The sequence below is a fragment of the Leucoraja erinacea genome, chromosome 13 (assembly GCF_028641065.1).
Source record: "Leucoraja erinacea ecotype New England chromosome 13, Leri_hhj_1, whole genome shotgun sequence".
In the NCBI taxonomy this organism is placed as follows: Eukaryota; Metazoa; Chordata; class Chondrichthyes; order Rajiformes; family Rajidae; genus Leucoraja; species Leucoraja erinaceus.
In genome coordinates, this window is record NC_073389.1 from 22,077,556 (window position 1) to 22,140,490 (window position 62,935).

Consider the following 62,935-nt stretch of genomic DNA (forward strand, 5'->3'; position numbering starts at 1 on the left):
CTTGCAGAACTTGTTCTTTAGGGAATGCATACTACCATCTGTAACTAAATCCACAGCAATGTGGATGAATCACAATAACCCTCTGTAAAAGTACCTCACATTTCAGAGGAATTAAAGATCACCATTCAGTGTAGGAGTGCCAGCAGCAGCAACATCTTAACAAGGAATTAGAAAGATCATGAAAAATGTTACAAAAATGCACGTTTCTACTTCCCCATATTGAATTTCCTTTATGTATAATTACATCTTAACTTCAACATTTATCTGTTGCTATGCATATTTATATATTATATTTACACATTCTCCTCTCATCAACTAGAGTACTGTCCTGGTCTCCTATCTACCTCGTTGGTAACCTTGGAACCATCTATAATTGCAGATGGACTCAAAATGCTGGAGTAACTCAGCTGGACAGGCAGCATCGCTGGAGAGAAGGAATGGGTGACGTCTTGGGTCGAGACCCTTCTCCAGACCTGAATAAAGCCTGAAGAAGGGTCTCGACCTGAAATGTCACCTTTTCCCCCAGAGATGCTCTTTGACCCACTGAGTTACTCCAGCTTTTTGTGTCTATCTTCGGTTTGAACCAGCATCTGCAGTTCCTTCCTACATAAACGAGAATCCATTTGTGAAATAAATGATAGAGAACCTCATTTTTACTGTGGATTCTTTGAATTATTGAAATCACTGCGGGTGTTGATTTCCAGTTCGAAGGATATAAAAAACAAACAAGACAAATGTTATCAGTATCCATCAGAAGTCAGGTTTATGACAAGATGAGTTCTCTATGAACTAATCCTTTGTCTGGGCACATTGCAGCCTTCTGAATTCAACACCGAGGCAACTTGGTTTCTGCCCGTGTAAATTGTCCTTCCGTGTTTGTGGCACAGCTTATCATTGTTTGGAGTATCTCTTTTGTTTGTCTTTCCTTTTCCTCAGGCAGTGGGGAATATTCCTAGCCTGACCTGCCAGGAATATCCTCCTGCTCTGTATTTCACCACCTCCACCTCTGTTCTCACACACATTAACCGCTCCCCTTCACTAATTGACCAAGTAACCTTGTTTACAGTGTATCCCCTGGTTTTATCCTCTCAGGGGTACCCCAGCCCACTCTTCGTCTGCATCCTCCTTGTAGATTAACATGTTTCTCTTCTCTCTCTTTCCCTTCTGAGGAGAGGCCTTTGACCTGAACCATTAACTCTTGTTTCTCTTTACACAGATGCAGCCTGAAGCTCCTGGGAGCCGTGGCCCACCGAGTCAAGACCAGACCTCCTATAGAGGGAACACTTCACACATCCAAATGAAACTCCATTTGCCATTCCTCTGTCCATTTACCCAGCTGATCAAAATACCATTGCAATACTTGATAAACTTCTTCACTGATTATGATAGAAGGGATTTATTTTTCTGATTCTATTCATGAAAATTAGAGGATGGCCTCAGGAAATTGGGTGCCAACATTTTGAAATGTGTCTGAAGCTCAAGAAAGCAAGCAAAGCGCAAAAAGCTGGAGAATACACTGCAGGTTACACTGCATTTTCAATAACATTCTCTCTAGAATATTCTCTAGAATACTCTCTAGAATTTAGGAGATTGAGAGGGGATCTTATAGAAACTTACAAAATTCTTAAGGGGTTGGACAGGCTAGATGCAGGAAGATTGTTCCCGATGTTAGGGAAGTCCAGGACAAGGGGTCACAGCTTAAGAATAAGGGGGAAATCCTTTAAAATCGAGATAAGAACTTTTTTCACACAGAGAGTGGTGAATCTCTGGAACTCTCTGCCACAGAGGGTAGTTGAGGCCAGTTCATTGGCTATATTTAAGAGGGAGTTAGATGTGGCCCTTGTGGCTAAGGGGATCAGGGGGTATGGAGAGAAGGCAGGTAAGGGGTACTGAGTTGGATGATCAGCCATGATCATATTGAATGGCGATGCAGGCTCGAAGGGCCGAATGGCCTACTCCTGCACCTAATTTCTATGTTTCTATGTTTCTATTCCAGAGAAACTGAGCAGGATAGACAGCATCGGTCTGAAGAAGGATCCCGACCGGAAAAGTCGTCTATCCACATTCTCCTGAGATGCTGCCTGGCCTGCTTGGCTTTCAAGGACATGGGACAGACAACTGCCAGATGCCTCTCCAGAGCAAGTCTAAAGCTCCCCTAGAAATATCACCATGGTGAGGAAAGGAAACAACTGGAGGTATCCATTTTGCTGGTGCCAGTCTGAAGAAAGATCCCAACGCGAAAATTGGTCTGTCCATTCCATCCACAGATGCCACCTGACCTGCCGAGTACCTCCTGTACTGTGTGTGTTTAATAACTGGTGCTAATCTGACATACCTATCAACTATGCATCCTATAGTTACACTTCATTTTTTAGTTTGGTTTAGAGATACAGCATGGAAACAGGCCCTGCGCTCCACCGAGTCCGCGCTGACCAATAATTACCCATAGATTAGTTCTATCTTACACATTGGGAACAATTTACAGAGGCCAATTAACCTACAAAGCTGTACGTCTTTGGAGTGTGGGAGGAAACCGGAGCACCTGTAGAAAACCCTCGCGGGAGGAGAACGTACCAACTCCGTACAAACATCACCTGTAGTCAGGATCAAACCCGGGTCTCTGGCGCAGCAGTAACTCTACCACTGCACCGCCACAGTTCTAGTATCATTAATGGACTTGCCTTTCAATTTTCACTGACAGCTAAATAAAGTCAATGGTACTTTATTGTCAAGTGTACCCAAGTACAGTGAAACACATATTTTTGCATTCAGTTCATTGAAAATCCAGCTTTACATATATGGTATAGGGGCATGGAGTCATAAAGTACAGAAACAGGCGCTTCAGTCCAGCTCATCCAAGCTAATCCTGTATGGCCCATATCTCTAAGCCTTTCCTATCCATAGACCCATCTAAGTGACTTTTAATTGCTTTTATAGTTATGCCTCAACTTCTGCCCCAGGCACTTCTCTCCGTATACCCACCAACCACTCTGTGGAAAAGGATGCCTCCCGGGTTCGCTCTGGTACTTGATCGTGGTTTCCCCCGACCACATAAGTCAATCTTCAACTAATAACTAATCTAATCCTCGACTATTCTTCAGCCGCTGGGAATGATGGGGGGAGGACCCGGCAGCGGGGGTGGGGGCCGCCGAGAATGAAGGCTACCTGGCGGGGTGCACCCGTGACCATTGGCAGTGGCAGGCTTGGTTCGCTGAGAGATAAGACAGTTCGATGAACTTTAGTAACTTTTGTCGGCGCCAGAAACATGGCAACTCATTGGATACTGCCACCGAGGTGTGCTGTACGATTTTACCAGGTTGTAGGCGAAATCTAAGAAGTTCACTACCTGGGTACATGTGACAATGAAGTATCATGGAATCATTTAATAGATTCACTTCATGTAATACCAAAACATTCGCATACAGTACTAGACACAGCAAAGATTCTGCCAGCAGACGACATGCCATCTGTGGTCCTGTGTATCAGAAATAGCTGTGACTTTAACCAACCTCATGTCCAGGCTAAATCTTACCCATCTCACTTTAAGCGGTAAATGTAGACAATCTCTCGTTATGCTGCAACGTTTAAGAGCCTTGGGTCGGATTGCTTCAGGAAGCTTGATAAAAGTACGGGTGACTGAACTCTAAAGTAATCCAAAGATGTGCAGGAAGGAACTGCAGATGCTGGTTAACAGTTATCCACCTGCCACTAAAGACCCAACCCATTAAAGCAACGATATAACCTTTCAAGATGCAAGTGACTAGGATTGAGCACCAGATACTTACTGCTCTGCTTTCTTGCAACAGTTTCCCATCACGTTTGCCGGTCGAGAGCGGAGCTTTCGCAACAATGAAACAAACGCCCGCCTAGCCAGCCAGCAGTGCGCTGCAACCACATTCATCAAGCGGAAGTCAATATTTAGCACCGAGGAAGGAGTGTTTAAATGTTAAATTAAGATAAGGGCGTAATTTCCTCCTGTCTGTCAATTTTGGACGGCTGCACCTCTTAGCGGGGTGTCATTTGGGACGATTTTGTTTCTATCTCGTGTGGAGCGCACACATAAAGCATCTCCCATACTTGACTGCAGATGCTGGTTTACACCGAAGATAGACACACAATTGCTGGGGTAACTCAGAGGGTCAGGCAGCATCCCTGGAGAAAAGAAATAGGTGACGTTTCGGTCCAGACCCTTCTTCAGACTGGGAGTCAGGGGAATGGAAACCGATATGAAAAGCTACATCGAACAAATTAATGACAGATACAGTGCCCTCCATAATGTGTGGGACAAAGACACATCATTTATTTATTTACCCCTGTACTCCACAATTTGAGATGTCATAGAAAAAAATCACACGTGGTTAAAGCGCAAATTGTCAGATTATAATAAAGGGTATTTTTATACATTTTTGTTTCACCATGTAGAAATTGCAACTGTGTTTATACATAGACCCCCCCCCCCCCATTTCAGGGACCATAATGTTTGGGACACATGGCTTGACAGGTGTTTGTAATTGCTCAGGTGTGTTTAATTTCCTCCTTAATGCAGTTATAAGAGAGCTCTCAGCACCCAGTCTTTCCATCACCTTTGGAAACTGTTATTGCTGTTTATCAACATGAGGACTAAAGTTGTGACAATGAAAGTCAAAGAAACCATTAGACTGAGAAACAAGAATAAAACTGTTAGAGACATCAGCCAAACCTTAGACTTCCTAAAATCAACTTTTTGGAACATCATTAAGAAGAGAGCACGGGTGTGCTTACTAATCACAAAGGGACTGGCAGACCAAGGAAGACCTCCACAGCTGATGACAGAAGAATTCTCTCTATAATAAAGAAAAATCCCCAAACACCTGTCTGACAGATCAGAAACACTCTTCAGGTGTGAATTTGTCAATGACCACTGTCCACAGAAGACTTCATGAACAGAAATACAGAGGCGATACTGCAAGATGGAAACCATTGGTTAGCCGCAAAAATAGGATGGCCAGGTTACAGTTTGCCAAGAAGTACTTAAAAGAGCAAACACAGTTCAGAGTGATGGCAAGAGCAAAGTATGGAGGAGAGAAGGAACTGCCCAAGATCCAAAGCATACCACCTCATCTGTGAAACACGGTGGTGGGGGTGTTATGGTCTGGGCATGTATGGCTGCTGAAGGTACAGGGTCACTTATCTTCATTGACGATACAACTGCTGATTGTAGTAGCATAATTAATTCTGATGAGCAAGACAATGATCCCAAACATACTGTTAAAGGAACAAAGGAGTTTTTCAAAGCTAAAAAAATGGTCAATTCTTGAGTGGCCAAGTCAATCACCCGATCTGAACTCAATTAAGCATGCTTTTTATATACTGAAGAGAAAACTGAAGGGGACTAGCCCCCAAAACAAGCATAAGCTAAAGATGGCTGCAATACAAGCCTGGCAGAGCATCACCAGAGAAGATTTTGCAGGCTGAGATCTCATCGGAGGCAGGAGGAGAACTTCTCTTCACACATTCTTCAGTCTTGACCCGAAACATCACACATTCCTTTTCTCCAGAGATGTTACTTCACCAGCTGAGTTACTCCAGCATTTTGTGTCTATCGCCAGAGAAGACACACAGCAACTGGTGATGTCCATGAATCGCAGACTTCAAGCAGTCATTGCATGCAAAGGATATGCAACAAAAAACTAAACATGACTACTTTCATTTACATTACATTGCGGTGTCCCAGACATTATGGTGCCCTGAAATGGGGGTCTATGTATAAACACTGCTGTCATTTCTACATGGTGAAACCAAAATGTATAAAAACACACTTTATTGACATCTGACAATGTGTACTTTAACCACATGTGATTTTTTTCTATTACAAATCTCAAATTGTGGAGTACAGAGGCAAATAAATAAATGATGGGTCTTTGTCATATTTCTGGGTTCCCTCTCCCAGACCCTCGACCTGAAATGACACCCATTCCTTCTCCCCAGAAATGCTGCCTGTCCCGTTAAGTTACTCCAGCATTTTGTGTCTACCTAAAAAATGACAACTGTTGCTTTAGTGGAAGGATTTGACAATACCTTTGAAATCAGGATGTAGAAACAAAGAACTGCAGATGCTAATTTATACCATAGATGGACGCAAAATGCTAGAGTAGCCCAGTAGGTCAGGCAGCCTTTCTGTACGAAAAGAATAGGTGACTTTTCAGATCAGGACGCTTATTCCGACTTTTTCATCTATCTTTGAAGATCAGGACGGCTTAACCTAGAGCATTATCTTCAGCAAATGAATTACTGCCTATGCATAAGTGGAAGTCTAATCTTTAGCAGAAGTATTTTCCTAAGATGTAGTGTGTTGATAGAGTCACACTATATGCAGAATGGAAGTTAAAGTACATCACATGCCTACGCATTTAAAAGAAGAACTTACATTTAGAGAGAGTTTCATCGCATGTTTCAATAATGCCACAAAATGTTTTATGTAGAAAGAATCATGCTAAATAGTTACATTAATAGAGCCAATATATCCATAGAGTTAGGGAAGATAGGAGTGGAAGTTAAAAATATGTCAGATGTCAATTTATAGAGGCCAATATCTTACAAACCCACACATGTTCGGGATGTGGGAGTAAACCGGAACTTATAGAGGAAACCCACACGGTCAATGTGCAATCACCATAAAGACAACACCCGAAGTCAAGATCAAACTTGGGTCTCTGGCACTGTGAAGCAGCAGCTCAACCAGCTACACCAGTGTGACAATGTCATGAAGCTCTACCAGGGAGCTGGGAGAGACTGTTAGCAGGTAAAGGAATGTCTGGCAAGTGCAAATCTTTCAAAAGCCAGGAAGAGTTCAGGCCCATCAAGACAAGACGATCAAGGAATATTGAGGCTCAGGTCAGAACCTGAATATTAGCTGCAACAGTGAGGCCAATGGCAGTCATGGGCAGCTCGGAAAAAGCGGGTTCCTTGAGGTTTATAATGGATGTGGGAGTATTTTAAGCAGGAAACTGGGAGGAAAAAAAACAGGACAGGAGATATCCCTCGGAAGAAGTAAAGTAGAATCGTAAACCATTCTATACATATATTAAGAGCAAAGGGGTAAATGGGGAGTGAATTGGTCACCTTAAGCAACAATGTGGCCATCTAAGTGTGGAGCCACGGGAGATGGACTAGGACATAAATGAATATTTGTCGTTTGTATCTACTCGACATTCTGGAAAAAGACATTTTGGTTGTCTTGCAGTGAATAAAGATGGATCAATTCTAGTGGCCTGACCAGGTGTGTCTATTGTGAAAATGAAGGAAGGCGATTGTTGGGGCTATGGCCTTGGCAGAGAAGTTCAAGAACAACATCATCCCCTCAATGTGGAAACAAGGAACTGCAGATGCTGGTTTACAAAAAAGACACAAAGTACTGGAATAACTCAGCAGGTTAGGCAGCATCTCTGATGAACACGGATAGGGATGCTTTCCTGATGGGTCCCGATCCGTAACGTCACCTATCCATGTTCTCCAGGGATGCTGACTGATGTGCTGAGTTACTCCAGCACTTTGCGTCTTATCCTCACATCTATTACCAGTTTTTGAAGCACCTTGCACAATCCTAACCATCACCCTACCTCAACAACAGACCTCTGGTGACCTCACACTACTGTGCTTGATCAACGTACCTTTTTTTTGCACTATTATTGTATGGTTTATTTCAAATAAAAGGCAATTCATTGCATGTTGATTTGTTGTTGTTATTGTGTCTAATGTGCCTATAAAGCTGCAGCAAGAAGGACTTTCATTGTTCCGGTTTATATCTGGTGCATACGACTAATAAACACTTACGGCACAGAAGAGCATTTGTGGACAGAGAAGAGCATTTAAAGCCTGCTGAGTTGTTACTGTGCAACGTGTAGTCAGAGACATTAACCACTGCTGCAGAAGCAGAGGGGGTGGAAACTGAGATGTGTGGGTGGAAGTCTGTCCAGATCTTGCTTCGAAACAACAAAGATCAATTGGCAACGTGTTGACCAGAAATAGATGACTTAACTCCCCCATAGCTAGAAGGACTGAATATGTAACTTAGTTTAGCATAGATTAAAGATACAGCGCAGAAACAAGCTCTTCGACACACTGAGTCTGCGCCGACCAGCAATCCCCACAGACTAACACAATCCTACATACACTGGGAACACTTTACAATTTTACCGAAGACAAATAACGTACAAACCTGCACGTCTTTGGAGTGTGGGAGGAAACTGGAGCATCCGGACAAAATCCATGCAGGTCACAGGGAGAACGTGAAACTCCATACATAGAGCACCCATAATCAGCATCAAACGCGGGTCTCTGGCACTGTAGGGCAGCAACTCTACTTCCGCACCACTGTGCTGCCCCGTATCATTTGAAGCAGCTTTTGAAACTATAGTACTGGCTTGGCTCCAAGTTCCTATTTTATTTCTTAGAAGTTGCCAAGACTTAAGGGCCTGAGATATAGGGGCAAGCTTGGGCAGGAGGCTAAGGGGCGATCTTATAGACGTGTATAGGATCCTGAGGGAAATAGATAGGGTGAATGCACAGAGTCTTTTACCCATAGTAGGGGAATCAAGAACCAGAGGGTGTAGGTAAGAGCGGCAAGATTTAATAGAATCCAGAGAGTCAACTGTTTTCACTCAGAGTGTGGTGGGTATTTGGAACAAGCTGCCAGAGGAAGTAGAAACAAATTACTCGAGTAACTCAATGGGTCAGGTAGCATCTCTGGAGAAAAATAATAGGTGACGTTTCTGAGGAATCTGAGGGGTAAAATTTTAACTGAAAATGGGTGTATGGAACAAGCTGCCAGATGAGGTAGTTGAGGCAGGGACTATCCCAATATTTAAAAAAAAAGTCAGACAAATACACGGATAGGACGGGTTTGGAGGGATATGGACCAAACGCGGGTAGGAGGGACTAGTATAGTGGGACATGTTGGCCGGTGTGGGCAAGTTGAGCTGAAGGGCCTGTGTCTATGCTGTATCACTCTATGACTATGAGATGCAGCCTGACCTGTCGAGTTACTCCAGCATTTTGTGTCTTCAGTAGAAACCAGCATCTGCAGTTCCTTCCCACACATTTTGCCAGAGGAGGTAGTTGAGGCATGTACTATAACAACATTTAATAGAAACATGGACAGGTACATGAAGGGGAAAACTTTAGAGGGATATGAACCAAAGGTGGGCAAATGGAAAATATCTCCTAAAGATAGCGGAGTCAATGGATATGGGGAAAAGGCAGGAACAGGGTACTGATTGTGGATGATCAGCCATGATCACATTGAATGGCAGTGCTGGCTCGAGGGGCCGAATGGCCTACTCCTGCACCTATTGTCTAATGACTAGAGTAGACGGGACATCTTGGTCGGCATGGAAGAGATGGGCCGCAGGGCTTGTTTCTGTGCTGTATGACCCATGACAAGTTGCTTGATTCTACTGAAGCCTAAATCAAAATACTACAAAATAATGGAAGTCTGAAGCAAAAATGGAAAATGCTGGCACCATTCAAGAGGGAAGACAGTTTCTGTGAAGAGTGAATTGCAATTGATGTTTATGTACAATGACTTTTCATCAGAGCCAGATAAGTCCAAGAATGTGACGGAAGAAATAAAGATGTCTTGTGATAGGGTGAATGGCAGGATAGACAAAAGAGAAGGTGGGAGATGAAAGGGAATTTGGAGGAAGAAAAGATGCATTTAAAAGAATTGTAAATAAATGGAGATATCAGATCGATACCACAAATTGTTGGATTCTGTTCAATTTTGGAAGATGTTCAGTCAGGCAGAGGGAGGCAGGAATTGTTTTTGCCGCTTTTCAAGGGACGTGTTGGAACATCGTTAGACTACAGAGGAGGAGAGGGATTGGTTTCCATGATGAAAAAAAACCCGAAGGAAATGGGGAATTGTTAAAAGGATGGCGGTGTGTGATTGGACACGTGGAGAAAAGAATTGGAATAGAAATAAATTCCAGGAATCAGGAGGAAACAGAGCATTAGACCAAACGGGATAGTCCAGTAGACCATCCAGTCTACTCCTTCGCTTCTTCATGTTGCACTCACCTCCCTTCCACATCCCCCTTTGCCACATTCCTCCTCCCTAGTCATTTTACCAGTTCCACTGTTCTCCACTTTGTTTCCCTCGTGAGATCACACCTTCCCTAGACAATAATGGACCTACCAGGCAATCCTCAGCCGGAGGTCATTTGTGGCCGGCTTTGGTTGGTCCTAGTCTTTTCTCATCTCCAGCTCATCACCTACCCCTCCTCACCCCCTACTTTTAGTCTGATGAAGAGTCCCGACCCGAAATATCACCCATCCTTTTTCTTGAGAGATGCTGCCTGACCCGCTGAGTTACTCCAGTGCTTTGTGTCTATTTCGGGGTGAGTCTGCTTGTGACTTTTTGAAATTAAGCAGAAACCATCTGTGAATAGTTTGTGGCTTAATAGAGTTTGAAGGCCATAGAATGAGGTTGGAAATTATATAATGTGGTAATGTGGGAAATAACTTCTGGATGCTCAGTGATAGCCTCATGCTTTTGAGGAAACTACAAAGGAATGGAATTCTGACTACATCATTTTTCACTTCTGCCTCAACTTCCCAAACAAATCTCGTGCAAAGGTGGAGCATTAGCAAACAGGGTGCTGAAAATCCAGAAGTTCAATGATACAGGGAGAAGGCAAGGTAGATGTATGGTGATGGGAAATGTCACGTCAGTGGTGAGCACCTGGAGAGTGTTAGGCCACAGGGAAAGGTTCCGGTATCCCCGGGCATCCCATCAACTTAGAAATCACGTCTTCCACTCTGCCCGGCAACAGGTGCAAAGTTTCTCCTCAGGAGATGCAGGAATGGCAGCACAGGGGCACAGTGATAGCGTTGTTGTCTTACGGTGCCAGACCTGGGTTCAATCATGACCTTGGTGCTGTCTGTTTGGAGTTCTCCCTCAAGTTTGGCTTGATTGTATTTATGTGTAGTAGGATGCAGGGTGACTTGGACAGGTTGGGTGAGTGGGCAGATGCATAGCAGATGCAGTTTAATGTGGATAAATGTGAGGTTATCCCCTTTGGTGGCAAAAACAGGAAGGTAGATTATTATCTAAATGGTGTCAAGTTGGGAAAAAGGGAAGTACAATGGGATCTGGGGGTCCTTCTTCATCAGTCACAAAGTAAGCATGCAGGTACAGCAGGTGAATAGAAGAAGGTGAATAGCATGTTGGCATTCATAACAAGAGGTGTTACGTATAGGAGCAAATAGGTCTTTCTGCAGTTGTACAGGGCCTTAGTGAGACCACACCTGGAGTATTGTAGAATAGTTTCTTTATTGTCATTGTAACATGGGCCATGTACAACGAAATTTAAAATGTCAGCCAGTCAGTGCAGCATTCAAACATTTCTAAAGCTAACGAAACATCCACGGTAAAATAATAAAGATAAGCAATAAATAAAAAACACAGACAAAGCACGCATACACACCCAACCCTCCATCCTTCTGTCGATTTCACCGTTACCACAGTCCCTTAGTCTGTATCGCCCCTGCGTTCCTTGGCGGCCACATTTAGTGCTTTTATAGCAGTGGGGTAAAAACTGTTTTGTAGTCTATTTGTCCTTGTCCTTGTGGATCTGTACCGTCTGCCTGACGGCAACAGTTCAAACAGGGAGTGTCCGGGGTGGGGGATGTCCTTTATTATATTCTGGGTTTTTTTGGTGCAGCGGGAACTGTGTAGGTCCTCCAAGGTAAGGAGAGGGCAGCCGACAATCCTCTGGGCGTTGTCAATGGCCCTCTGGAGCGCTTTCCTCTGAGCCACTGTGCAGCTGGTGTACCACACGCATACACAGTATGTTAGTATGCTCTCAATGGAGCACCGATAAAAGGACAGCAGCAGCCTCTGTGTGATGTTGTTCTTCCTGAGCACCCGCAGGAAGTGCAGTCTCTGCTGGACCTTTTTCAGCAGCGCAGTGGTGTTCACGCTCCACGTCAGGTCCTCCTCAATGTGGATTCCCAGGAAGCGGAAATCCGCCACCCTCTCTACACAGTCCCCTCTGATGGTCAGTGGTACCATGTCCGTTTTGTTTTTCCTGAAGTCTATTATTACCTCCTTCGTCTTTGAGGTGTTGAGGAGCAGGTTATTTTCTTCGCACCACCCTGTCAGCTGCTCCACCTCATCCCGGTAGGCGTACTCGTCCCCCGCGGAGATGAGTCCCACCACTGTAGTGTCATCCGCAAATTTGACAATGGTGTTGCTGTGGTGGACTGGGGTGCAGTCATGCGTGTAGAAGGTGTAGAGCAGGGGGCTCAGTACACAGCCCTGTGGAGAGCCGGTACTGAGGCTGAGGGCCGTGGATGTGTGATGGCCCACTCTGACTCTCTGGCTTCGACCCGACAGGAAGCTATTTATCCACGTACAGGTGGAGTGTGGAAGTCCCAAGTCCCCCAGTTTGTCCACCAGTTTGTGGGGAAGGATAGTATTAAAAGCAGAGCTGTAGTCCACAAAGAGCATCCGCACGTAGCTCCCCCGCTGCTCCAGGTGAGACAGTGCAGCATGGAGAGCTGTGGCTACAGCGTCCTCTGTGGATCTATTCGCTCTGTACGCAAACTGGTGGGGGTCAAAGCTTCGGGGCAGAAGTGATGTGATGTGACCCCGGACCAGTTTTTCAAAACACTTCATCACCACTGGTGTGAGTGCGACTGGCCGGTAGTCGTTGAGGCTGGAGATGTTGTTTTTTTTGGGCAAGGGGACTATGGTGGAGGATTTCAGACAGGGTGGAACAGTGGACTGGGCCAGAGACTGGTTAAAAATCCACGTCCAGACTCCAGCCAGCTGGTCTGCGCAGTCCTTCAACACGCGTCCAGAGACGCCATCCGGACCAGTAGCCTTCCTTGGATTGATGGCCCGCAGAGTGCGCCTCCCCTCATGCGCCTCTGTCTTGAGGGGTAGGCTGCTGTAGCCCATGTGCTGTGATGTGGCTGTCTCGGGTGGCTCCACTTCAAAGCGAGCAAAGAAGTGGTTCAGCTCCTCTGCCAGCGAGGCGTCACCTTCAACAGCTCCAAGGTTGGTCTTATAGTTGGTGAGATACTGGATCCCCTGCCACACCTGCCTGCTGTTATTACTGTCCAGGTGGTCCTCTATCTTCCTCCTGTAATTTGATTTGGCCTCTCTGATGCCTCTCTTAAGTCAGGTTAGCTCGGGCCGTGCTGTATAAAGCCCTATCGCCAGACCTAAAAGCGGTGTTCCTCTCTTTCAACAGCCGCTGGACCTCCCGAGTCATCCAGGGCTTCTGGTTGGGGTAGACCCGGATCTGTTTGTCCACTGTGACCGTGTCCATGCAGTTTTTTATGTAGCACAGTACACTGTCTGTGAACACCTCCAGGTCCCGGTGTTCAAACACCTCCCAGTTGGTCCTGTCGAAACAGTCCTGCAGCTGCTGAGAAGCACCATCAGGCCAGGTTGTGATGGTCTTTGTAATGGTAGGAGCGGTTTTCCTGAGGGGGGCATATGCAGGAATTAAGAGCAGGGACATATGGTCCGACTGACCCAGGTGTGGTAGTGGTCTAGCCCTATAGCCCAGCTTGATGTTGGAGTAGACCTTGTCCAGGGTGTTTGCTCCTCTTGTAGCACATTTAACATGCTGGTAGAATTTGGGCAGTTTTGGTCTCCAAATTTGAGGAAGGACATTCTTGCTATTGAGGGAGTGCAGCGTAGGTTCACAAGGTTAATTCCCGGGATGGCGGGACTGTCATATGTTGATAGATTGGAGCGGCTGGGCTTGTATACTCTGGATCTTATTGAAACATATAAGATTATTAAGGGTTTGGACACGCTAGAGGCAGGAAACATGTTCCAGACGTTGGGGTAGTCCAGAACCAGGGGCAACAGTTTAAGTATAAGGGGTAAGACATTTAGAACGGAGATGAGGAAATACTTTTTCACACAGAGAGTTTGTGAGTCTGTGAAATTCTTTGCCTCAGGTGGAGGCCGGTTCTCTGGGTGCTTTCAAGACAGAGTTAGTAGATAGGGCTCTTAAAGATAAAGGAGTCAAGGGGTATGGGGAGAAGGCAGGAATGGGGTACTGATTGTGGATGATCAGCCATAATCACATTGAATGGCGGTGCTGGCTCGAAGGGCCAAATGGCCTACTCCTGCACCTATTGTCTATTGTCCACTTTGGATAGCACACAAAACAAAGCTTCTCACTGTATACATCCCTCCCCCACCCTAATCGTCATACAAGTTTCACAGTTCGTATCCCTTCGTTATCAGCTTCTCGACAGCGAACAATGGACCATTGTGGGCTCCACCTTTCCTTGGCCATCAGTGCCAGCCCTGATTTTTCTGTGCCTTTTCATACCTCTAATTTCCCTCTCCCCTGATTCTGAGTCTGAAGAAGTGTCCTGACCCAAAACATCACCTATCCATGTTCTCCAGAGATGCTGCCTGACCCTCTGAGTTAAAGCCCTGTCCCACTGTACGAGTTCATTCAAAGAGTTCTCCCGAGTTTGCCCTGATTCGAACTCGGAGATTTACGATAATGGCCGCTCGTCGGTACTATCGGGGCTCTCGTGGACATTTTTCAACATGTTGAAAAATCTTCACGAGTCTTTCTGAGCTTACCGTGTTTCCCAAGTACCTGCCATTAGTGTTACGAGCCGTTAAGAGACGTCCCCGAGCTCTGACCTACCCGCTACGTTCATTCTACTTGCTTACCACGAGTTTGATTTTTTTTTAAACTCGGGATAGCACTTGAATGAACTCGTACAGTGAGACAGGGCCATATTACTCGAGAACTTTGTGTCTATCTTTGCTGAGTATTTGTTCCCAGTAAACGCAGTCGACATAGAGGAATAACATGGACCTGTTGTCACCTAGTGGCTATTTTGCAGTACTTCAGTTGCAGTAATACTTCCTCGAAAGTTGAGACTTGATTCCACTTGAGATGACGAGAGAACCTTAACACAGCACAAGAGAAAGCTAAAGATAGACTGGATAGCTGGAGTAACTCAGTGGGTCAGACAGCATCACTGTAGAAAAGGAATAGATGATGTTTCAAGTCGAGACCCTTCTTCAGGCTAAGAATCAGATAGGGAAATCAGAGGTGTAGACGGTGATGTGGAGATTTTGAACAAATTATTGAAAGATATGTAAAAAAGTAATGATGATTAAGGAAACAGGCCATTGTTAGCTGTGGCCAAAGTGAGAACCAGGACAGACAATGAGACTGAACAAGACGATTTTGAGTGAGTCTGTGTTAAAACGTGGTCGTAGAATTGGAGAGCAGGAGGAATCACAGAGATGGGGGAAAGCTGTTCAGGAAGTTTGACATTTATCCACTGATTCCACAACTTGCAGATAAAATCTTCAGCCACCCTGGCATCTGAAAGTGTTACACCTTAAATTTATGTCTGCCTTACCCAGCAGAATATTCCTGTGGCACATGGGAACTTTAGAACATAGAATATAGAACAGTACAGCACAGGAACATGCCCTTCTGCCCACAATGTTATTGAAATTTGATGGCACAGCTAATGCTGCAAAGATGTTCAATAAGGCTAAAGAAGTATTGTTCTTCTTGGGCAGAGGAGTTTTGGAGAACCCTTCTTCATACCCGACCCAATACTTCACCTGCCCATGTTCTCCAGAGAAGTTAGTCCAGCATTTTCTATCTCTTTGTTTAGATGGAACTGCAAGTAGGGAGAGGGCTGTTAAGAGGCTTCAAGGGGAGTGGCCAAGGACAAGACAGATGCAATATATCATGTGAAAATATTTACATGTCCACTTTAAAGCATAAACTAGAAGAACAGAATATTGATTAGGAGTAGTTTTGGGTCAGGACCTTTCTTCAGACTGATTGTGGGGTGGGTGAGTTGGAAGCAACAAAATACATTTCCTTGCTTCCAGTCCCCTCCTCCTCCCTTTAACAATTGGTCTGAAGAAGGGTCCCGACCCAAAACATCACCCATCCATTTTCTCCAGAGAAAGACACACAATGCTGGAGTAACTCAGTGGGACAGGCAGCATCTCTGGAGAGAAGGAATAGGTGATGATTGGGGTCAAGACCCTTCTTCTGCATCTGCAGTTCCTTCCTGCACATGGTTCTGGAGATGATGATTCAGCCATTTCAGGAGAGATTGATGGTCTGTTTCTCTAGAGTTTAGAAGAATAGATCGAATACAATATCTGAATCATTGAAGCATTGAATGGCAGGTAATTTCAACTAAACTTACAAATCTTTTATGTGGGTCAATGGACGATCAATGGATGATAGTTCCTCAGGCCAAGTAATCAAACACCAGATCACATTCCTATTTACAAAATACAACATTCCCTATTTCTATGACATCAAATAGCAGGAATTCCTTCTCTCCAGAGATGCTGCCTGTCCCACTGAGTTACTCCAGCATTTTGTGTCTATCTTCGGTGCAAACCAGTATCTGCAGTTTCTTCCTACACCCTTCTGGATTACCTGTGTTGCTGGAGCAACAGATCACAGCCTCTGAGAGGAGTCAAACGGTACTGGAATTGTCCACCTAGTCCACCGACGGGCCGAGAAACCAACCCACAAAGTCGCACAAGGAGGTTGGCTATGGGAACGGACCTGCCAGCTCCGGCTGGGCCAGAGTTTCAGAGCGTCGGCCGCAGGGGGAAAATTCGACCCTCCGATCGGCCATGGACGTCCCAATGAGGTAGAGTTCATCTGCCACACCCAGCCAAGGTGCACATTTTCAGAGGGAACTTTCGTAGGGGATTTCAAATGCACTCTCGTGATTTTGTCCAGATTAAAGGAGTTGTTGGATGGCCAGTTGACGGAAAATCGGAGGTGGCCCTTACTTCAGTTATATCAGCTCCACCCACCTGCAAAAACGGGAAAGCAGATTATTATCTAAACGGTGGCCGATTGGGAAAGGGGGAGATGCAGCGAGACCTGGGTGTCATGGTACACCAGTCATTGAAGGTAGGCATGCAGGTGCAGCAGGCAGTAAAGAAAGCAAATGGCATGTTGGCTTTCATAGCAAGAGGATTTGAGTATAGGAGCAGGGAGGTTCTACTGCAGTTGTATAGGGTCTTGGTGAGACCACACCTGGAGTATTGCGTGCAGTTTTGGTCTCCAAATCTGAGGAAGGACATTATTGCCATAGAGGGAGTGCAGAGAAGGTTCACCAGACTGATTCCTGGGATGTCAGGACTGTCTTATGAAGAAAGACTGGATAGACTTGGTTTATACTCTCTAGAGTTTAGGAGATTGAGAGGGGATCTTAAAAAAACTTACAAAATTCTTAAGGGGTTGGACAGGCTAGATGCAGGAAGATTGTTCCCGATGTTGGGGAAGTCCAGGACAAGGGGTCACAGCTTAAGGATAAGGGGGAAATCCTTTAAAACCGAGATGAGGAGAACTTTTTTCACACAGAGAGTGGTGAATCTCTGGAACTCTCTGCCACAGAGGGTAGTTGAGGCCAGTTCATTGGCTATATTTAAGAGGGAGTTAGATGTGGCCCTTGTGGCCAAGGGGATCAGAGGGTATGGAGAAAAGGCAGGTACGGGATACTGAGTTGGATGATCAGCCATGATCATATTAAATGGCGGTGCAGGCTCGAAGGGCCGAATGGCCTACTCCTGCACCTAATTTCTATGTTTCTATGTTTCTATGATCCCCTTTCCTTCACCTGTATCCACCTATTGCTTCTCAGGCTTTGTTGTGGCCCCACCTCGCTTATCCAGCTTGTTTCCCCTTACTACAATCAGTTTGAAGAAGTGCCCCAACCCAAAACATCATCTGTCTATTCCCTCCACAGCTGCTAACTGACCCGCTAAGTTCCTCCAGCACTTTATGCTGTGCTCAAGATTCCAGCATCTGCAGTTTCTTGTAGCGATGTTACAAAACCTACCTTCAGCGGCGCTCCAGATCTGCCACTAGCTGTAAGTGCGACATGCGAGAAATTGAAGAAAAGACTAAATATTCTGTCCACACCCAAGGTCGCTCTTGCACTAAAGTATTGCACAACGATCAGTGAAAATTCCCAAACGTATAGTTAATCAAGCCTTAAAGAAAAAGCAAAACCAAATAGATTTAAAGGACAGAAAGATTCAGGAACTCAAAACCAATTACACGGGAAAACTTTTGCATGAGAGCTTGCTGAAACCAAGGCAGATTTTTTGAGACTTAAAAAAGCACACAGCCAATTGCTCAAGTTTCGTGGTAGTAAGAAAGAGAGGAAAACTGTTTCAATTCACCAGTACAGAAAAGTTCATGAAAAACTAAAGGACAGGGAAGATGATGTCAGACGCTCGAATTTGACAATCTTGTCCTCAAAGAAACAATCGAAACTCTGCAGGCTGCCAGTATTGTCAAGTCAAAGGTGGACCAGAAGACTTACTCCTCAACAACAAGGATGCATGTGTTTGACTGTATTGTAAACAAAACTGCCACAGCAAACATTCCAATCCTGATAAACCAGTTCTACAAGCAGAGTGGACTTAATCTGGATCATGTTCCTATTGCTGAATTGCAGACAGCAGAGATGATCCTAGCAACAAAGGTTTTGACTGGGTTTTCATGCAACCACCCAAGAAGAGACCCATATTAACAGTGTACACTTCACCACCACAAATAAATGTCTTTCTGCAGCAGTCGATGAATTGGCTGGTGGGACTGCTGAGGACTATGTGCAACATCTTTGCGAAACAGTTGACAATTTGTGTGAAACTCACTTATTTCAATGAGCAAGCAGATTTCCAGAGGAAAATTCTTGTTTGGGAAAGACTGTCTAGCAGTAAATGTCATACTGCAGGTCAACAAACTTTAGTACAAGAATGGAAAAGGGGACCCAAAAGGATTTGTTGCATTATTGGTTGAAAGGAACATCCCCCGAGGTGTCCTCCCACGGTACCGTGGCAACAGATTGCATATACTTTCCCATGCTACTTATGCGTGCTATTTTCGTGATATTTATTTTAGTTGTTTAGCTTTTAATATTTTACCTTGTATGTATCGTTAGCTTTCAGAAATGTTTGAATGGTGCACTGACTGGCAGACATTTTAAAATTTTGTTGTACATGGTTCATGTTATAATGACAATAAAGAAACTATTCTATTCTATTCTATTCTATTTTATTCTATTAGGGCAAGCTCATAGAACATTATGATGACTGTGTTGCCCCGCTGAATAGTGGAACATCCTGTGGGGGGTTGAGAAACGCCATCCTCCATGACTTCACCCAGGCTGAAGCAAAATTAGAACTTCAGATATTAGGCTTACTTGGCAAATATCTGACTGGGCCTTGGATAAAGCGCTTCCACACTTCAAGCCAGAATCAAATCAAGCATGTTGATGGCATCAAAGTGGTTAAAGAGGTGATTGCTGCTCTAAAGGAAGCCACAGAAAATCCAGAGAACTTGATATATTGGCAAGGGAAGGTTTCTTCGATGAGGAGGTGCATCTTGATGCCACAATGACAAAACTTCGGGAGCTACCAGTACATCCACAGTTCAGTTCAAAGGTGAGGAGCTGTCTTCAAGCTGTCATCACTGTGGGAGAGGCAATATAGTATATGCTTTGAACTTGATATAACTGAGAAACTGAAGGAGGAGACTGCATCAGCAAGATCACACAACATTGATGCGGAAGAGTTAATGGGGATATTTAGCTTATCGAAATGCCATCATGTGTTATTTGTCATGTAGGATGCGGGCCTGCAAGAATAGAACAGTCAATTACCTTGATAATCTCGGGGAGCAACGTATGGAGGAGGTGCTCTGTAAGGCAGTGACATGAGGGAGAGTACAGAGGAACAGACGGAAGAAAAAACAGAAGGAATTGAGAGCAGAAATCATCAAGTGACAGAAGGATAAGGAGCATGTTCGGGACACAAAAGAGAGGAAAAATCTAGGAACAAAATTGAAAGAGACGGATTTAAACAGCATTCGCAGAGATTATCCGAATTTGGACTACTCCAAATGTGATGATCTACAGAACATTCTTAATGGGAAAGTAGTGGGCGGAAAGGCATGTCATGCATGGTTTGAAGAGCAAATACTTGTAGTTTACAAGGCCAAAATTGAAAAGTTGAGGAAAAACAAGGTGTACAGAGTTGCTTATTGGTTACAATCTGAGGAGTATGATTATGCTACTGATTATGATATGCCAATGTACCAGCTAGCAGCTGATCTTCTCCATAAGGACTTGGTCTTTTGCTAGAAATTGTAATTTCTTTACCTATCTGTTACGGACTTACAGCAAATAATACAATACTATTAAAGTTCTGATCTTGAGAATATCACATTTTTGAATTTTCAAGGCAGTCTGGGTGTTTATTACTATTTCCGTCACAACGGTCAATTTTGTAATTAGCTACAATTGGGTAACTAATTATATGCTTTAATTTCACGTCATCCAAGTAAGATTTCATATTTGCTTCAGAATGCTTCAATCTATAATAACTGAAAATTTGATTCAGCTCTCTTAATTTTTAAGAAAGTTATGGGCTTTTGACTGTCCTCGATCACAGCTTTTTGTGTTAAGTCAATGGAAAAGCAATAGGGAACAAGATGCTAATTTACGAGTATGAAAATGACCATAACTTTTTTAATACTGAAGATATGAAAGTTAATTAGGTGAATTAGGTTTAATAACTTCTTTTTATGCTTTATCTGATGGGATAAATTACAGACTTGATTTTTAAAATCTCAAACATTTTTAACATTCCTATTTCTTGTGTCTTCAACATTCTGACTGCATGAACATGTTATTGATAGTTTCTTTTCCTGTGCAACTCTGAGTTTTAGCAAGACCTCTCTTGGTGCCCAACTATGATGCCAATCTCAATCTCTCCATGAACAAACCAAAAGCTCTCCTTTCCTCCATTTCTATTCTCTGGGTAAAGTGCTAGAACAAAGCATATTACACATTCTGACGACCACATGTATAATTATGACAATGAGGTTACTGCTCTCAGCAAAATTTGGTAGAGGAATTTCAAGTTTGCAGGAGAATATTTGTTTAAGTTCAATTAAACCTCTACAGGATTATAAAATGACTCAGATTTTGAAGGGTGGAGAAAAAAAATCGAGAAGACATGCCTTACATTTGAATTGACCGACAGATTTTCAACTGGGTTTTATAATTGGGAAGATTTGAATACAGCAACCTCTGTAGGAGATCAAGGACACTGCACAAATATGGCAGCAATGAATCAAAAAAAGACGCAAAATCCTGGAGTAACTCAATGGCAGATTTTTTTTTTTACATATAACTTTCAGGCAACATAATTACCTGGCAGAGGTCCAGCTAAAGGACACTATCAACCAACATGGTGCCAGAGTATAGCAACTCTTTGTCTGCTAGTCCCAGAGGATAATCTATCGTGATCCGATACAATTGTTTATAAATGACTCTTTTAAGCTTATTTTCTACCTATGGTATTTCCATTGGATTTGTTGTATTCATGTATAGCATTAACTGATTTCATTGGATAGCTGGCAAACTAAGCTGCCAGTTTAGTGTAGTTAAGAGATACATCGTGGAAACAGGACCTTTGGCCAACTGAGTCTGCACCGACCAGCGATCCCCGTACACTGTTTTTATGTTACCCCAGTTTTGCACTGCACTCTGGGGGCAATTTATAGAAGCCAATTAACCTACAAATCTGCATGTCTTAAAAATGTGGGAGTAACCGGAGCACCCAGAGAAAACCCACACAGTCACAGGGAGAATTTGCAAACTCTATGCAGTCAGCACTTGTAGACAGGATTGAACCAGGATTTCTTGGGCTGTGAGGCAGCAACTCACAGTGCCACTGTGTCACCCTACTGTACCTCGGTACACATGATAGTCATAAATCTAGACCTAAAACTAAACTTAACTTAATAGGATTTTCCAAATGTCCAAGAACCATTCCTAATGTTATCTATATTACTAAAAGTAAGATCTTGACCACTTACTGGTTATCTGTTCCATGATTTTGGAAAAAACGCTGTCACTTACGACTGTGATTTTTGGCCATCTTACTCTGAGTCCCCCTCCGCTGCGCAGGACAAGAGCATTTTTCAAATAAAAGAGTTATTAATGTTTTAAAAATGTTAAGATTCTCTCTGCTGCCCCTGCTGGTGGGAGGGACTATAAAACCCAGAAGTGTTGTGCCTCAGTCAGTCTCTGCAAGATGGGGGAAGTGAAAGGGTCATGTCTCTCAGTCTGAGCTGTGAATAAGACTGAACACATGTCTACTAAACTGTGAGTGTGGTCTTACTGACCTTGAGTGCCCTTAATGTGGTTTGAAAATGAAAATGTGGTTGGTTTGAAGTAAAAGCACTGCAAATGGTTGGTGGGGGTTGCGTTGAAGTAAAAGCACTGCAAATGGCTGACGGGGGTTTGGGTGGAAGCAAAAGCACTGCAAATGGCCGGCAGGGGTTTGGGTGGAAGCAAAAGCACTGCAAATGGCCAGCGGTCTAAACTTGACAACTTCCTGTTTACACTGTATATTGATTTTAGATAAAACGCTACCACTTACGGCTGTGATTGTTGGCCATCTTACTCAGTCTCCCTCTACTCATCAGGTGAAGAGGATTATTCCCATCAATTAAAAATAAAAATGTTATTTGTGTTTAAAAAATGTTGTGAAACTCTCTCCTGTCAATCACGCCATGAAGGCCACACATTTTCCGGTAGGAGGGGGGAGGGATTATAAAACCCGGAAGTGTGGGTGTGGCTCAGTCTCTGCATGATGGGGGAGGGAGAGGTCATGACTCTCTCTGAGCTGTGAATCAACTGAACACACTGAATGTCTACTGAACTGTGTGTGGTTTTTTTTGTGTGGTTTTATGGTGCTTTTATGGTGGTTTCACCCTGCTTGAAATGGTATGAAACTGTATTTGAATGTGATTGTCTTGCACCCTGCATGGAATGGTATGAAACTGTTTTTGAATCTGGTGACCTTGCACCCTGCTTGAAATGGTATGAAACTGCACTTGAATTTGGTGTGGTGGCCTTGCACCCTGCTTAAAGTGGTATGAAATTGCACTTGAGTTTGTGGACTTGCACCCTGCTTGAAATGGAATTTCAAGGAATAGCCATGAGTCAACTGCCAGCCCACCAGCCGTGAGTGAGCTGCCGGCACATCAGGCTTGAGGGACTGAGCTGCCACCCCAAGAATCCATTTGGCCCACAATGTCCATACTAGCCCTCTGGAGGCCAGTTCCATCGGCCAACAACACCCATACCAGCGTTCCAGAAAGCGCCCCCCCCCCCCCCCCGCCACTGGCCACCAATATTGGAATTGGTGGAGAGGTGGAATATTGTGTTGGGGGACCAGCCCTCCCGTGTGAACATGGGACCCAACGGGAGCCACTTAGTCTAGTAATGTAATAAAAGGTAAATGTAGATGCTGGTTTATACCAAAGATAAACACATCATTCTGGAGTAACTCTGTGGGTCAGGCAGCAACTCTGGAGAACATGGACAAGTGGCGTTTTGGTTCGGAACACTTCTTCAGATTCTTTATGTTGATGATTTTCCTGTGAGGACCATGATATAAAAGAATCATCAGCTCCCACTCATTTAGGGTCGAAAGAGGTTAACACCTCACAAATATAGATTAGTGGTTGAAAACCACCACATATGTCAACAAATGACCTTTGAGGAACTGACTGAATAAATGTGTTATGTTTTACAAACTACTACCATCTGGCAGACCTAAATGAGCAAAGGCTGGCATTCCAGGAATGTCATGCCTGATACACACATAGATGAGAAGCCAAAGACCCATTGTTTTCTGATTAATAGCCGAGAACAGCTCTGTGAAAATAGCTGGATTGAGGCAGTTGAGGAATATTTATAATTATCAGTTAAATCATATTTTCTTGTTTTTTAGTAAATTTAGTAAATTGTTCAAGCGCTTTTGATTGCAACATGCGCCTTAATTTAGTTCAACAAAGAAACTGACAAGTTACTAATGAACAAATTTAGTTTTAGTAAAATACTGAAGGAAGATTAAGCTGCGTCCCTGCTGCCTTTATTTTGAGCTGAAACCCCCGCATGCATTTGAGTTTTGCGAGTGAAAATGAAATACAGAATTCTAATTGATGTAAAACAGCACAAATGGATCAGTCCAATACTTTGTGAGAGAAAAAGGGAGTGTTTGTTGAGAGATGAATTGAAGCATTGCCGAGCAGACATTCACTGCAAGGTGTTGCAATTTGGAACGTCAAACCAGGGCAGAACCTTCAAAATGAATAGTAGGACCATAGGGGTGTTCTAGAGCAAAGAGATCTAGAAGTACAAGTAGATAGACACATAGTGCTGGAATAACTTCAAGTATATTCAAGACAGATAATTGAATGATATTCGGACAATCAAGTGATATGGGGGTCAGTGACTTTAGAGATGCAACACAGAAACAGGCCCTTCAGCCCATTGAGCACGCTGACCAGTGATCGCACATATAATAGTTCTATCCTATTTGACAATTTACAAAAAACAATTAACCTACAAGTCTGTGGAGTGTGGGAGGAAACTGTCTGTAGGAGGACTCCATACAGACAGTACCCGTAGTCAGATCGAACCTGGGTCTCTGGTGCTGTGAAGTAGCGACTCTACCGCTGCACCACTGTGCCGCCCATGTAAACCCTGTGACTATGAGGAGGGTTGCCAACTTTCTCACTCCCAAATGAAGGACAAAAGGTCAAAATAAGAGACAAATTCCTGACGGCAATTCGTTGACCGACTCGGCCGTGGCTGGGTGAATGATGAGTTGGATGTTGGACTGCACACAAAGTCCAGCCGGCAGACCAGCTGAGGAGTTTTGGCCGACGTCGTGCGGCCCGGGCCAAAACTCCTCAGCTGGCCCGCTGACTGGGCTTTGTGTTCTGCTGCACGCAAAGTCCGGCACCCCATCCAACTCATGAACCGACGATCGGCCATGAGAAGGAGGGGTGGTGGTGTCAGAGGTAAGCGAAGGTCCGAAGGTCGGACAGCTGGCCGGGCGGCCGACTGATGGGGCCACGGGCGAGGCGCTGCTGCTGCACTCTATGGGCTGCACTACGTCGGGACGGGTGAGGCGGGGCCGGACGCAGTGCTCCGACCCGACAGTCCCCTCGACCCAAGTAGTAGCAGTCAAATATGGGACAAGGGCGGCCCTGTATGGGACAAACCAATTTAGCCCACTATACGGGGTGTCTTGGCTAATACGGGACAGTTGGAGACCCCTCTGAAGTGAAAGATCCATCGTGGTCCCATCTACATAGGAACAATCTTCTACTTCTGTTGTTTATGTTCTTGTGCTCTCTTGACAAATTAATATAACTTGGACATCGCAGATTGGGAGAATGGGAGGGTAATTGGTCAATATTAATTGAAATGTTATTAGATTTACCATGCACATTCATAGAAACATAGAAACATAGAAATTAGGTGCAGGAGTAGGCTATTCGGCCCTTCGAGCCTGCACCGCCATTCAATATGATCATGGCTGATCATCCAACTCAGTAACCCGTACCTGCCTTCTCTCCATACCCTCTGATCCCCTTAGCCAAAAGGGCCACATCTAACTCCCTCTTAAATATAGCCAATGAACTGGCCTCAACTACCCTCTGTGGCAGAGAGTTCCAGAGATTCACCACTCTCTGTGTGAAAAAAGTTCTTCTCATCTCAGTTTTAAAGGATTCCCCCCTTATCCTTAAGCTGTGACCCCTTGTCCTGGACTTCATCAACATCGGGAACAATCTTCCTGCATCTAGCCATTCCAACCCCTTAAGAATTTTGTAAGTTTCTATAAGATCCCCTCTCAATCTCCTAAATTCTAGAGAGTATAAACCAAGTCTATCCAGTCTTTCTTCATAAGACAGTCCTGACATCCCAGGAATCAGTCTGGTGAACCTTCTCTGCACTCCCTCTATGGCAATAATGTCCTTCCTCAGATTTGGAGACCAAAACTGTACGCAATACTCCAGGTGTGGTCTCACCAAGACCCTGTACAACTGCAGTAGAACCTCCCTGCTCCTATACTCAAATCCTTTTGTTATGAAAGCCAACATACCATTCGCTTTCTTTACTGCCTGCTGCACCTACATGCCTACCTTCAATGACTGGTGTACCATGACACCCAGGTCTCGCTGCATCTCCCCCTTTCCCAATCGGCCACCATTTAGATAATAATCTGCTTTCCCGTTTTTGCCACCAAAATGGATAACCTCACATTTATCCACATTATACAGCATCTGCCAAACATTTGCCCACTCACCCAGCCTATCCAAGTCACCTTGCAGTCTCCTAGCATCCTCCTCACAGCTAACACTGCCCCCCCAGCTTAGTGTCATCCGCAAACTTGGAGATATTGCCTTCAATTCCCTCATGCAGATCATTAATATATATTGTAAATAGCTGGGGTCCCAGCACTGAGCCTTGCGGTACCCCACTAGTCACTGCCTGCCATTGTGAAAAGGACCCGTTTACTCCTACTCTTTGCTTCCTGTTTGCCAGACAGTTCTCTATCCACATCAATACTGAACCCCCAATGCCGTGTGCTTTAAGTTTGTATACTAATCTCTTATGTGGGACCTTGTCGAAAGCCTTCTGGAAGTCCAGATACACCACATCCACTGGTTCTCCCCTATCCACGCTACTAGTTACATCCTCGAAAAATTCTATAAGATTCGTCAGACATGATTTACCTTTCGTAAATCCATGCTGACTTTGTCCAATGATTTCACCACTTTCCAAATGTGCTGCTATCCCATTTTTAATAACTGACTGTAGCAGTTTCCCCACTACCGATGTTAGACTAACTGGTCTGTAATTCCCCGTTTTCTCTCTCCCTCCCTTCTTAAAAAGTGGGGTTACGTTTGCTACCCGCCAATCCTCTGGAACTACTCCAGAATCTAAAGAGTTTTGAAAGATTATTACTAATGCATCCACTATTTCTGGAGCTACTTCCTTAAGTACTCTGGGATGCAGCCTATCTGGCCCTGGGGATTTATTGGCCTTTAATCAATTCAATTTACCCAACACCACTTCCCGACTAACCTGGATTTCACTCAATTCCTCCAACTCCTTTGACCCGCGGTCCCCTGCTATTTCCGGCAGATTATTTATGTCTTCCTTTGTGAAGACGGAACCAAAGTAGTTATTCAATTGGTCCGCCGTATCCGTGTTCCCCATGATCAACTCACCTGTTTCTGACATTTGTTTTAGCTAATCTCTTTCTTTTCACATATCTATAAAAACTTTTGCAGTCAGTTTTTATGTTCCCTGCCAGTTTTCTTTCATAATCCATTTTTCCTTTCCTAATTAAGCCCTTCGTCCTCCTCTGCTGGTCTCTGAATTTCTCCCAGTCCTCCGGCATGCTGCTTTTTCTGGCTAATTTGTATGCATTATCCTTCGCTTTGATACTATCCCTGATTTCCCTTGTTATCCACGGATGCACTACCTTCCCTGATTTATTCTTTTGCCAAACTGGGATGAACAATTTTTGTAGGTCATCCATGCAGTCTTTAAATGTCTTCCATTGCATATCCACCGTCAACCGTTTTAGAATTAATTGCCAGTCAATCTTGGCCAATTCACGTCTCATACCCTCAAAGTTACCTTTCTTTAAGTTCAAAACCATTGTTTCTGAATTAACAATGTCACTCTCCATCCTAATGAAGAACTCAACCATATTATGGTCACTCTTGCCCAAGGGGCCACGCACAACAAGATTACTAACTAACCCATCCTCATTACTCAATACCCAGTCTAAAATAGCCTGCTCTCTCGTTGGTTCCTCTATATGTTGATTTAAATAACTATCCCGCATACATTCCAAGAAATCCTCTTCCTCACACCCCTGCCAATTTGATTCACCCAATCTATATGTAGATTGAAGTCACCCATTATAACTGCTTTGCCTTTGTCGCACGCATTTCTAATTTCCTGTTTGATACCATCTCCAACTTCACTACTACTGTTAGGTGGCCTGTACACAACACCCACCAGCGTTTTCTGCCCCTTAGTGTTTCGCAGCTCTACCCATACCGATTCCACATCCTCCAAACTAATGTCCTTCCTTTCCATTGCGTTAATCTCCTCTCTAATCAGCAACGCTACCCCACCTCTTTTTCCTTTCTCTCTATCCCTCCTGAATATTGAATATCCCTGGATGTTCAGCTCCCAGCCTTGGTCACCCTGGAGCCATGTCTCCGTGATCCCAACTATATCATAATCATTAATGGCTATCTGCACGTTCAACTCATCCACCTTATTACAAATACTCCTTGCATTGAGACACAAAGCCTTCAGGCTTGTTTTTACAACTCTCTTACCCCTTATACAATTATGTTGAGAAGTGGCCCTTTTTGATTTTTGCCCTTGTTTTGTCTGCCTGCCACTTTTACTTTTCACCTTGCTACATCTTTCTTCTACCCTCATTTTACACCCCCCCTGCCTCTCTGCTCTTGTACCCATCCCCCTGCCACATTAGTTTAAATCCTCCCCGACAGCACTAGCAAACACTCCCCCAAGGAGAGAACAACGACAAGATTGACAAGTTTTTAAAAAAAAAAATAGTTATAGTTCATTACCGTGTTCAAATGCATATTTAGACCACTGACGCATAGAATCAAACAGTAAGGAAATTCACAGAGCCAGAGTGCAGACACGGAAGGAGACAATTGACCCAGTTTAACTGAACTGAGTCGAGTGGGAGTAAGATCAAGAAAATTCAAAAAAGATCTAAACATAATTGAGACGATCTCTGTATGTATCATATACAGTGTTGGAAATTGGTACGCAGGGAGACGGCGTTCCTCTACTTTTCAGTTTCCAGTCTCCATGAGATGGAGAGTGTGGAGGAAAGTGGTGCTGTAAGGGCAGTCCTCGTCTTTCACCAGCTCATTGAACCTTTTCCTAATTCTATAATGACTGTCTAAGAACTTGGCCCTCATCAGACCTGGTGTCGCTCCGCCGTAAACGGAGTTCACCTCCTGGATGCTCAACTCGTAGACCACCCGCTCCTTCCTGAAGTGAATATCAAACAGCTGTAAACCGCTGGCGGGACAGTGGCGGAACACGAACTCCCAGTCAAAGTAGCGAACATGGTTGTTTACAACGTGGTATCTTGGCCCACGTGGCTCGAACTGGAAGTAGGTTTGAAAGGAGGTCTGAAAGTAGGTTTGAAACTTCTGGCAAGGTCTCAGTGAGGCGCAGTTGGAATCCGAACCCGTCCTTTGGATCTCTCTTGCTCTCTCACTCCCTCTCTCTCACCCTCTCGCCTCGGCATTCTCGGAATCATTTGGCGTTTTGTGGGGACGGCTGCAACTGCAGTTCCTTCCTGTTGGAGATCACAAGTAATCTCACCGACGAGAGTTCAGTTCCATCTGAAGGGTCTTCTCATCAGAGTCGCTGCCTGGCCCGCTGAGTTACTCCAGCTTTATGTCTAACTTCAATTTCTAGAGTTAAATAAAAAGCACAGAGTGATGGAGGAAGTCAGCGGGCTAGGCGGCATCTGTGGAGGGAATGGATTAGGCAGGGTCGACCTTAAGCCGATTGGGCCAATTGCTCCCAATTTTGCCCCGCGACTAAGGGGGCCCAGCACTAATGTAATCCAAAGATCCTCGAGCTCCGTTCTAAGATCCTTGGAGTAATCTACTTTCGGCTCGGGTAGATCTACCCCGGGTGGAGGGGGGAGAGAGGGGTTGAGAAAGAGTAGAGGGGTGGAGGGGGAAGAAAGAGATAGACGGGGAGGGGGGGGTGCGAGGGGAATGGAGAAGGGAGAGAGGGTGAGATGGGTCGTTCCCTTACAGTCCCGGGGCAACACTCGCGCCCCTCCAGTCGCTGTGCTTCACGCATACAGCCCCAGCTCCACCCCTCTCTCTCCCCGGGGAGATGTGGTGAACAATACAGGGAGGACCGGGCTGGTGGTTGAAGCAATGTTTACAAACCTCGGCCTCAGCTTACACCCGTTCGCCCGGACCCCGGCATCTGCTCCCGCTGCCGGCCCTCTCCCTCCCTTCTCTCCCTCCCTCCCCTCCCTTCCCTTCTTCCCTCCCTTCCATTCTTCCTCTCCTTCCCTCTCTCCTTCCTCTCTCTCTTTTCCCTTCTCTCCTTCCTCTCCTTCCTCTCTCTCTTTTCCCTTCTCCTCCTTCCCTCTCTCCCTTTTCCCTTCTCTCCTTCCTCCTTTCTCTCCTTCCTCTCTCTCTTTTCCCTTCTCTCCTTCCCTCTCCCTTCTTTCTTTACTTCCTCTCCATCCTCCCTTCTCTCCCTCCCTCCCTTCTCTCCTTCCCTCTCCCCCACACACACACACCACGCGCAGACAACTAACACACACACACACACACACCAGATTTAGGATGGGGTAGAAGCCCAAAGGGTAGGATGGGGCTGAAGCCCAAAATTTAATGCCTGGACTGGTTTTTCGCCAATAGTTATTGGTTTTCCAGGATCTAGTAAAAAAAAATCATTTCACAGTCACTAAAACAAGTGGTATTATAACTATGTACTTTTCAGAGGTGATCTACACATTTTGTTTGTTACTTGTAGGATTACATGTTTGCAATTTTATATTCAAATGTAGCTTAGATCTGTTTGGTCCATTAACACGCAGGCACTTTTTAAGCGCACATTTTGATTACTTTCCATTCTACCATAGAGATATAAAGTCTATAATAAACTTTATTTGTATTTCTATGATTCTACAGACCTTGGCTGGGAACCTGGGGCTCACCAAAATTGTTCCCAATTGGGTCCCGCACTTCCTAAAGCCGGCGATGAGATTAGTCGTTTCGGGCCAGGGTTCTTCTTCAATAGGAAGGAACTGCAGATCAAAGATACTAGAGCGGATGCTAGTATCTTTGCTACAGATCAAAGAGCTATAAGATCTTTGCTGCAGATCAAAGATCGTATAGCTCTGCTATAAGATCTTTGCTGCAGATCAGGCAGGATATTCTTCCGATTTAAATCGGAATTCAGATTTTATTGTTTTCCTATTTGTCAATGTTTTGTGCCCGATTATTTGGCAGCCAATCAACTGCTGTCTCTAAGGGGGTTGCGTCCAATCATCAACCAGCTTCCCTTAAAATTCCTGTCCAATCAACAAATCTGTCTCCTCCTGTCCATTCGGCTGCTGTCTCCCAGAACATTGTGTCCAATCACATAATGCGCTGGTCACTCAGTGGCCAATCGGACACAGTCTCCGAGGGGCCTTGTGATCAATCTTTGCTTGTGATCAATCACCGACCTGCTTCCCTCACCGAAGCAGACATGGCTGCAGCCAACACAGAGAGAGAGAGAGAGAAGCAAGAAAATAGCTATGACATACAATACACAATAAACTATATTATAAATACACAATAAACAAGTTATGCATTATTGTACTCTTACATAGGTATGACATTTTTTAAAAATGCCCCCCCCCCCCCCCCCAATCTCAGCCTCACTGGCTTGTAGTTCCCCCTAGTTCCTAAAACCCATTTCCATCACTGATCATATAACGAGTGGTTCGGGATCCTCGTGAGAAGGCGTTTCTGTCTAAATGTTTTTTAAAAAACGACTGCGTAAACATGTTGAAGGGCTGGGATTACTTTGCCAAATAGCCAAGGTAGCCGGTTGTAACTACCGCTGTCCACCAGCATTGTACGCGGCTCCCAAACGGCCGCAGGAAGGGACCGCGTATCCACTGGAGACCCTCGCGGACAGTGAAGTGTCCCTGGTTATATTGATCGACGTGAGGACCATTCAAAGAGTCTCCCACAAGATTTGCGCTGCTCCTGTTATTCCGTCGTAGAATCAGGCAGCACCATCCGTGAATTTCTATTGCTTAAGGGAATCTGGATAGTACTTATAGTGTCAGCGTCATACAGCATGGAAACTGGCCCTTCGGCGCAAGTGCCCACGCAGGCCAGCGTGTCCTATCTACACTAGCCCCACCTGCCCGCGTGGGATCCATAATCCTCTGAACCTGTCCTATATGTGTACCTGTCTAGATGTTTATTTAAAGTTGCGATAGTGCCTGCATTTAGTCCCTATCTAACTGAGAGCTCCAAGTAGAAACAGACTGAACTGCACATGCTAGAATCTTGAGCAAAGTTCAAAGTGCTGGAGGAACTCAGCGGGTCGGGCAGCATGTGTGGTGGGATTGGACAGGCGACGTATTAATAAATACTTTATTGATCCCCTCAGGGGAATTCAGATGTCCAGAAGCCCCCAACCAACAAACCCACACATTCAAAACGAACGCAGACAAAAAATACATGAAATACAATGTGGACACTACCTGAGAGCAATAAATGCTTAAAAAGATCAATAATTAACAATTAAAACATGCAAAAAGCATCACCCTACAGCCTAGCGGTCCGTATCATAACATCTAATGACTGCAGAGGTGAAGGATCTCCTGAACCGCTCCGGTCTACAGCGCAGGGAGACGAGCCGGTTGTTGTTCGGTTGCTCTTTTGACTTTCCGGAATTACATGGATGGGATGCCCGGGGCTTTCACCTGCACCTTGCGCCTCATACGTTTCGGGTCGGGACCCTTCTTCAGACCGGTCCTGTGATTCAATGATTCAGTCAGAAGAAGGGTCTCGACCTAAAACGGCGCCCGTCCATTCCCACCACAGATGCTGCCCGACCCGCTGAGTTCCTTCAACACTTCACAGATTGTTGTGTTGAGAAATCTCGCAAAGCCAACTTCCGATGTTCAAATTTATCTGCAGCGTTGGAGAGAGAAGGATGGAGTGCAGACAAACTGATAAAACTATCTTTTGGCATTTTTTTAAATCACCGTTTCTGTTTGACATTTTACAACAGATAATCTGATTATGTGCAATAATTCAATCGCCAATTATAGTGAACTACCTGATACCGAATCCAAGGCGCTCCTTTACACACCTGTGTTCGTCTGCTCAAAACCGGCAAGATCTTTCTCCATCAAAATCCATTTATAGCTGATCCCGGTGTTAAATGTGAACACAGCAAAAGCGTGAGTTTTGCGATATTTATCCGCGATTGTTACATCGAAAACATTGATTTATGCTTAATTATAATTATGCTTTCACATAGGGGATTGAAATCAGCTGAACATATAAAGTTTAGCTTTAATGAATCCCATTCATCATGAATTAATCAGTTAAAAAAAACCACACCAGATATTACTTAGAAGATGTGACATAAAATACTGAACCTGTTGTGTTAGTCAGTACATTCCCGTGGTATGTCCCCCCCTCTCCCCTACATTTGATTGGACCCGTGGCATTTCTTCACTTCCTTTTGACCACAATAATTCCCCTTCTGGTCAAGAGTGTTTAATTAGCATGTGTACCGTCAACCGAGCAATGAAATTCTTACTGCAGCTTCATGATAGGATATATCGTGGACCATTTGTATTTCCTTGTTTCCCATTAACACCGGTTCTCCTTATTATTTCCCTATGTAAAACACAAAGTAACCCAGCAGGTCGCCCGTCGGAGAGCATCTGTGGAAGGGTCTGAAGAAGGGTCCTGGCCGGAAACGTCGCCTATCCCTTTCCCCCCACAGCTGCTGCCTGGCCCGCTGAGTTCTTCCAGCACTTTGGGGTTTTACTTGAGATTGCAGCACCTGCAGTTCCTTGTGTCTCCTTATTATTCGCCTATTGAATTCCAACTGGTAACAGGATCAATGTAATGACAAGGAACTACACATGTGAAACGTTTAAGAAGGAATTGCAGATGCTGGAAAATCGAAGGTACACAGAAATGCTGGAGAAAATCAGCGGGTGCAGCAACATCTATGGAGCGAAGGAAATAGGCAACGTTTCGGGCCAAATTCGGATTCGTCCCGAAACGTTGCCTATTTCCATCGCTCCATAGATGCTGCTGCACCCGCTGAGTTTCTCCAGCATTTTTGTGTACCTGCAGATGTGAAACGTCGCCTAGCCATGTTCTCCAGAGACGCTGCCTGTCCCGCTGAGTTACTCCAGAACTTAGCGTATTTCTTTGGTAACAGGATCGAGTGCGTTGATCATATTAAAGATGCTGACGAGAGTTTGAGTGAAGTGTAGAACTTACTACTGTCGGATGCTGGTTTACACCGAAAATAGACAAAAAAATGCCGGAGTAACTCAGCGGGTCAGGCAGCATCTCTGGAGAAAAGGAATAGGTGACGTTTCGGGTTGAGACCCTTCTTCAGACTGAGAGGTATAGAGGGTGATGTAGAGAGACATAGAACAAATGAATGAAAGATATGCAAAAAGTAACGATGATAAAGGAAACAGGCCATTGTTAGCTGTCCTTTCTTTGGTAACTGGATCGAGTGGATTAATCATCTTAATCCACTCGATCCACTAACATCACATCTTAATCCACTAACATCATTGTTGTTTGGCCTCACAGTTTGTACAGTATTGCTTCTTCTCTTTCGGATGCGGCAAGTCAACCGACTTCAGCTCACTAATATACCTCCATCTTTGCATCCTCTTCATAGTTCATCGCTCTACACGCTGCCCCCATCTTGTATATTCACGGTGTATTTAAAGCTTGTTCGGTAAACCATGCGTTGCTCTTTGCTCAATTGCCCACACGAGAAAATATAGCTTCAACAGCTCCGGCGGTCACTGGTGTGGCTTTCTGCTCATTCATCTGCAATGGCTATAAATGTTAGTATATCGTGAATTAGCTAGGGAATTTTTAGACCTGAGTAATTTCGGCTACTTATAAACGGGTCCGCTAATTTCACGCACTGGTTGCGGTTTTCCATGCAATGGGTCCTTACTTCCATAATTACCTACTAATTGTGAGACAGCAGAAGCAGCCAGTCAAATGCACGAACTTATTAAGAAATAAAGAAGCTAATTTTCGCCGAGGCATCTACTAGGCTGAGCTCCATCACGGTAGCGTTCCGTTCAGCACATTGCCTTCATCAGACAGAATATTGAATATCCATGTTTGGAGGTCATTACAGTTGTACAATACCTTGGTGAGGCCACGTTTAGAGTGTTGTGTTCAGTTTTGGTTATCGTCTTATAGGAAAGATGTTGTCAAGCTGGAAATCTGCAGAGAGATTTACGAGGATGGTGCCTGGAGTCGAAGGTCTGAACTATAGGGAGAGGTTGAGCAAGCTCAGACTCTATTCCCTGGAGAACAGGAGGATGAGGGGTGATATTAAAGAGGCGTACAAGATCGGGTAAATGCAGTCTTTTGCCTTGAGTTGGGGATAGGAGAACTAAAGGACATGGGTTTAAGGTGGGTTTAAGGTGAGCGGGAAAGGGGGAGGGAGATTTAATAGGAATCTGAGGGGTAAGTATTTTACACAAAGGGTGGTGGGTGTATGGAACAAGCTGCTAGAGGAGGTAGTTGAGGCAGGTATTATCAGAACGCGTAAAATGCATTTGCACAGATACATGGATAGGATAGGTTTAGACGGTTTGGGGCCAAACACGGCTAGGTGGGACTAAGGTAGATGGGACATGGTGGTCGGCGTGGACAAGTTGGGAGAAGGGTCTGTGTCCATGCTGTATGACTATGACTCTACTGGAAATGCTCAGTAAGTGGTGCAGCAGCAATGGGGAGAGGAACAGGCATGAGGTTTCACGTCGATTGTCCTACTGCATCTGCAAGGGTCTGAGGAAAAGTCATCAATCTGCAACGCCAGTCCTCTTTCTACCTCCACAGAGGCTGCCTGCTTACGATTTACAATTGTGTTTTTATCCCAGCTTTGCATAATCTCATTCCTGACAGCTCGCTTAACCAAATTAAAAGCAAACATTCAAATTAATTCCTGATCATTTTCGGAAATGTCTCCCAAGTTTATCCTCTTTTTCCCGAATCTGAAGAAGGGTCCCCCGACCGAAACCTCGCCAATGCATTCCCCCCACAGATGCTGCCTCCCCCGCTGAGTTCCTCCAACACTTTGAGTTTTGCTCAAGATTCCAGCATCTCCAGCATCTGCAGTTTGTGTCTACATTTCCTCTCAGAGCCAGGTCGGATCACATTCTGTAGTCTTATTAAGAAACAGAAATTGGTCCCACGGTTAATTATTGTAATTACATTCTTAAGGAGAACTTACATTGGTGATGGGTATGAGGTATTTTGGGCGGGTCTCATGCTGGATATAAGGAAAACAAGGCAGAGTTCACTCACACAGGGAGCATTTAAACTAATTAAATTATTTATTCGCTGATTAAATAAAATATTATTGGTCAGAAAATCGACGAAGGGTCTTCGACCGAAAACGTTAACTGCTTCACTCCCCGTTGAAGGTGTCTGATTGTTTCTAAGTGTAATGATTTTATTCTAGATCAGAACTGTACAAATGAATAAAAACAATGCAACAACGCGTTGGCAAAAACGATCAAAAGTTCATAAATTCATAAAGTTATAGAAGCAGAATTAGACCGTTGGCCCATCGAGTCTACTCTGCCATTCAATCGTGGCTGATCTATCTTTCCCTCTCAAATCCATTCTCCTGCCCTCTCCCCATAACACCCGATACCCGTTCTAATCAAATTTAGTCCTGATTTTGAATAAATCCTTGTATTAATTTTTGATTATACGAATTCGATTAGAGTTGCACTTGTTTTAACGAAATCACTGATTACAATTTCCAACGTGAGGATGTAATAACTGAGCTGTATCTTTGAGAACTCACCAGCCCCGCTTATAGCCCCAAAAAGCACAGTGCTGGAGTAACTGAGTGGAGCAGACAGCATCGCTGGAGAACATCGCTGCATTGCATTTTGCTCTTTTTGCCCGGCAAAGTTACTCCAGCACTAGTGTTTTTTTTTGTTCAAGATTCCAGCATCTACTGTTCCTTGTGACTACTTTTGGCCCAGATGCAGGAGGGGCGGATTTTGAGATCTGAGGAAAGGTGCCGACAAGAAACACCACATGTCCATATTTTCCAGAGATGCCCCTGACCCACTCAGTTACTCCTGATCCAGTTAATGTGTGTGGGGTTTTTTTGCAACGGATTCCAGCATCTGTAGTTCCTTTCCTTGTGTCTACTTCAGGTCCAGATACGGAAGGGTGAATTTTGAGATCATGTCAGACTGCATTATGGCTCTGTTGCAATCATTAACTTAAATACCACACCACCGCCACACAAGCATTAGTTTCCAGTGCAAGTTAAACGCGTTGTGTGCCTTTGGCATTCCCGCTAGAGCAGTTTGGACATTGCCTCGGTTGGTGTTCCCTGAATATTGTGACCCGCTTGCCTTAAATTCAATCGCTGATTGAACTTGAAACGTCTCCTATCGCAGGCTGACATTTCAGTTCCGTGACTCGCCCCATTCGTTCCTCTAACCGCCACCTACCTGAGCACAGGCGAGAATCACTCACGGTCGATGCAGCAATACCGGATGGGCAGAGAAGGTGTGGGCCTCGATCAACGATGAACTGCCTGGGAAAGTGCGTGCTGGCGGTACTCCGCGGCTGCTTGATGCTAGGTAACCTCTAACGGGTCACTTTTGGTTATTCAGACTCTTGCTCCGGGGCTCAATCTTAACCCTGTGACCGGATCTCTTTTATTTTCAGCTGTATTGCGAGCGGCAGCAACTGAGACTGTAAACGGCACGGTGGATGGGACTGTCTACCTTACTGGACCGGCCACCGGCGTCCGGGGTCAGGTACAGTCAGTGGAATGGAAGTATTCGCACGGCTCCACCTCGCGTTATGTCGGCAAGTTGATTTGGGACGCGAGCATCTCCAGCTCCTTCCCCCTCTACTACTCGGACAGGGCTCACTTGTACCCGAACGGCTCCCTCGCTCTCAACCATCTGCAGGTGAACGACTCGGGCGCGTATTCCTGCATTGTTACGGGCCAGGATGGGGACGAGTTCACCCACATCATCATAGTGAACGTGTTCGGTGAGTGTGTCGCTGCCGTCCGTTTCTACCTAACCTGTCAGGGTCTCGACCCGAAACGTCAGCCATTTCTTCTCTCCAGAGATGCTGCCCGTCCCGCGAAGTTACTCCGGCATTTTGTGTCTTTCTTCGATTTAAACCAACATCTGCAGTTCTTTCCTACACTGTCGAGGGCTGTTCAAGTCATTTGATAGTTCGGAAATTCTTGACTTTAGTTCACGTCATAGGAACATAATTATCTCAGCACATGAAGTCACAGAGTGATACAGCGTGGAAACAGGCATTTCGTCCCAACTTGCCTACACATGCCAACATGTCCCAGCTACCCTCGTCCCACCTGCCTGCTTTTGGCCCATATATCTGCAAACCTGTCCTATCCATGTACCAGTCTAACGGTTTCTTAAACCTGCCTCACCTACCTCCTCTGGCAGCTTGTTCCATACACCCACTACCTTTTATGTGAAAAAGCTACCCCTCAGATTCCTATTAAATGTTTTCCCTTTAACCTTAAACCTATGTCCTCTGGTCCTCGATTCACCTACTCTGGGGAAGAGACTGTGCATCTACTCGATCTATTCCTCTCTACTCCGCCATTCAACCATGGCTGATCTATCGTTCCCTCTCAACCCCATTCTCCTGCCTTCTTCCCATAATCTTTGATACCCTTGCTAATCAATAACCTATCAATCTCTACTTTTGAAATAACCAGTGGACTAATGTAGATGGGACATGCTGGTCAGTGAGGCCAAGTTGGGCTGAAGGGCTCATTTGTTTCATTGCTGTATGACCCTATGACTATTACTTGGCCTCCACAGCCGTCAGTGCCAATTAATTCCACAGATTGTCCACCCTCTGACTAAAGACTATTGGGAAAACAAACTACTAAAGCAAGAAATGCTGAAGACATATGTGCACAAGGAACTGGGGATGCTAGTTTACAAAAATGATAGAAAGTTCTAAAGAAGAGATCCGACCTGAAGCATCACCTATCCACACCGTCCAGAGATGCTGCTTGACCCGCTGAGTTACTCCAGCACTTTCTGTATTTTTTTATACTGAAGACTCAGCCTGTCCATCAGCATTTGTGAAGAGGGAGAAAAACAGAATTTATTGTTTCAAACATGGTCTTCCAGTAGAACTGGAGGGCCGAGATGGCCTGTAGGGCCGAGATGGCCTGTTTCCGTGCTGTAATTGTTATATGGTTATATGGTTTAACTGTGAGGAAAAAACAGCTCTCCACAGGTTTTAGGGTCCAACGGTCAGTGGGGTGGGAGGGCAGATCAAAGGAGAAGGTTTAGTTTGGAGATACAGCATGGAAAAAGGGCCCACCGACCCCACACAGGCCATCAACCACCCCTACACACTGGGGGCAATTCGCAGAGCATAAGTAACCTACAAACACACACACCTTCTCTGGTGCTGTGAAGCAGCAGGCTCTACCATGCAACCTTGCGATAAAGAAGAGACCACGAGACACAGAATGACACAAGTAGTTGTGGTGTTGCTTAAACAAAACTGAAGTGTATGTGAAAATGCCCACCTCCAGATTCAAGGACAGTTTCTTCCCAGCAGTTATCAGGCAACTGAACCTTCCATATGAACAACTAGAGTGGTCCTGAGGTGCTCACTACCGCGTAGGAGACCCTTGGACTATCTTTATTTGGACTTTACTGGACTAAATCTTGGGGGTGGAAGATTGCAACCTTCACATGGTCCATCCTGTTTCGACTAATGCAATCAACTTGACGTGCACAAACGGAAGATCAAATAGAACAAGTTGTCCACCAACTTTAGGCTGTGCACGCCACACGAAAGAAGAAGAAGAAGAAGACTAAATCTTGCACTAAAGATTATTTCCTTGATCATGTATCTGCACACTGTGGACGGTAATCATGTACAGTCTTTCAGCTGACTGGGCCTGAGAGTTATGCAGAGTAAATGACTCTCAACTGAAATGATCAGAATAGAGTAGGGAGAATGTGAGAAGCAAGGCCAGAATGTCAGATTACCAGTGTTGTGATATTAAGGTTTGCTGGAAAAAATCTGTAAGAAGTTAATAAGGTTCAGTAAAGTAACACTGTATAGGGCAGCAGCTGGTAAAGCTACTGCTTCACAGCGCCAGAGGCCCTGGTTCGATCCTGATCTTGGGTGTGGTCTGTGCAGAGTTTGCACGTTCTCCCTGTGACCATGTGGGTTTACTCCGGGTGTTCCGGTTTCCTCCCAGATCCCAAAGATATGTGGGTTTGTAGGTTAATTGCCCCCCCATAAATAGTGCCGAGTGTGCAAGGAGTGTATGAGAAGGTGGGCATGATGTGAACAGATTGTCAGCATGGACTCGGTGGGCCAAAGGGCCTCTTTCCACTCTGAATTTCGAAACTAATGTAAACAGGTAAAGAATAGGGGCAAGCAGGTGGCACGTGAATGTGTAGGGCAAGGCTGTGCACTTTGGTGAACAATGTCTTCAACAATGAGAGATTGACAACTGTTGGTATATTGTGGGATGTTGGCATGCTGACTTATGAGACACAGAGAGAAACCCCACAGTACAGATATTACTTGGTATGTTGACATTTCTTGTTGGGGATTGCAGTATAAAAGTGTGAAAGTTGTGCTGCAGTTGTACATGACCTTGGTGAGACTGCATCTGGTGAACCAGCAGCTTTTTGAGTCCACAGCTAAGAAAGGACACGATTGCCTTAAAATTAGAGCAGCACAAGGTTGATTCCTGGGATGAGTGGTTTGTCCCAATAGAAGATGCTGATTTGGATATAAGAGTACTGGAGAAGCTCAGCAGCTCAGGCAGCATATTAGGAGAACATGAAAAGGTGATGTTTCAAGTCAGGACCCTTCTTTCCAGCTAATCAGGTGGCATCTCAGGAGAAGAATCCTGACCCCAAATGGGATTTTATTTATTCTGTGCATATGCAGGTTAGAGTTAACTACTCCTTGGAGCAGGACAGAAATATTTACAGGACTTTTATTAATTGACTTTTATACACCTACACGTCTGAACACAAGCTGGTGCTTCCATCAGAGAGTCATAGAGAGTCAGAGAGTCTTACAGCACAGAAACAGACCCTTTGTCCCAACGTCCATGCCGATCAAGATGCCGCGTTTATGCTCGCCCCACCTGCCCACCTTTGCCCCATATCCCTCTAAACCGTTCCTACCCATTCACCTGTCCAAAAATTGGAATGTTGTGATAGTTCGTGCCTCCACTACCTCCTCTGGCAACTCGTTCCATGTACCCACCAGCCCCTGAGGAGGAAAATTTGCTACTCAGGTTCCTAGTAAATCTTTCCCCTCTCACATTGACAATGATGGGATCGGTCAAAGCCAGCATGGATATATGAAGGGGAAATCATGCTTGACTAATCTTTTGGAATTTTTTGACGAAGTAACAAGTAGAATGGATAAGGGAGAGCCAGTGGATGTGGTATATCTGGACTTTTGACAAGGTCCCACACAACAGATTTTTTGTGCAAAATTAGAGCATATGGTTTTGGGGGTAGGGTATTGACAGACAGAGAACAGGTTGGCAGACAGGAAGCAAAGAGTAGGAATTAACGGGTCATTTTCAGAATGGCAGGCAGTGACTAATGGGGTGCCGCAAGGCACGGTGCTGGGACCACAGTTGTTTACAATATATATTAACGATTTAGACAAGGGAATTAAATGTAACATCTCTGAGTTTGCGGATGACACAAAGCTGGGTGGCAGTGTGAGCTGCGAGGAGGATGCTATGAGGCTGCAGGGTGACCTAGATAGGTTGGGCGAGTGGGCAGAAGCAGTATAATGTGGATAAATGTGAGGTTATAATGTGGATAAATGTGGTTGCAAGAACAGGAAGGCAGATGGTCTGAATGGTGTCAGATTAGGAGAAGGGGAGGTGCAACGAGACCTGGGTGTGCTTGTATATCAGTCACTGAAAGTAAGCATGCAGGTGAAGCAAGTAGTGAAGAAAGTTAATGGCATTTTGGCCTTCATTGCAGGAGGATTTGAGTTTAGGTGCAAGGAGGTCTTACTGCAGTTGTACAGGGCCGTTGTGCAGTGAGACCGCAACTGAAGTATTGTGTGCAATTTTGGTATCTTAATTTGAGGAAGGACATTTTAGTTATTGAGGAAGTGCAGCATACGTTCACAAGGTTAATTCCCAGGATGACTTGACTGTCATATGATGAATGAAAGGAGCAACTGGAATTTAGAAGGATGAGAGGATATCTTATAGAAACATATAAAATTCTTAGAAGATTGGAAAAGGTAGATGCAGGAAAAATGTTCCCGATGTTGGGGGAGTCCAGAACCAGGGGTCACAGTTTAAGAATAAGGGGTAGGCAGTGGAGGCCAATTGACTGGATGTTTTCAAGAACGAGTTAGATTTAGCTCTTGGGGCTAAGGGAATCAAGGGATATGGGGGAAAAGCCGGAACGGGGTACTGATTTTGGATGATCAGACATGATCATATTGAATGGCAATGCTGGCTCGAAGGGCCGAATGGCCTAGTCCTGCACCTATTTTCTATGTTTCACCTTAAACCTACATCCTCTGGTTCTTGATTCCCCAACTCAGGGTAAAGTGAGCATTCATAAAAGATTCTGTGCACGTATATCGTGTTAATTTGTCTGATCTGAAATTTTGTACTTTAATTTTTTTTTCCTCAATATTTGTATTGGTATTTCATTTCCTCATCACAAAGTAATGTAGTTGTGGAATTTTTTTTTTTGGCCCTAGTGAAATGAATTTGCAAGAATGATATTCAATGTTCCATTTTTACAATCCATTTTTAAAGGTTAAAGTGGGTTTCTTAATTACTGTAAAAGGTCATTGCTTATTGCAGAGATAAAAATGATCTGCTTCAAGCTGTGGAAACAGATTTTAGTTTAGATTAGTTTAGAGATATAGCATGGAAACAGGCCTTTCGGCCCACTGAGTCAGTGCCGACCATCGATCCACATACACGAGCGCTGTCGTACACACTAGGGTCAATTTACAATCCTTATCAAAGCAAATTTATCTACAAACCTGTACATCCTTGGGGTGTGGGAGGAAACCAGAGCACTTGGAGCAAACCCACACGGTCACGTGGAGAACGTACAAATTCCGCACAGACAGCACACGTAGTCAGGAACTCTACCCCTGCGCCTCATGTAAAGTTGATTATACTATTCAGATTTATTACTTTAATGCAACAAAGTAATGCAGTGGTTTGTTCTGGGGTGAGTGAGCCTGCGCTAGATACACCAACCCCGACAAACATGACCCCCAGGGTTGGTTACAAATTGCAACCGTCCCCTAATCTCAGGATGATCTGCAGCTACTCAGACTCACCGCCTGGTCCTGAGAGGTCAGATGGGCTGCCAGCATGTTCCAGCTCTTGTGTGTTACAAAGGAACAGCATGGTTATTGGTGAGTGCTAATCTAAGGATATGACATATCTCCATCATTTATTGTATGAAACACCAGCCAGGGTTAAACACAATCCAAAACATACATGGTCTATTTGACTGGCCCTGCTCAACGAGTAAATCTTCTGGAGGCTTAATCATTCTGTGGATCAACTGCTGCAATCATGTGCATAAGTTATATGAGCAGAATCAGGCCATTCGGCCCATCAAGTCTTAAACTGGCAGCTGAGAGCACACACCAAAAAAGCTTTCCAATTCACTGATTCAATATAACCATATAACCATATAATCATATAACAATTACAGCACGGAAACAGGCCATCTCGGCCCTATAAGTCCGTGCCGAACAATTATTTTCCCTTAGCCCCACCTGCCTGCACTCATACCATAACCCTCCATTCCCTTCTCATCATATGCCTATCCAATTTAATTTTAAATTATACCATCGAACCTGCCTCCACCACTTCCACTGGAAGCTCATTCCACACCGCTACCACTCTCTGAGTAAAGAAGTTCCCCCTCATGTTACCCCTAAACTTCTGTCCCTTAATTCTGAAGTCATGTCCTCTTGTTTGAATCTTCCCTATTCTCAAAGGGAAAAGCTTGTCCACATCAACTCTGTCTATCCCTCTCATCATTTTAAAGACCTCTATCAAGTCCCCCCTTATCCTTCTGCGCGCCAGAGAATAAAGACCTAACTTCATTGTCACATGTACTTAGGTACAGTGAAATTCTTTGTTTTTCCATACAATACACAAAGTACACAAATAGTTGCCATGTTTCTGGCACCAACCAAGTTACAAAAATATCTCGTACCTCAGTACACATGACAATAAACTAACCTAAACTACACAGACTAAAGTAATCTAGAATCTAAATTGAAACCAACTTAAACTGAACTAAACTAAACTAAACTGTCTTCCACAAATGACCATGTCCAAATTCACAAAAACGTACATTAATAACGAGGTGCCTATCCATGTTTCTCATTAATTTTTCAAAGGAAATTTTGCTTTTGGGGGAAATGAGACAGAAGATAATGAAAGGAAAGCAAAACCAGACTTTAACCTAAGCAACCACAACAAAAGTAATGGGAGCAATGGTAAGAAAGAGGTTTGATCAACTAATTGCATATTTTTCTGTAATTTTCCATATACCATGTTTAGCAAATTAACTTTCAGATATTACTTAGATATTTATTATAAAATAAAATATTATATTTCTCTCACTTAATATTCTGTCTGACTACTATCAAAAGCTAACTCCAACCAAAGTAATTCTGTAGCCTCTCTTTTATCAGTTCTCTCTAATGTTCTCTGTTGAGTTATAGTATTAAGAGCAAGTTACAATCTTTTCATCAAACCGATTGAAATTTATTTGCAATCTCTTAGATGATAAAGGTGGAGTCTAAAATGGTGAGCAGTTATTGTTTTTAGTTTAGTTTAGTTTAGTTTAGTTTAGTTTAGAAATACAGTGTGGAAAGAGGCCCTTTGACTCACCGATGCCAAGCCAACCAGCGATCACCCATACACTGGTTCTATCCTATACAATATACAGGGACAATATACAGAAGCCAATTAACCTACAAACCTGCACCTCTTTGGAATATGGGAGGAAACCCATGCGGTCACAGGGTGGGTGGACAAATTCCATACAGATTCACTAGGGACGTTTTTTCTAAGCTCCCTTTAAATTAACTGGGAACTAATTTCTCACAATCCCTTTGAATATATTGGACCCCTCTTTCATGAGCTCCCTTTAAACTCTCGCCTGCCTTGTTTCACACATTCCCTTGAAACTCAGTGAGTTCACTGAACATAGAAACATAGAAAATAGGTGCAGGAGTAGGCCATTCGGCCCTTCGAGCCTGCACCACCATTCAATATGATCATGGCTGATCATCCAACTCAGTATCCTGTTCCTGCCTTCTCTCCATACCCCCTGATCCCTTTAGCCACAAGGGCCACATCTAACTCCCTCTTAAATATAGCCAATGAACTGGCCTCAACTACCTTCTGCAGCAGAGAATTCCAGAGATTCACTACTCTCTGTGTGAAAAAAGTTTTCCTCATCTCGGTCCTAAAAGATTTCCCCCTTATCCTTAAACTATGACCCCTTGTTTATTGTCCTCCTTTGTAACAACTAACAAAAGTGAATTAAAAGAGTATAAAATATATTAATAGGAATGATTTCTAATGGCCCAGATGTTCTGAACTATTAGAAATCATCACCATTAATCCAGAGGATGCTGCATTTTTACGGGTTTCTCTTGAATTAATTTTTATTTATACAATGTCTTTCAATTCAACATTCATATCAAATATCCTCTTCTTATTCTTAGGTTACACTTTGGTAGATTGTGCTTATGTAGGTGTGTTCACTGGAACAGCAGCTGCACTGCTGGTTCTCGTAGGTTTATCGATATGGACTGTTGTGCAGTCTTGCAGAACAAGATCAAGCAAACAAGGTAAAAATATTAAAAATATATGTTGCTGTATTATAAAGAGAAAAGTTCCATACCAAGTGTAAAGCAGAGACTAAGTGGTGAATAGAAAATTAAGGAATAATTATATTCCAAATCAAAAATATCTAGAAATCTAGAAAATGTTGACATCATTGAACTATATTCTCGTTTATTTTATTTTATTTTAGTGTATTATTGTCACGTGTACCGGCATACAATGAAAAGCTATTGTGTGCATGCTATCTAGTCAAAGAAAAAACTATACATGAATAGAATGAATGAATGAATCAATGAACAATCAATGAAGAAGGGTCTCGACCTGAAACGTCACCTATTCCTTTTCTCCAGAGTTGCTGTCTGACCCGCTGAGTTACTCCAGCTTTTTGTGTCTATCTCTGGTTTGTGTGATGATCTAGGCTGTACAAAATGGTGTCTGGGCAGACAAAATAGTGGCTTTGTATAAAATATGAGCAAATTCATTAATGTCTTTCAGTAAAATAAAGCTGTTATTCTTACCTGGTTGGTGGGTGCTCCAATGCAGTAGGTCAGCACTGAATTGATCAAACGTCAAGGTGATTCAATGTGAAAGCCCACTCCTAGCTGTCAGAAGTGACAATGAACCAGTGTTCAGGGTCAAACATGAAGTGAATAAATTATCTTCAAACCAGTATCATAAACGCTGCCTGATTGTAATTGATTTAGTCTTTTTAACCCTGTCCCCATTCTACCCTTTGTTCTGAAAAAAATAATTGTTTAGTTGACGTGCCAATGTAAATTTCTTGAAAGGACGTAAAGAACAACATGAAGAATTAGGTTAAAATATATAACTTAATATAAACATAAATAAAGAAGGGTTCTGACCAAAAATGTTACCTATCCATGTTCTCCAGGGATGCTTAGATTAGTTTAGTTTGTTATTGTCACATGTATTGAGTGACAGTGAAAAGCATTTTTGTTGCGTGCTATCCAGTCAGCGAACAGACTATACTGTGCATGATTGACTTGCTGAGTTACTCTAGTACTTTGTGTCCTCCTTTTAAAAAATATTTAAAATCTTGTTTTGCCGCCTTCCTAAAACAGATGGATGTGCCACAGTTTTTAAAAGAAACGGAAATGTGTATGTATTTATTTTGTCTCACTAACGTCAACTAATTGGCACTGAGTCAGAGAAGCAGAAACTAGAAATCATGACCGCTGGCTTGGTTAGAGATTAAATGAAGTGGAGTGAGAGATGTTAAAACAATTAATGCACAAGAACTAAAGTAGGAAATGCATTAGAAGAGTTACATTCTGATCTTGATATTTCACTTTTAGCTAAATGGTTTATTGACAATGGGCAGGTTCGATTGTATTGGTGGGACTAAAAAATGTGCATTATTTTAAATACAAAATGAAAGAGCTTCAGATAATGTACTTGAAAGGGTAAAGTGAAGATAATACTCACAGTTCCGTTTCAACGAAGGTTCTTTGACCTGAAATAATAACTTCTTTGCAAATTCTACCTGTCTTGCTGAGTATTTCCAGCGTTCTCTGTTTTTATTTCTATACTTTTAATACATTTATAACAGTGTCTAATCTAATTTCATGAAGAACCCTGCAACACTTTTGCACATCTCAATAATCATTAAGAATAACTTGGGATTTTAATGGCTTTGAAAAAAAAATGAAACTAAAGGTTTTCATTTTTTTTATTATCTGAATTTTCACCAGGATTACATTGTGAATAACCTTCTGTAAGTATTACAGATGCTTTGGGAAGTGTTAGGAATATAAATGTAACAAAATAAAAATAACATTTTGTGTGGTTTTAAAGACACATCTTCAGTTTATTGTTTTGTAATAAGACTGGTTGACTTTATTTAACTTTGGAAAATGCAGCACACATCACAGACCTCAACCACAGACACCTCATGGGCTGCAAAACCTCACTGTCATTTAACAATTGTTCACGTGATATTCTTTACATCGACAGGCACAATGAAAAGTATATAGCAATTACCTCATATCTATTCATTGGAATAGATTATTCAGGATAGCGTGCAATACAAACAGGTGATTCATACAGAAAGTCTGAAATAACTCATTCTCTCTCTGCATCTGTAAATGTCGCATAAGCAAAGTTTAGGCAACAACAAATATGTAAACCATTATAGACACAAAAAGTTGGAATAACTCAGTGGGACAGGCAGCATTTCTGAAGAGAAGGAATGGGTGACATTTAGGGTCAAGAACCTTCTCAGACCAGACCTGAAATGTCACCCATTCCTTCTCTCCAGAGATGCTGCCGGTCCTGCTGAGTTACTCCAACATTTTGTGTCTATAATGGTTTATATCCAGCATCTGCAGTTCCTTCCTATAAACCATTATCATTGCAGAAAAGAAAGCAATTTTCTTACAGTAAATACAGGATAAATTGTATGTATACTTGGTACTCCTACCAACCTAAAATAATTTATAAATGGAATATATTTGAATATCACAAATAGTGAAAGGCCAGGATAGAGTGGATATGGAGAGATGTTTCCACTAGTGGGAGAGTCTAGGACCAGAGGCCATAGTGTTAGAATAAAAGGATGGACCTTTAGAAAGGAGAAGGGGAGGAATTTCTTTAGTCAGAGTGTGGTGAATCTGTGGAATTCAATGCCACAGAAGGCTGTGGAGGCCAAGTCAATGGATATTTTTAAGGTGGCGATTGATAGTTCTCGATTAGTAAGGGAGTCAGGGGTTATAGGAAGAAGGCAGGAGAATGAGGTTGGGAGCAAAATATGTATCAGCCATGATTGAATGGTGAAGTAGACTTGATGGGCATAATGACCTAATTCTGATCCTATGATTTATGAATTTATGAACATACTTACAGAAAGAAACAATGCAATTCAAGAATGGCAACTTAAAATACATAGTCACAGACAGACTCATTTTCTGTTGCAAGCTCTTGCCACAGAGACTTGGTTGGCTTCTAAAGGAAAATTGGTGAACACCTAGATAAAATATTACATTGACTGAGGCATAGAAACCTGATTCTGTCGGCTTCAATGGAAATATGTGAAGAAAGGTTTGAAATTGGATAAAAAGCGGATTATTTTGAATCTTCAGGCAGAAGATTTCAACTTTGACCTTCTGACCTTAAAGCCATGCCTTTACATCACTACCTAAGGAAAAGAATTCTGACTGCCTACCCTCTTTAAACCTCTATATGTTGTCAAGCTGGAGAGGGTGCAAAGAAGATTTACGAGGATGTTGCCAGGACTTGAGGGCCTGAGCTGTAGGGAGAGGTTAAGCAGACTAGGCAAGAGGATGCGGGGTGATCTGATAGAGGTGTACAAAATCATGAGAGGAATAGATTGGGTAGCAATCTATGCAGAGTCCCTTACCCAGAGTATGGAAACAAGAACCAGAGAACATAGGTTGAAGGTGAGGGGGGAACGATTTAATAGGAACCTGAGAGGTAACGTTTTCACGCAGAAGGTGGGTGTGTGGAATGAGCTGCCAGAAGAGGTAGTTGAGGTAGGTAGTATTACAACATTTAAGAAACATTTGGACAGGTACATGAATAGATCAGGTTGAGAGTGGTTTGTGCCAAACACAGGCAGGTGGGATTAGTGTAGACATGTTGGCCGGTGTGGGCAAGTTGGGCTGAAGGTTCTGTTTCCACGCTATGACTCTCATTATTTCATTTGCTTCCATCAGGCTTCCTTTCAACCATCGACAGAGTTTGATTGCCAATTTAAACAATTATGGTTCACAGCCAGTTAAAATACAGCGTGGTAAACCAGAGTTATAATTGATCATTTCAATTTTCACCTTGGCATGCTTGGATGCTTATGGTTTAGAAATGAACCACTTTTGGGTTTTTTAACCTAATTGCTTCATGCTCAGATTTTTTCACATTAAAAATCCCAGACAGGGCACTTCCGGGTGTCATAGCTGAGCACCTTCCTGTGCTTCCCAAGTGGTGTGTAGGCTCCAAGCAGACATGTTCTTACACCACCAAGTATCGGTGGTTTCAGAATTCTGAGCAGGAGCCCACTCACAAGCCGTGTCACTCTGAGCACGTCAGACATTGCATCAAAGTGAAAGTATCAGAGTAATAGTAGGAGTCGGCCGAGAGATTGCCCTCAATTTCAACTCTCTCACTCGCACACTCTCTCTCTCCCCTCTCTTTCTTTCCCTCTTTCTCTCTCAGACTCTCACACTCTCTTTCTCTCTTTCTCTTCTTTCTCTTTCTCTCTCCTCCATTTCTCTCTCCTTTTCTCTCTCTTTCTCTCTCTTAGCTGAGGGAAAGAGATGCAGAAGATCGAAATAAAGTCTTGTTTTGATGCCAAGAGCCAAGAGCAGGGAGATGCTCACTTAAGACAACAGGGAGATGTAAGTCTAGTCTGTGGTACTCTCTACGGCGGCATGGTGGCGCAGCAGTGGGGATGCTGCCTTACAGCGCTTGCAGCACCAGAGACCTGGGTTCAATCCTGACTATGGGCACTGTCTGTATGGAGTTTATACAGACAGTGCCCATAGTCGAATTACGCTAACATCTTCACATTCCTCCCACACTCCAAAGACATACAGTTTGTAGGTTAATTGGCTTGGTATAAGTGTAAATTATCCGTAATGTGTGTAGGATAGTGTTAATGAGCAGGGATTGCTGATCGGTGCGGAACCGGTATCTTTAGTTATGAGAGGCGTAGATAGGTTAGACAGTCAGAACCTTTTTTCCCAGGATGGAAATCTCCAACAAAAGAGGGCATAATTATAAGGTGAGGTGGGGAAAGTCTAATGGAGATGTGCGGAGCAAGTTCTATGTTCTATATGGAGCCTTCCAGTAGGATAATGGCTGATCTGATCTTGGCCACAGATCTCTGCCTGTTAACTACAGGCCTCAGCTTGTCGGTAGACAAATAATTCTATCCAGTTCACCCTTGAATACATTCAACCGCCACTGTTCTCTGGGGAGGAGAATTCCAAAGATGCCAAGGGTAGAACTTCCTCCTCAACTTCATCTAGAATGGGCAACTCTTTATTGCCAACTATATTTTCATATCCTTCATGAAGGGAAATGTCCCATGCAAATATATATTTAAAAATATGATACCAAAACTAAAAGGCCAACTATAATTGGTCTTACCAACCAAAGCTACTTTGGTAAGATCAATTGTACAAGCTAGTGATCTTACCTGTACAATTATAGCAAAACATATTTATTTTAATTTATTAATTAAATTCCCTTTGCAATGAAGACTAGCATTCCATTAGCCTTTCAGATTACTTCATGTACCTGCAAGCTACAGCATAAAAAAAGGCCCTTCAACCTAACTTTGTAATATACAGGACACAAAGTGCTAGAGTAACTTAGCATGTCAGGCAGCATCTCTGGAGAACAGGTGACGTTACAGGTGGAGCTGCTTCTTCAGATTGATTGTGGGGGGAGAATAAAGCTGGAAAAGATGGGAGGTAAAGCATGGCAGGTAATAGGTCGACAGAGGCAAGGATTTTTGTAGATAAGCAAATGTTTAGTTCAGTTCAGTTTAGAGATACTGTATAACACGGAAACAATCACTTTGGCCCAACCGAGTACAAACCAACGAGCGATCCCCACACACTAACATAATCCTAAACACACTAGGAACAATTTTACCATTTTTACCAAAGCGAATTAGCCTACAAACCTCTACATCTTTGGTGTGGGAGGAAACCATAGCACCCGGAGAAAAACCCACACAGGTCACAGGGAAAATGTACAAACTCTGTACAGACAGTACCCGTAGTCAGGATCGAACCCAGGACTCTGATGCTGTCAGGCAGCAACTCTACCACTACGTCACTCTGTCGCCCTAACGTTGGAACAGAGGCCAGAGAGATTGGGAAAAGTGAAATTCAGAGCAATCAGTGCCTTATGTTTGAAAACACCCTTGTTCGGAAAAGTTGACCACTATCTACGCTATCCTTGCCCCTCATAATACTGTCCACCTCTATCAGGTCTTGCCTCAGTCTTTTCCACTTCAAGGACAACAAACCCAGCATGTCCACTCTCTCCTCATAACTTGGTCAGTCCATTGCAGGCAACATCCTGGTGAATCTCCTCTGCACCGTCTCCAGAGCATTCAAGACCTTTCTATAATGAGGCATCCAAAACGGCACTCAGTGTTCCAGATGTGGCTTTGCCAATGTTTAATATATAAAGTGTACCATCCACATTCTTACATTCTATCAAAATGGTCAGTGAATGGAAGCATTCCATATACTGTATCTTGCTCTTCAACCTACCCACCTGAGCTATCACTTTCGGAGGTCTATGGACTTGTATTTCAAGGTCCCTGTGTTCATCAGAGCTCTGAAACAGTGACCGTTCATTCCTTCAGCTGCATAAGCCACTGAGTACTTACCCTTATTTATCCCAGAAAAAAAAGCATCACTTGGCATTTATCCAGATTAAATTCCATCTGCGTTCTTCTGCACAATTTACCACCTTATCAATATTTTTCTGCAGCTTGGGACCACCCTCTTCACTATTCACACATAATATTTTTGTGTCAAACATACTAATCATTAATGCCCATAATAAGTTCAAGAAGGAACTGCCGATGCTGGAAAAACGAAGGTAGACAAAAGTGCTGGAGAAACTCAGCGGGTGCGGCAGCATCTATGGAGCGAAGGAAATAGTCAACGTTTCGGGCCGAAATCCTTCTTCAGACTGATGCAGGGTGGGGGAGAGAGGGGGCTGGAAGAAAAAAGGAAGAGGAGGAGCCAGAGGGCTGAGGGAGAGCTGAGAAGGGGAGGAGACAACAAGGGCTACTTGGAGAAGTCAATGTTCAAGCCGCTAGGGTGCAGACTGCCCAGCGGAATATGAGGTGCTGCTCCTTCAATTTCTGGTGGTGCTCACTCTGGCCATGGAGGAGGCCTACGATAGAAAGGTCAGATTCAGAATGGGAGGGGGAGTTGAAGTGCTGAGCCACAGGGAGATCAGGTTGGTTAATGCAGACCAAGCGGAAGTGTTTAGCGATGCGATCGCCAACCCTACGCTTGGTCTCACCGATGTAGATAAGCTGACATCTAGAGCAGCAGATGCAATAGATGAGGTTGGAGGAGGTGCAGGGGAACCTCTGCCTCACCTGGACGACTGCTTGGGCCCTTGAATGGAGTCGAGGGGGGAGGTAAAGCGACAAGTGTAGCATCTCCTGCGGTTGCAAGGGAAAGTGCCCGGGCAGGGGGTGGTGCGGGTGGGAATGGAAGAATTGACCAGGGAGTTACGGAGGGAGCGGTCTTTGCAGAAAGCAGACAGGGGGGGGGGGGAGATGGGAAGATGTGGCGAGTGGTGGGGTCACGTTGGAGGTGGCAGAAATGACGGAGGACTATTTGTTGTATGTGACGGCTAGTGGGGTGGAAGGTGAGGACTCCATAATAAAACAGGAACCTCTAATTTTCTATTTTTATATTACTTGCTAGTTTACTTTCACAATCCATATTATCTCTCTATTGCTTGTTAGTCATTCTTTGCTGGTTTCATAATGTTTACTTCAGTTCTGACCCACAAGTAACTAAGCACGCACATTATATGCTTTTTCTTTCAATTTGACACAAGTTTAAATTATTTGGTTAGCCATTTGCAGGTTATTCTTCTCACAGTCTTTATTTCTCAACAGAATCCTCTTGAGAATCGTAAAAGTTCCCTCCAGTTCCTGCACTTATTTTCTGTCATTTCATTTAAAAAAAAATCTATTTTCTGATCCACTTAACCCCTCCTTGCCATCATGCCTTTATTTAAATTTAAGACACTACGTTCAGGCTACAGGTTTTCACTGTGAAATTCAATCATACCACTTTAATTATCACCTGAGCATTTTTTTTAAATTATGGGAAGACTAGTTAATCCAGTCTCAACACAAATGGCCACATCTCTAATGACTTGTTCCCTTGGTGGGTCCAACAACATGAAGATAGACAAAATGCTGGAGTAACTCAAAAGGACAGGTAGTCTCTGGAGAGAAGGAATGGGTGACGTTTTGGGTCAAAACCCTTCTTCAGACTGATAGTCAGGGGAGAGGGAGACCAGAGATATGGAATGGTAAGGTGTGAAAACGACAGATCAAAGCAGATGATGGTCAAGGAAATGGATCATTGTTGGCTGAGGGGAAAATGACAATGACGAATATAAACAGTAAAATTAATCAGGAAGACAGTAAAACTAGTCGGAGAATTAGGGTGGGGGAGGGACGGAGAGAGAGTGACAGCAAGGGTTACTTGAAGTTAGAGAAATCAAATTCATACTGCTGGATTGTAAGCTGCTTAAGTGAAATATGAGGTGCTGTTCCATCAATTTGTCGTTGGCCTCACTCTGACAGTGGAGGAAGGGCAGTATAGGAATGGGATTGGGCTGATATGGGGATAAGTGGCATCCTTGCCACAGAGGTGGCAAGTGGTGCAGCAGGAGCTACTACCTTACAGTGCCAGACCTTGGTTCGATCCTGACTACTGATGCTATTTGTACAGAGTTTGTATGTTTGCATGTTAGTTAATTGACTTTGGTAAATTGTGCCTAGTGTGCAGGATAGAACTAGTGTATGGATGATGGCTGGTCAGCATGGACTCGGTGGGACGAAGGGCCTGTTTCCACACTGTATCTCTAAACTAAAAAACTAAAACTGCAAATTGAAGGTAATGCAAGGTGTAGGAACATGGAAATTGTAATGTCCAGATTCAGGAGCAGCTTCATCCCTGCAGGAGCAAAGAGGTGTCATCCTGGATGGAACGATTCTATTCCCCCAAAAAAACTGAATAACACAATATATAAGAAAAACCCAATTATATATGGTACAATAAGAATTTGGCATTTAGCTTTTTATCGTTTTCCCAAAGTGACTCCATTTTATCCACACGTTAAGTTTGTAGTGTACTCACATAGCCACATGCTAACAATGTGGCCTATTTAGTTCCTTTGGGAGGGCAAGGGACCAATGTTTCTATATCTTAATGGTAAGTAGGCTTACCATTAAGTACGAGTTCACATATGAAGAAATGAGATATATATTCACAAATGTTCAATTAATGCAAATATTTATTGTATTAAGATTAATTTTATTTTAATGTCTTAGTCCTTTTTCACTAACTCAAAAATATTCAGAGCAGTTTTAATGTAGAAACACATCGCAAAATCTATTCCTTAACTATGGTTTATGCTAGCAAAAAAATTAATACTTAAATTTACTAAGGAAAGTAGCACCGCTCATCTTGAGGAAATGCGATTCAAAATGGTGGAGTAGATAACTGGTCAGGTCAAATCAGTATCCCAACACAATGGAGAAATATGGATAGATGACGAGTTTCAGACTTTGATACTCCTGAACATCACCTATCCATGTTCTCCTGGGCAGTTTCCATGCTTGTTAAATCTAAACCAGCTTCCAGTGACATTACATTGATCACTTAGTCTAAGAGGATGAATATGTGATATTTATAATTATTCACCAACTTATGCAGTAAATTCAGACATTGTTTCTTATAATCCTGGCTCTTTGTAAAACGAACTAAATATGGACACTCAAGAAAGTGCAGGTACTTGAACCTTGAGCAAAACACAAAGTTCAGGTGGAACTCAATGGGTCAGAAAACTACTTGGAAGGAATGGGCAGGTGATGTTTTGGGTCAGGATCCTTTTTCAGACTAGTGTGAGGAAGGCTCCTGCCCCAAAACGTCTGTGCACTCCTTCCACAGATGCTGCCGGACCCACTGGGTTCCTCCAGTGCTTTGAAGATCACAAAACAGAAATATGATTTTATTCGTATTTTCTTGAAACAAGTTAATTTTGGCGTACAATTTTGTTCACAGATGGAAGAAACAAGACCGAACAATCTGATGGAATCAGAAGAAGTACGGCCGATGATGTTTATGAGAAGATGGGAATGGTGCTGAGATAAATGTGGATATGTAGGCCCAGGAAACTCATCTGTTAAATTAGGGAAAGAGGGGCACTGTGCAGGTGAAAAGTATTTTAAAGTGTCTAAACTGGTTCTGTGTTCATATTTAGGTGATTTAATTCAGTTGGTTAATAAGATGGGTCTGAGATATTGTTGTAAACTAGTGCTGCCTTCCTGACATTCAACTTGCCCAAATAGCATAAACAGGACTATAATTTGTTCTGGTGTGATTAACAATCATACTGGTCTAAGTCACAGCAGGCTTTGTTTGCCCACAAAAATCCCAGCTTCTAATAATACTAAAGACTCAAATTCCATGTAATATAAAAGAGCATTCACCTTCCCCTCTGTTATCAGGCTTCTGAATGTTCCTCCCATAAGCTAGGATACTGGCCGATTCACCTCTAGCCCATAGTGGACATTGGACTTTGTCTGTGGAACTGATGCGCTACAGTGCTGAGAACTATATTCCTCACTCAGTATCTTCCGCTTTGCTCTAACTGTTGTATTTGAGTTTGACGTGATTGTATTTTTGTATAGTATTATCGGATCTGTTTTAGATAAGGTTCAGCAGTTATCATGGGTGACTTTAATCTACATATAGATTCCATATTCCACCGGCTGGCTCCGCGATGGCAGCCTCGGCAACAGTCTGTCTGTTTGTTCTTTTTTTGCTATTTTTAGTGTGTTTTAAAAGTTTGTGTTAATGTTCTCTGGTTTGTTTTATATTGGGGGGGGGGGGGGGGTGGGTTGGGGAAGAGGTCTGGGGAAACTTTGCCGGAGATGCGATTGTTTTCCGGATAGTATCTCCGTTCGCTCTGCAGCCTAACATCATCGAGCTGGGGGCCTTAGTTCGGGAACCGACTTTGACCCCCACCGTGGGGACATAGACACCATCGGAGCCTGCAATCCCGTGCCTCGGATCAACGCTCCAACCGCGGCCTGCGAATTTCACCATCGAGCAGCTCGCAATCTCAGGTAGAGACTGATGTCGGGAGTTCCAAACGATGCAGAAGGTTTTGACCAGCCCCAACCCTGGGTCCGATCGCCCGGCGCGGGGAGCTGATATTCACCCCCAATGCAGGAGCTTGATCACCCCGACGCAAGGGCACAAATTGGGCCGGCTACGGTAGCCATGGGAGAACAAAGAAGGGAAGAGATTGGACTTTTTTTCGCCTTCCATCACAGTGAGGAATGTGGAGGAGTCACTGTGGTGGACATTCATGTTAAAATGTATTTTGCGTGTTTTGTTGCTTTTTATTGGTATGACTGTATGGCAAATCAAATTTCTCATATGTTACAAAACATACTTGGCTAATAAAGTATAATCCTGATTATGATTGGGCCAACCAAATTTGTAACACTGCTGAGGAGGAGGATATCCTGGAATGTATGCGGAATGGTTTTTTAAGCCAACATGTAGAGGAACCTACTAGAGGGCAGGCCATCCTCGACTGGGTATTGTGTAATGAGGAAACATTAGCTAGCCATTTTGTTGTGCAGAGCCTCATGAGCAACAGTGACCATAATATGGTGGAATTCTGCATTAAGAATAAAAACTTGTCCTTATACATCAGTCAATGAAAGTAAGCAGGCAGTGAAGAAAGCAAATGGCATGTTGGCCTTCATTGTGAGCAGATTTGAGTTTAGGAGCAAGGAGGTCCTACTGCAGTTGTACATGGCCCTGGTGAGACCACACCTGGAGTATTGTGTGCAGTTTTGGTCTCCTAATTTGAGGAAGGACATTCTTGCTATTGAGGGAGTGCGGCATAGGTTCATCAGGTTAATTCCCGGGATGGCATGACTGACATATGATGAAATAATGGGTCAACTTGGCTTGTATTCGCTGGAATTTAGAAGGATGAGAGTGTATCTTATTGAAGGGATCTTAAGGGATTGGACAGGCTAGATGCAGGAAAAATGTGCCGGATGTTGGGGGAATTCCAGAACCAGGGGTCACAGTTTAAGAATATGGGGTAGGCTATTTAGGGCTGAAATGAGGAAAAACCTTTTCACCCAGATAGTTGTGAATCTGTGGAATTCTCTGCCACAGAAGGCAGTGGAGGCCAATTCATTGGATTTTTCAAGATAAAGTTAGATTTAGCTCTTAGGGCTAATGGAATCAAGGGATATGGGGAAAAAGCAGAAACGGGGTACTGATTTTGGATGATCAGCCATGATCAAATTGATCTGGCTCGAAGGGCCGAATGGCCTACTCCTGCAATTGTTTTCTATGTTTCTATGGTTCTGTTGTCAGTGCTTATGACAATTCCACATTCTTGACTTGACTTGTGTTCTTGCAATACTGTCCTCTACTGGTGTAGGAAGAAACTGCAGATGCTGGTTCAGACAATCAAATATGCACCTCATATTTCACGGGCAGCTTACAACGCAGCAGCAGTATGAACGTTGATTTCACTAATTTCAAATAACCCCTGCATTCCTTCTCTCTCTGCCCCTCCCCCACCCTAGGCGTCCTGCCAATTTCACTATTCGCATCCATATATTCCTTCGTTATCACCTCTTCCACAGCCAACAATAGAACAATTCTGAAGAATAGAACATTGTGGGCTTCATCTTTCCTTGGTCAGTGGTGCTGCCGGCTCTCATTTGTTCTATACCTTTTCACACCTCCTGCTTCCCTCCCCCTGGACTCTCAGTCTGAAGAAGGGTTTCAACCTGAAACGCCACCTATTCCTTTTCTCTAGAGATGCTGTCTGACCCGCTTAGTTACTCCAGCATTTTGTGTCTACTGTCCCCTTCTGGTTCCTGCCTGCTACTGCTAGTTCAACTATCAACAACAACATCCTACCTTTCTGTTCTTTGCTGCCTTCTCTCTGGTATTACTTCACTCTCAATCGCTTTTTAAAAGTGCTTCTAATGGTTCCTACATTTTATTCCCATATAATTCTTTTGTTGGCCCTGAGGGAATACCGATTGGATACCTCAGGCTGGATGAGCCATGGTGGGAGTGTGGGCAAAGAATTAGCAGCAAAGTTGTAGGATGTTTTTAACTAGGTGGACAATCAAATTATTGTAGTAAGCAGGAGTTTAGTGTCCTACATGCATGGGGTTGTAGCCGGTATTTGGGGTCATTTAGGGAGGGTATCTAAATGTTGAAACTACCGTCTCACAACATTGTAGAAATAAAATCACCAGAAGGTTTACATGATTCAGAAAGACAGCTCACAGCAACCTTCCGGACAGTAATTAGAGATGGGAAATAAATACAGGCCTTGTAATTGACACCTGCATCCTCAAAACAGGTAAATTACGCACAGTCTCCTGGCGATGATTATACTTTATATTCCCCAGTCACAGAAGAAGTCAGACTGCCTCGGGGTAAAATGTACACAAGCAGAATGATCAGCAAAGTCTGCTTCACGACTTCCCCTTCTTTAATGTCACTGTGGCTTCCGTGCTCTGAAATACCACCTTGGAACAAGTCAAAGGTCACAGGAGAACTTGACCTATACCAGATCCTAATCTGCCTACTGCTGTTGGCTGACGTTACACACAAATAATGCAGAATTGTGATAATTAGGTCTGATTTCACGGAAACCCATCGAAACGCTGATGACAACATACATACCAGTGTGCGGATGATTACTGTCATTTGAACCAAGTGCAGCGAGAATTTCAGAGGAGTGAAAACATGGGTGGATACCTGTAACTAGAAAAACTCTGAAAATATTTGGAAAGAGACTCTTTATGTTACTTCTTGAGCATCAATGTTCAGTATTCATGTACATTAACCAGCTGTTATCAGGTAACTGAACCGTCCTCTCACCAACTAGAGAGCGGTTCTGACCTCCCATCTACCTCACTGAAGAACTTCGACCTATCTTTAATTGGACTTTACTGGCCTTAATCCTGCACTAAATGTTATACCCTTTATCCTGTACCCGTACACTGTAGACGACTTGATTGTAATCTTTTCGCTGAGAGGATAATAAGTGACAAAAAGGCTTTTCACTGTACCTTGGCACATGTGACAATAATGAATAATACACTAAACTAAACACACTGTATGTTTGTAACTCAGTGGATACAGTTCCATGCAATTTGCTCTCAACACTGCTGTAATTTGCACATTTGATAGATGATTTACCATGGGTCTCCCAATCCCATTATCAAGGGAATAATTAATATGCAACACATTCTGTGACATCCCCACAAATGAGTCATTTCATACCTCTAGTTTCCCTCTCCCCTGACTCTCAATCTGAAGAAGGGTCTCGAGCCACAACCACCTGTTCCTTTCCCCCAGAGATGCTGCCTGACTCACCTAGTTCAACAATTAGTGTCTATCCTCGGTGTAAACCAGCATCTGCAATTCCTTTCCACACATTATAATTCGCTAGACAGTTCCACTTAGAACTAAATTTGGAGTGAACAATCTAAAATGGAAGCACTTGAGATGGCAAACACAATATAAAGTGAACTCAAATCCAATACAATTCATATTTCATGGATTCTTTTCTTTGCAAAAAAGGACTACACGTAAGGCTTAATGAAGCTCTTTGCTAAGTGATTGACCTGATTCTGTCACTTCCTGCAGTGTTGTTGGTGACTCTACATTCCAGCAGCCTTTCCAGTGGACTGACATTGTTGCTTAGATTTAGTAAGAACTGTCCGCTGATTCAAAAAAACTTAGCAAAACAATTATACTATTGTTCATTCTTGGCCCTATTGCAAGAGCAGCCTTTATATCAGTGAAGTTTTAAAAGGCTAATTCAAGGTTTTGTTTCAATGCATGTTTGCATTATATTGTGCTTTGATGCAATACGTGTGAAAACAGTGTTGACATGGATAACATTTGTTAACTGTTCCGTGCCTTCCCCATTAAAGGAACCATTATACTTCTATGTTAAAATCGAGCATACCGTCTAAAGGTACATAACTTGCATTAAAGAAGGCTCCTGAACTGAAACGTTGCCTACCCATTCCATCCACAGGTGCTGCCTGACTTGCTGAGTTCCTCCAGTCCTTTGTGTTTTGCGTTGTAATTAAGTGTAAACAATGGGAATTAGAGTCATAGAATTATACAGCATGCAAACAGGTATGTTGGCCAATTTGCCCATGCCAACCAAGATGCTCCATCCACACCTACCTTTCCGTGTTTGGCCCATATCTCTCTAAACTTCCTATCTATGTACCAAGAGTCAAGAGTCAATTTAATTGTCATTTGGACCCCTTGAGGTCCAAACGAAATGCCATTTCTGCAGCCATACATTACAAACAGATAGACCCCAGACACAACATAATTTACATTTTACATAAACATCCATCACATTGCTGTGATGGAAGGCCAAAAAAAAAACTTATCTCTCCACTGCACTCTCCCCCCCCGATGTCAGAGTCAAAGTCAAAGCCCCCGGCTGGCGATGGCGATTGTCCCGCGGCCATTAAAGCCACGCCGGGTGGTGCAAGATCGCACACCGGGTCTTGATGTTTGGGCCCCAGCGTGCGCTCGCAGAGTACAGCGGCCATTCCAAGCCGCGCGGGGCGGTGATGAGGGGCCCGCTCCAGGAGCTCTTCGACCCCGCAACTCGGGCGGGAGAAGTCGCCGTTGCAGGAGCCCTGAAAAGTGGTCTCCCTCCAGGGACCCGCGGGCTCCCGGTGCCGCCGTCCGCAGACCTGCAGTAGCAGCCTCCGAATCTCCGGAGGTCGGGCCACAGCAGCGCTCCACCACCGCTCCACCCGCTCCGGACTCGGCCAGCTCCACGACGGTGACGGTGAGTCGTCGGCACCAGAGTCCCCGGTCTTCTTCTGTTGGAGGCCGCTCCTCATTGCAGCCCCAACGACAACGGAGACCCGACAAGAAAAAGTCGGGTCTCCCGTGCAGGGAGAGATTTAAAAGTTGCCCCCTCCCTCCCACCCACCCCACCACACACACCCCAACATAAAATAACAAAATCTACATAGAAACATAGACATAAAATAATAAAAACGCGGACGGGCTGCAGAGGCCGCTGCTGACAAGAGTCGCGCCGCCTACCGTGCCAAATATCTTTTAAAGCTGTTACAATACCTCCTCTGGCAGCTCATTCCATACACCCACAACTGTCTGTGTGAAAATGTTGCCCCTCATGTTCCTATTAAATCTTTCCCCTTTCACCTAAAATCTACGTCCTCTGGTTCTCGATTCCCCTACTCTGGGTAAAATATTCTGCACATTTACCCTATCTATTCCACTCATGATCTTGTACATCTCCAAAAGATCACCGTTCAATTTTCTGCACTCCAAGAAATAAAGTCCTCGCCTCTCCCTTATAGCTCAAGCCCTGGCAATATCCTCGAAAATCTGTTCTCCCTTTCCAGGTCAACAACATCTTTCCTATAACAGCATGACCAAAACTGAACATGATACTCTAAAAGTGGCCTCACCAACGTCTTGTACAGCTGTAACATGACCTCCCAACTTCGACACTCAGTACTCTGACTGATGAAGTCCAATGCACCAAAAGCCTTCTTGACCATCCTACTCTGGTTACAAAAATATTTTCATTCACCCACACATCTCCAATATTTGACTAACTTGCTCCAATATTTGCTCCATCTGTCGATTCAGTTTGTAGGATTGAAATTCCACAATAGTTCCTCACCTTGTCAGCATTAACTTCAACTGAATTTCAGCAAAGTTAAACTACATTATTTCTTCAGGGTCTCTGCTGATATTCCCAGGGGCATATAAGATATAGTAAAAAAACAAGCAACTGCAGATGCTGGTTTATCGCAAAGATAGACACAAAGTGCTGCAGTAACTCAATGGGTGAGGCATCATCTCTGGAGAAAAGGGTGGTGAAGAGCTCAGGCAGAATCTGTGGAAGACATGAATAAGTGTTGTTTCATGTTGGGACAACCACCCCAATGGTACAAGCATTGAATTCTCCAATTTGGGGTATAGCCTATGAAGACCCCCTCTCTTGCCTGTGTCCCACCTGGATGCACACTCATTTCTCACTTTCCACTCCCCCTTCGCATAATGGCTAAACATTTCACGCCTCATCTCACACTTTTAGACTTTAGAGATACAGCACGGAAACAGGTCCTTCGACCCACCGAGTCCGCGCCAACTACCGATCACCTTGTCCTACCCACTACTATCCTACACACTAGGGACAATTTAGAATTTTACCAAAGCTAGTTAATCGACGAACCTATATATCTTTGGAATGTGGGAGGAAACAGGAGCACCCGGTGAAAACCTATGCAGTCACAAGGAGAACGTACAAACTCCGCACATACAACACCCGTAGTCAGGATTGAACCCGGGTCTCTGGCGCTGTAAGGCAGCAACTCTGCTGCTGCACCGTTGTGTCGCCTTTTTATTTTTTCTGATTTCATCAGTGGCCTATCTGACGATCAAACCAC

At 43.8% G+C, this 62,935-nt stretch overlaps 1 protein-coding gene across 1 annotated transcript; it reads left to right on the forward strand.

The window, feature by feature from the left end:
- The first annotated feature begins 18,375 nt into the window (after positions 1-18,375).
- On the forward strand, positions 18,376-56,276 carry LOC129703107 (uncharacterized). Its single transcript, XM_055645305.1, has 6 exons — positions 18,376-18,522; positions 19,107-19,337; positions 37,364-37,784; positions 44,190-44,288; positions 45,528-45,653; positions 55,470-56,276. Exons 1-6 carry the CDS (start codon positions 18,376-18,378, stop codon positions 55,556-55,558), a joined length of 1,113 nt encoding a protein of 370 aa, XP_055501280.1. The 3' UTR covers positions 55,559-56,276.
- The last annotated feature ends 6,659 nt before the right edge of the window (positions 56,277-62,935 follow it).

Bases quoted from the DNA above. Each gene is read 5' to 3' on its own strand.
- LOC129703107 (XM_055645305.1), top strand. From the start codon at position 18,376: ATGCATGTGTTTGACTGTATTGTAAACAAAACTGCCACAGCAAACATT. The intron at 19,338-37,363 runs GTGATTGCTGCT...GCTTGATGCTAG, and splicing joins GCATCAAAGTGGTTAAAGAG to GTAACCTCTAACGGGTCACT. The intron at 45,654-55,469 runs GTAAAAATATTA...TTTTGTTCACAG, and splicing joins AACAAGATCAAGCAAACAAG to ATGGAAGAAACAAGACCGAA.